The sequence below is a fragment of the Gorilla gorilla genome, chromosome 1 (assembly GCF_029281585.2).
Source record: "Gorilla gorilla gorilla isolate KB3781 chromosome 1, NHGRI_mGorGor1-v2.1_pri, whole genome shotgun sequence".
NCBI lineage: Eukaryota > Metazoa > Chordata > Mammalia > Primates > Hominidae > Gorilla > Gorilla gorilla.
Window position 1 is genome coordinate 227,506,309 of NC_073224.2, and position 60,948 is coordinate 227,567,256.

The 60,948-nt window shown below is 46.2% G+C and overlaps 3 protein-coding genes and 1 pseudogene across 4 annotated transcripts; 2 read left to right on the forward strand and 2 right to left on the reverse strand.

Moving 5' to 3' along the window:
* Positions 1-5,772: 5,772 nt before the first annotated feature.
* On the reverse strand, positions 5,773-11,021 carry LOC115933279 (PRAME family member 1). Of its 2 annotated transcripts, XM_055384774.2 has the most exons (4): positions 10,944-11,021; positions 8,895-9,206; positions 7,905-8,483; positions 5,773-6,958 (listed from the first exon to the last, which is right to left on the reverse strand). In XM_055384774.2, the coding sequence occupies exons 2-4, from the start codon at positions 9,179-9,181 to the stop codon at positions 6,400-6,402; spliced, it is 1,425 nt and encodes a 474-aa protein (XP_055240749.1). In that variant the 5' UTR covers positions 9,182-9,206; positions 10,944-11,021; the 3' UTR covers positions 5,773-6,399. The 2 variants fall into 2 exon arrangements, with proteins under 2 accessions (XP_055240749.1, XP_055240755.2); XM_055384780.2 differs by lacking the exons at positions 7,905-8,483; positions 8,895-9,206; positions 10,944-11,021 and adding an exon at positions 7,431-7,709.
* A 10,758-nt stretch (positions 11,022-21,779) lies between these two features.
* Positions 21,780-23,802, forward strand: LOC129529543 (endogenous retrovirus group K member 104 Rec protein-like; annotated as a pseudogene).
* An 8,047-nt stretch (positions 23,803-31,849) lies between these two features.
* LOC134758536 (PRAME family member 22-like) lies at positions 31,850-34,620 on the reverse strand. The gene is made up of 3 exons (XM_063706528.1): positions 34,334-34,620; positions 33,369-33,947; positions 31,850-32,419 (listed from the first exon to the last, which is right to left on the reverse strand). Exons 1-3 carry the CDS (start codon positions 34,618-34,620, stop codon positions 31,879-31,881), a joined length of 1,407 nt encoding a protein of 468 aa, XP_063562598.1. The 3' UTR covers positions 31,850-31,878.
* A 20,165-nt stretch (positions 34,621-54,785) lies between these two features.
* Positions 54,786-57,620, forward strand: LOC134759254 (PRAME family member 17-like). Its single transcript, XM_063710594.1, is given in 3 exon segments — positions 54,786-55,072; positions 55,469-56,047; positions 57,071-57,620. Coding segments are annotated over 3 exon segments (1,416 nt in total).
* The last annotated feature ends 3,328 nt before the right edge of the window (positions 57,621-60,948 follow it).

Genomic DNA, 60,948 nt, shown 5'->3' on the forward strand with positions numbered 1-60,948 from the left:
GATCTAGAACCAGAAATACCATTTGATCCAGCAATCCCTTTACTGGGTATATATCCAAAGGATTATAAATCCTTCTACTATAAAGACACATGCACAAGTATGTTTATTGCAGCACTATTCACAACAGCAAAGACTTGGAACCAACCCAAATGCCCATCAATGATAGACTGGATAAAGCAAATGTGGCACATATACATCATGGAATACTATGCAACCATAAAAAATAAGTTCATTTCCTTGGCAGGGACATGGATGAAGCTAGAAACCATCATTCTCAGCAAACTAACACAGGAACAGTAAACCAAAACACCTCATGTTCTCACTCATAAGTGGGAGTTGAACAATGAGAACTCATGGACACAGATAGGGGAACATCACACATCAGAGCCTCTCAGGGTGTGGAGCACTAGGAGAGGGGTAGCATTAGGAGAAATACCTAATGTAGATGACGGGTTGATGGGTGCAGCAAACCACCATGGCATGTGTATACGTATGTAACAAAACTGCACATTCTGCACATGTATCCCAGAACTTAAAGTGGAAAGAAGAAAGAGAGAAAGAAAGAAAGAAAGGAAGAAAGAAAGAAAGAAAGACAGACAGACAGACAGACAAGACAAGACAAGACAAGACAAGACAAGACAAGACAAGACAAGACAAGACAAGACAAGACAAGACAAGACAGGGGAGGGGAGGAGAGGGGAAGCAAAGGGAAGGAAAGGGAAGGGAAAAGAAAAGAAATACCCATAAAATAGGAAAGCTGGCTGGTCACAGGAGAAGCATGAAAATATCAAGCAGTGATTTCATACAGCGGCAAGAAAAGAGCTTGTAAAATTAGCTGCAAGAATAAGGATAAGCCTTGACCAATAAGATCCAAACAAGCAGGACGGGGCTAAGCTGGCTGACACTGAATTGGTCAGACATGGCACTGGGTTTGACCCTTGCCCTACCCCAGGCCTAATTATACACCCATTATGACAGTAAATCACACACCAGTGCCAGGATGGTTCTGAGAATGCCCATACTTAGTATAAAAATAGGTGACACCTAGCCAGGCCCAGTGGCTCATACCTGTAATCCCAACACTTTGGGAGCCCAAGGTGGGTGGATCACCTGAGGTCAGGAGTTTGAGACCATCCTGACCAACATGGAGAAATCTCATCTCTACTAAAAATACAAAATTAGCCTAGTGTGGTGGCACATGTCTGTAATCCCAGCTACTCCAGAGGCTGAGGCAGGAGAATTGGTTGAACCCAGGAGGCAGAGGTTGCAGTAAGCCAAGATCATTGCACTCCAGCCTGGACAACAAGAGGGAAACTCCATCTCAAAACATAATTAATAAATAAATAAATAAATAAATAAATAAATAAATAATAGGTGACACTTCAGTTCTAAGAAAACTTCATCATTTCTTCTTAAAATCCTAACGATTATTTCAACCTCTCCTTAGAGATCCTATAAAATTAGAAACCCAAACTCCCTTGTACACAACTCACTCTCCTGAATTGGCCCTCTCTTGAGTATCTACCTTTGCTTTGCAATAGACACTTCTTGCCTTTTGCTTCATTCTGCCTACTTCCTAAACTCTTTCTTGCAGCGATGACAAGAATGTGGACACTGGTTGGTGATTGAGTCTCTGGGTACCTGGAGATGACCTAATCACTATGGCAATAGTCAGAGTCTAAAAATCACACCAGATATTACAATTCACTCTGGTATTTCTTGGGGGAAAAATCCAGTAACTTTGGCCCCATATCCCCAAAGGGCATCACTCAGCACAAACTGATAAGCAGCAGTCCTACCACTGGGTTGTAAGTATGTGGCTTTATTTCTGGGTTCTCTATTCTGTTCCATTGGTCTATGTCTTGACCTTCATACTGGCACCATGCAGTTTTGCTTACTATTGCCTTACCATATAAATTGAAGTCAGGTAATGTGATGCCTCCACATTTGTTCATTTTGCTTAGGATTGCTTTGGCTCTTTAGCCTCTTTTTTGGCTCCAAATGAATTTTAGGATTCTTTTTGTAATCCTGTGGAAATGATGTTTGTATTTTGGTGTATGCAATTTTTAGATTGATGTTTGATGTTTGCAATTTTTAGATTGCTTTGGGCAGTGTGGTCATTTTCACGATATTGTGTCTGTCAATCCATCAGCATGGGACGTTTTTCTTCTTTTTTTGTCATCTATGATTTTTTTCAGCAGTGTCTTGTAGTTCTCCTTGTAGAGATCCTGCACCTAATGGTTAAGTGTATTCCTAGGTTGTTTTTGTTATTGTCAGTTTTTGTTGTTGTTTTGCAACTGTCGTAAAGGGATGGAGTTCTTCATTTGATTCTCGGCTTGCTTGTTGTTGGTATAAAGGGGTGTTACTGATTTGTACATACAGATTTTGGACCTGAGACTTCAGTGAATTCATTTATCTCATCTACGAGTCTTTTGGTGGAATCTTTCAGGTTTTCTAAGCACATACAATCATATCATTGGCAAACACAGGTAGTTTCACTTCCTTCTTTCCAATTTAAATGTCCTTTATTTCTTTTGCTTACCAGATTGCTCTGACAAAAACTTTCAGTCCTATGTTGATTACAAGTGGATAAAGTGATCATTTTTGTCTTCTTGTAGTTCTTAGTGGGAATACTTTCAACATTTCTTCATTCAATATGATGTTGCATATGGATTTGTCATTTTTGGCTTCTATTATTTTGATGTATGTTCTTTCTAGGCATAGTTTGTGTAAGTGTAGTCCATTATTTTACAAGCTTAGATTTGTATTCTGTTTTACCTGAGTGCGTTCTGAGATTTGGCACCTATTTTACCTGACATAAGTACAGATGCTCTTGCTGTTTTTTGGTTTCCAGTTGCATGGTATACTTTATTCTACCCCTTCACTTTCCATCTACATGTATCCTTATAGGTGAAGTGAGTTTCTGGAAAACAGCGTATAGTAGGGTCTTATTTTTATACTCATTCAAAGACCCTATGCCTTTCACTTGCAGAAGTGAGATAAATTATATTCATTGTTTTTATTGATAAAGGCTTAGTACTCCCATTTCATTTCTTGTTTTTTGGTTGTTTAGAGACTTCTCTCTTCCATCCTTTTCTTATTGTCTTTCTTTGTGTTTAAATTTTCTCTTCTGGAATCCTTGGAATGTGACTTTTCTGGCCAGAAACATCTGTGGCTGGGGGCAACTTTGCCAGAGTTTTGATGGGGTTCTCTGGGTTCATTCTGCCCATGCAGCCTGGTAGACTATGCTTGACTCATGTTTTAGGCCTGGAGCACATGCCTATTAAGGGCGGGTCAGGGGTAGAGCAGTGAGGGGTGTGTGAATGAGCAGGGGGTCTGGCCACTTTGGACAGTCACTGGCTGCTGCTGCAGCAGTGGGGCAGGCAGCTCCAGGTGCCAGCACGGGTGCCAGATTTCTTGAAGGCTGCAAATGAACCAGGCACAGCACAAGCAGCTTCCATGGTTGTCACTGGAATACACAGTGACACCAACACTGAAAGCTTGGAAATGCCAGTAACTGCAGAACCCCCAGAAAGGAGTCACAGCCCTGGCTCAGGAAGCTCCCATGTCTGGGCCCCTGGAAGAGTAGTCGCTCTTCTCTTTTTCTCTTCACCTACAACTTGGTGAGCAAGGGCTCTGTTTCAGCTTTGTTTGTGTTATTGCTCTTTTAGCCCCACCATTAGGCAGGTCCCAAGTTCTTGTTCTGTGACCAGGAAGAATGAATTATGCAGACAAGTGGAAGGTGAGTGAGATAAAGAGGAGTTTTACTGAGCAATAGAACAGCTCAGAGACCCACAGTGGGTAACTTCTTTCTGCAGCCAGGGTGTCCTGATGAGTGTTCAGCTCTGAGCAGACAGGAGGCGCTGGAGTGGGTGACCCCTCTCTCCTGGCAGGGTATTCCATCATCACCACTGCTCTCAGTAGAGAGGAGGCCCTGGAGTGGGTTGCTGCTCTCTGCAGGAAAGTCATCTCATCATCTCTACAGCTCTCAGCAGAGAAAAAGACCCAGAGTGGGTTGCTTGTCTCTGCAGGAAAATCATCCCAGTAGTGGGTAGTTCCTCTCTGCCACTGGTCTTCCTGATGTTCTCCCTGAGTCTGGGGGTTTTTCAGCATCAGACTGGAGAAAGTATGTGCTCATTGGGTCATAGGTGGCCATGAGCAGGCACAGAAAAGGCAACATATGCTCCCATTCTGATCCGTAGGACTGGTGGCCTAGCCTACGGGCTTCAGGCCCTCCTTGGTCAGAAGGTGGAGCCTCACCAGTGACCCTCACCTTCCTGTCCAGGATTCTGCCTCCCTCCCACCACCAACCATGTTGCCCAAGTCACTCATACCAAGGAGCATCCAAAGACCAGCGCTGATCTGTCCGCAACCCCCCTCAGCCCCCCTTCTATACTCATCAGGGCCCAAAGTCCAGAGGGTTCAAGGCAGCCATGGGATGCTGTATCAGCACTGACCAAAATGTCCACAGACCCACCTGGGCTGTGACAGCATCCGGGCTCGACCACAACCACACCCCAAAATTAGAGCAGGTGCCATGAGAGACCAGGCAGTGGGAACAGACACCCTGAAGCTGAAGGAGAAGGAGGGATCTCCTGGGCCCTCAAGAGCACTGGGGGACCTCAGTTGGTAACTGTGACCTGGGCAGATTCAGTTGCACCTTTGGAGCTACTGCCCTGCCAACTCGGGAGGACCAGGACTCCCTCTTGTCCCAGGCTCCCATCAGCTCCGAAGTGTACGCAGCCTTGGCTGTGCCCTCTCTCTGTGTTTCCCCACAGAGAGGACAGGTGAGATGCAGGTTCACAGCAGCTCTGGCCAACCCCACACAAACAAACCCAATGTTCCTGGGTGTGGTTTAACAAGCCCCAACTGTACTCTCATCCAAGAGCTTGCAGGCTAACAGCAGGCAGTGGGCAGTGAGGTAGAGGCTGTGGTGGAGACTCCAGACCTGGGTCCAGGTTCCATTTTGCCATGAGAGGGTGTGGGTGGCACAGCTGGCTGCCTCAGGGACATGGAGCACAGGCCTGGCTCATGACCCTGCCAAGGGGGGGGGCCTCCAGGAGTGGTTCATGGTTCCCAGGCCCAGCAATCAGACTCCATGGTCTCCCCTACAGGGGGCAGATCTTGGAAAAACAGGCTGGGGTGGATCCGCATGGAACCTCCCTTCAAGACCCGGGAGCTTGACACTGTTAACAGGATGGCACAGTGGCCAGATAGCTCGACAGGACATTGAAGCAGGTGCCACTTGTACTTCTCACCCTGGCCCGCTGATGGATGGCCCCAGCTCTGCTTTCTGGGCCTGGCATCCACACTTCTTGTGCGAGCGGGGCACCACCCCATTCCTATCTTCTCCTTGGGACCCCTCTCTGCCCGTCCCTTTGTGCCTGACCGAGCTGCTCCCTGCAAGCAAAAAAAGGAAGAAAAAAACTGATGACTGAAGAGAAGTAAAGAATGGGTGGAGATCATCTGCACACCTGTTTTCCCAGCACTTTGGGAGGCCAAGGTTGGTGGATCACTCGAAGACAGGATCTTGAGACCAGGCTGATCAACATGGAAAAACCCCGTCTCTATTCAAAATACAAAAATCACCCAGGCTTGGTGGAATATGCCTGCAGTCCCAGCCATTTGAGTGGTTGAGGCATGAGAATCACTTGAGCCCTGAAGGACAGGATTGCAGTGAGCCCAGATTGCACCATCACACTCCAGCCTAAATGACAAACTGAGATTTTGTCTCCAAAACAAAACAAAGAACAAGAATGGGTGGGAAATACTCAAAATGATCTAATTTTATTTGGTTGCTTTGATGTTCTACAACTGAAACTCAATCACAGACAAATTAGTATTTCATTATCTTTCCATCAGTAACTCAATAACTAGAGATTTCTGATGGATAAATTGCACAACAGGTTAAAAGTTTTCATTCAGGTGCTCTTTATTTCTGATATTCCTTGGTAACCATCCTTGCAGGGATAACATTCTCATCACTGTAGAACTTTAGCTTCTCTTTCCGACTCTAGGACACGGGTCCCTGAAGTTCTCATTGACGTCACCTCAACATTTTCCTCCAGCCTTGCCCCCTGCTGTTATGTATTTTCCCTCACGCTGAGCACTTGCCTGTGCTTCCTTTAAGTTGCATGTGGCCTGGACACAGTCACTCATGCCAGTAATCCCAGCACTTTAGGAAGCTGAGGCAGGAGGATCCCATAAGCCCAGCAGTTTGAGACCAGCTGGAGCAACACAGTGAAACCCTGTCTCAAATTGTCTTTAATAAAAATTTTGGAACTATTAAAAAAGGAAATAAGAAAAGAGGAAAATAACTTGCACCTACATAGTAGGTTTTAGTGTCCAAGTGCCTGGAAGAGAACATTAGATTTATCTACCCTGCTAGGCACGCCTTCCCTAGCAGCAAAGATGGAGCTCCAGTTCCTCAGACGGTGATGAGCCACAGGAAGGGCAGGGGGTGGGGCCAATGAAGATCCTCTTGGGCTGCCTGACTTCCCTCAGTGTACACATCAGCTCAGCCCGAAGTGGGGTGAAGATCTCCCAATTGACACGAACCAAGGAATTCAAACTCTCCTCAGGGGCAGGATACGTCTCCAGGCTTAACTTGCTCAGCCCGCTGGTGTGGCGCAGCAGGTCCTTCAGGGCGCCCATAGACATACAATTTCTGCCAAAGTAGAAGGTGGTGAGCTGGGAGCAGTGGCTCAGGCCAGGCAGGATGGCACTGAGTTGGGAGTAGTGGATCTGACAGCCCTCCAAGATGAGGGTTTCGAGAGAGGCAGCAATTTTCTCTAGCAGAGCTCCTAGGGGTTCAAGACTGATGCGGAACAGCAGCACGTAGCTGAGATTCAGATGCTTTAGGTAACTGAGGCTTGGGTACTGGGAGAGACACTTCATGTCTTCTTCCAATAGGTAGCCATAAGTTAATTCCAAGTTCTCCAAGGGGTTCTGGAGGCACCTGTGGAGATCAAGAAGTTAGTTCTGGGCAATGGTACAAGTTAGATGAAGGTAGTGGGGAATAACCTCAAGGAAAATGGCTGCGTCAACCAAACACAACTTTGTTGCCACCATCTGATGATGGTCCTCACGCAAGTTGCTGCATGATGAGGACCCTGATCATTCACGGGCTGTCCCATTTTAGCCTCAGCACTTTCACCATTGCTTGTGTGATAGGTTCAAGGCCATAAAATCTCTAAAGCCTTTTTTTTTTCATCTTTTAGCAGAAAACTTCATCTCTGGGCCACAGGTGCCCGGTGGGAGATGTGCACAAAGAACTCAACTGAGCAAGGTCTAGGGACATCAGCTAGGGCTACATGTCGGCAGGGGCTCCCTGACATGCCTGCATCTGCAAACCAACTGTCACTTTTTACCACTCTCATGCCTACTCCCTCACCTCCATCCCGGAAGCACTCATTTCCCATGTCAATTACCTTTCCTGGAGTTCAAAACAACCTTTTACAAACAGGGAATCAGAGACAGGATCATTCATGATCACTAAGCCGGTGAGGACAGACCTTCTATTGTGAAATGGACAGGTTTGATGCGCTTTCCCTCCTTTCATACCCTCCTCTATTATCTCTTTGACATCGTATCAACTTGAAACACACTTTCTAACAGGAAATTCACATGTGCACCCCCAATAGAGCTGAAACCCCCACTAACTAGCTTGTACATGATGTCCCTCTCTAGCTTCTACCCCAGGTGACCCCTCTGCCCTTATTGGAGCGATCCTGTGATAGCCACTCCAGGACATGGAACACTGAATGGGACAATGTGTTGATATTCTGATGTCCCCTTCACTGTGACGTTGCCACTGGCTGGCACACAGTACATGCCTTCTAATGTTTGCTGTAACAGAACAAGGCTATGCTGTGATCTGCATAAAGTGCATGATCCTTTCTCACCTGATCAGCTGTTCCAGGTGCCCACTGAGGAAGGTGATCAATTTTATTTTAAGCAACTGGAGGTGTTCCAGCCTGAGGAACACAGAGCTGAATTTGGCGACTAACCGTCCTTCGAGTTCATTATCTGACGTGTAATGATGGCACCTGGAGAAAACGAGTTTGCGAAGATTCTTCATCTCCTTCAGGTAACAACGAAGCTTTCTTATCAGACGTGGCCAGGACATGTTGCGAATTTCCAGCTCTTGAATACTATTCAGGTATATTATTTTCAATGACTTTCTGAGATATTTAATCGGCGTTAGATAATTGACCAGCTTACTACAGCACAGGTGTACTAAACCTCTCCTTTGGTAAACCCACTGAAAGAGGTATCTCAGGCATTCATCCTGGGGTATTTCCTTGAGGCAGATGTCTATGAACACCTTTAAAGGCTGGTGCTCTCCCATCCTTGGACAGTCCTCTGCTGTCTGCCTCTTACTCATGGTCTCTGGGAAGCAGGACAGGGCCCAGGCTCCAGGCCATATGGCCCAGAAATTCTCGTCAACATCCCGCAAATCCAGCACCTGAAGTTTCCACCTCCTATGGGTAAAGTAAGGGAGAGGCTCAGAATTCAGAAGGACCCATCCCTGACTTTTGCTTTCATTCTCATCCCATAAATCAGCTGCTCCTGTCCTCAGTGCTCCGTGTTCTCTTTGTCTTTTCTCAATCCCTGTTCCCTTTTGATTCCCTTTTGATTCTGACTTTTGATTCCCCACTTCTATTCCCTTTACCTTCCACTGAGTAAAGGCAGGTTTCTGTTCCCACAGTGGACCCTGTATGGTGAGCAGTCCTGTCTCTGAGGATCTGGACAGTGGCCAAAGCCTCCCTGATCTTCCTCGCCAACACCATCAGAAGACTCTGTGCCACACTTGGGCTACCTCTCTGCCTGACCCTGCTGTTCTTTCCCTGGACACCTGAGCCCTATCTACCAGCCCTCCTGGGTCACCTCACCTGGGGCGATCCTTCTGTGTAAGCAGCATATGAAGCCCTTCCAGCAATGCTTTTAAGGTCTCCAAATGAAGCGTCCTCATCAGTGATCCCAGAGGGAGGCAGGTGAAGGGCCAGGCCTGCACCATCACCGTCAGAGTCTGGAAGTGTCTCCTGTGGAAGGCCTCCATGAAGAGTGGGAGATAGAGCACCCTGGGCAGCTCCTCCATGGCAGAGATGGACAAGGCCTGGTCTCTCAGCAGGCTCTGCCCTGCCAGCTCCAGGAGTCTGGGTGGGGCCTGGATGCTCATCCTGATAGATCTGCAAGGAAAATCTCTAAAAGACAAATCCAGGGAAAATGTATCACTCTCAGGGCAAACACAATCATCTGCTTCTACTGGTACCAGGAAGAATGTCTTCCAAACACCAATGAGGGAGGGGTCAAGGAGACCACTGGCTTGTTAATTTTCCTCCATTGCTCCACTGAATCCCAGAACCACCGGACAGTGCCACTGAGGATCCTGAAAGCCAAGCTCTACCTCTTTGAGGAAAAATTTCTTGTCACTTACCACCCTAAACAATGAGAATGAGAGTGTCCTGTGGGCCCAGACAGCCTACATTCTCAGTTTACACCATAAACATGCTGGGGGAACACTAAAGGGACTCCCTAAAATCAATGCCATTATTTTTTATTTTGAAAATTTTCTACCAGAAATGGACCAGGTGCTGTGGCTAATGTCTGTAATCCCAACACTGCTGGATGGCAAGGCAGGCAGATCAATTGAGGTCCGGGATTCGAGAACAGCCTGGCCTACATAATGAAAAGATGTCTCTACTAAATATAAAAAAATTAAGAATCATTTGACTCCAGAAGGCAGAGGTTGCAGTGAGCCGACATCACACCACTGCTCTCCAGCCTGGGTGACAGAGTTGGACTCCGACTCAAACAAAAACAAATTGATAAATTAATTAATTAAAATGTTAGCCAGGTGTGGTCATGCATGACTATAATCCTAGCTACTCTGGAGGCAGAGGAAGGAGAATCACTTGAAGCCCAGAGGCAGAGTTTCCAGGGAGCCCAGCTCAGGGCCCTGCACTCCAGTCTGGGTGACACAGTCAGAATAGATCCCAGAAAAAAAACAAAATAATTCACTGGAACTGTAAAAGTGGTGTGATGGTATTCCACAGCATTTGGAAGGTATGTATAGAAATGCTAACTGTAGCTGGGCGCAGTGGCTTACTCCTGTAATCCCAGAACTTTGGGAGTCTGAGGTGGGCAGATCTCCTGAGGTCAGGAGTTTGAGGACAGCATGGCCAACATGGCAAAACCCTGTGTCTACTAAAAATACAAAAATTAGCTGGGCATGGTGGTGAGTGCCTGTAATCCAAGCTACTCAGGAGGCTGAAGCAAGAGAATTGCATGTAACTAGGAGGCAGAAATTTCAGTGAGCCAAACCACACCATGGCACTGCAGCCTGGGCAACAATAGGGAAACTCCATCTCAAAAAAAGAAATTAACCAGAAACTGTAAAAGTGCTACCACGCTATTCTAGAGCACTGTAACTCTAAGATGAAGGTTCCAATAGACATCACTTCCACATACTCACAATTACCCACTTTTGGACGGATCCTAGGGGCAAAGATAAATCCTATGATCTGAGCAAAACAGCACTCTTTAGATTGGTGTGTGGGATACCTTTAAGGATTTTATGAAAATGAAAGCACACTTGGAGAATCACAGTAACACCAAGTCCATGAACTGTAATTGAAGGGCACAAAAACAAATAACTTCAAATGTCAAGAAATAAAAATTCATCTCACTGTAAATTTTTAATATATTTTTTAAAAACCTGCTTCGATAAGAATTTTTAAATGACAAAAACCAAGCACAAATCACAATTTGATGGATGAAGACAAAACTACATTTAGAGGAAAAATGAAAGCCTAAATCTGTTCATCTCACGAAACAGACAGAAAAATATTCTGTGCCACTTTGGGATGTGTGTCACCATCCCTGACTGGCTGGCTGGCTGCTGATCAGATGGGCATGACCCTAAGCAGGTGGTGACTTACCAGCGCTGGACTCACTTTGCAGAGTTCTGGGACCTCTCAGGGAACCAACCAGTAGCTTCAGGTATGAGTGCTGTGGGTCTCTTCTGGGTACCCTCAGGAGATTTTATAGACCTTTCTAACCCCACCCTTCCCTTCTCAATCACCAGCTTCCAATCAGAAAGTGATACCTGATTAGATCTTGTAGTCCCACCCAGTTAATCCTGATTGAGTTTTCAGCTTTCTTCTGACTAATTGATTGAATTAGATACACATTTATGGAAGTAAAAGAATAAAAAATAGGGTGAAAGTCCAAAACTCATTCGTTCATTTATTCCCCAAATACTGATGAAGTTTGGCTAATACACGACTTTCATAGTGATACAGGGAAGGGATTAATCTGTTCCTGATATTAGACCAAAAAAAAAAAAAACCTTAAGTTTTCCTTATTGGAGGATGTTTGGCCACATCAAAATTGTCAAAATGTTTCAGAGCTACAACAGCCTGAAGAAGATAGTGATGTCATTCCCAAGAAAACAGAATAAAAAGCTGTGTATATAGAGTGGTCACCTGTGTTTTATGCTATCTAACATAGCAGATCATATGCACATTCAGGTAGAAGAAAGGAACCCCTGAGGGTGTGATCTATCTCAAGACTAAGTCAAGGCTTCACTGAAGGAAATCAGGACAAAATGACCAAGTGAGGTGGGGACTGAGCGGAGTGAGACTAGCTGTTCTAATGGGAACCTGCAAAGGAAACAAGACAATGTAAAACATGGCGGTTATCTTGTGGGCATCTAGATGTCAGGACTCAAAGTCTTTTGTCAAGATTGAGTTTATTTATTGATTGTTTGATTTTCAGACTGGGCCTACATCTGTCACTCAGGCTGGAGTGCAGTGGCACGATTTCAGCTCACTGCAGCCTCAACCTTCTGGGTTCAAGCCATTCTCTCACTTCTGCCTCCCAAGTAGCTGGGAATTACGGGTGCACTCCAACAAGCCCTACTAATTTTTGTATTTTAGTCGAGATGGGGTTTCACCATGTTGGCCCGGCTGGTCTCAAACTCCTGACCTCAAGTGATCTCCTCACCTCGGCCTCCCAAAATGCTGGGATAACATGCATCAGCCATCTCACCCACCCTAGATTGAGTTCAGAAATTAAAAGGAGAATCATCAAAAGAGATAGGGCAGACTTAAACCATAACATTCACTTTGAAAACACAGGGGGCAGGTATAGTCTTGGCCCTACTAGAAGGTAAAGGGTGTTTACCCACAAAAATGATGGGCTCCTCTCAGAAAACCAGCTTGCAAAGATGGAATCTGAGAATGTGAGCTGGAGCAGAGGCCAGAGAGAAGATTGTGGCTAGACCTGGGAAGGGAGACTTTCCCAAGCTGGAAGCCACCCAGGTAGAAACTGTGGGCTCTACAGGATGTGAGAGAGAAATGAATGAGGGTCCATATGTCCATCATTGTTCTATCATCTGGAAACCTTTCCTTTAGACTCTGGGATCTTCCCACAGTGGAACATTTCCCAGCAACCATTGGCCCCAGTCATTTTCCAGGACCCTTCATCCAAATCTTAATCTCAGCCACTGCCTTCCTACTCTAATTTCATAATTCATGTTTCCTCCTTCTTAGAGTCCTTTCCTGTCACTAATATTGAACATAGAGATTCTTATCAGAGCATCACCATTAGGCCTACAAAGAAAGCTCAGACCCAGGCACAGTGGCTCACGCCTGTAACATCAGCACTTTGAGAGGCCAAGGTGGGCTGATCACGAGGTCAGTATATCAAGACCATTCTGGTTAATACGGTGAAACTCCACCTCTACTAAAAATACAAAAAATTAGCCAAGCATAGTGGCAGATGTCTGCACTCCCAGCTACTCAGAAGGCTGAGGCAGGAGAATCGCTTAAACCCAGGATGCGAAGTTGCAGTGAGCTGAGATGGCGCCACTGCCTTCCATCCTGGGTGACGGCATGACACTGTCAAAAAGGAACAAAAGAAAAAGCAAGCAAGCAAGAAAGAAAGAAAGAAGGAAGGAAGGAAGGAAGGAAGGAAGGAAGGAAGGAAGGAAAGAAAGAAAGAAAGGAAGGAAGGAAGGAAGGAAGGAAGAAAGAAAGAAAGAAAGAAAGAAAGAAAGAAAGAAAGAAAGAAAGAAAGAAAGAAAAAAGAAAAGGAAGGAAGGAACGAAGGAAGGAAGGAAGGAAAAGAAAGAAAGACCTCAGGCCTCTAATCCCAGTCCTTTGGGAAGCGAAGAAAGGAAGAGTGCTAGAGCTCAGGAGTTTGTGAGGAATGTGGGCAATGTGATGAAACCCTGTCTCTAATACAAATACAAGATATTAGCTGGGGGGAGGCAGTGTGCACCTGTAGGCCAAGCTGCCCGAGAAGTTGAGGTGGGAGGATCACCTGAGCCCAGTGAGGCTTCTACTTCCCACGCCCCACTTTGTCAACCTGAGGCTGAGGGTGAGCTCAGCACCAATAATGGTTGTGAGAATCTGTGTTCACTGAGCATCCACGAGGCACAACAGACGGCTGGTACCGATCATCTCGGACCTCAGCTCTTCTTCATGGAGAATCTAAGGCACGTTGCTATTTTCCCCATTTGTAACCTGATAAACCTGAGACTTGGCCAGAGAAAAACCTGCCCATGTTCTGGCAGCAAATGATTGGCAAACCCCTCAGGTGAGGGGCTCAGTGGAACCCCCAAGGTGTTCAATAAGCTAAATATTGGAAAGAACTGGCTGACTGACTTCCTCTTCCTGCCCATTTCAAGGGGTGCCGTAGCACCCCCAGGACCCCAGTGAGAATCCTGCACTTGGGGTCTTTTCTACCATGTTCTGTCGCCAGTTCTTCTCGAGGTGCTCATCTGCTGCCAAGCTCAGAGCAACCTTCGAAACCCATCTCAGGAAATCACCTGACCTATTCTCCAGTCCCAGAATCCACACTGGGATTCCAGAGCTCCTATGAGGCCCTTGCTTAGGCTCTCTAGAATATTCCTGAGCCTCTGTTTTCTCCCCCAGCCTGAGCTGATGGGACCGGGGTCACTTTATGCATCCCAAGGCCATCAGCCCATCTCTCCTGGACTTTGGAACATGGCCACAATGCAGAGAGACCCAGCAGTAATTAAGAAATTTTCCCCAATTTATATTGAGTGATGTTGGTGAACATGGCAAGGCACAAAGCAGGAAACTCCACGGCTGCTGCTCTGGACCTAAAGAGGCACCTTGGACTTCTGGGTGGTGACACTGCCTGGCTTGCAGAGGAAGACCTGACCCCTCTGGTCTTCCAAGGCTGCCAGGATGATGACAGAGCCTTGGACAGGTCCCAGCACAGGGGCCATCCCTTCCCAGGTTCCCCTGGTCCAGCCTTAGAGCTGATGAGGATGCACCTGGAATTCAGTAAGTATTTTTTTGTCCAAGCCAGGTCTCTTCTTATCCTTAGATGAGGCTTTTTTCAGCTGGGTGTTATGGAAGAACCCCAAGCCCAGTGGGCATCACTGCAATGGCCACATGGTAAGTATGTGTGTGTGTGTGTGTGTGTGTGTGTGTGTGGCCACCTAGAAAGGTACAACTCTACCTGACAGAGATGGTTCCATGGAAGAGAAAAGTATAACATCCCATGTCCCTGGTAGGACAACTTCCTCTGGGAGTCCAGCAAGAAGACGTGGGATCTGCGGACAAGAGATTGCTCGGTAAAAGCCCTCATTTGAGGATAAGAGTAAAGTTGAACCTTAGACCCTGAGGGATCTATGCCCTTCCCACAGGGCTGCAGCGGAGCCAGCCCTGACTCCCAGGCACAATAGCCCAGAGAGATCTTCGGAGGGAAGTAAACCTGCTGGGGCCTCAGGGCTCAGAAAAAGCCCTGGACCTATCTCCCAGTCATGCCTCTCCCACTCCCAAGTGCCTCTGGCCCTGGCACTGTCAGAGACCCCTGTGTCTTTTCCATGTGCTCTTCTTCTCCTTTCACTCAGCCCTGCCTTTGCCAATGCTCCCTGCATTTGCCTCCATGTAGGGCCCCCAACCCCAAGCTCTGGCAGTGGCTGGGGAGCTAGGGGTTTTCATGCCCACCTGGAGAAAGCCTCACTCAGCATGGGCCCATGTGGGTTCTGCAAACTTTTCCTACACAGGGTCACCTACAGGTGTTATAGATGCATCTCCCCTAGAAGAGCCAATGGGCATGGGTGAGGAATCTGAAATCACTCAGGCACCCCACATACAAATGAGAGCCAGGGTCCCTGCAAGCACAGGCCCCGGGGTAGGTCCTGGCCCTTGTTGTTGCCTTCTGATCCCAGAGGCCTTGGATTTGTGGTCACAGGAGCCCTACCTACTTCCCATGCACCCCCAGCCCAAGATAAACAAACTCCTGCAGACTCCCCGGTCCATGTACTTGAGATCTCCAGATAGTGCCACTTCACTCCAACCTGGGCGACAGGGCGAGACTCGGGGCCAAAAAAAAAAATTAGCTGAGCATGGTGGCAGGCACTTGTAGTCCGAGCTATTTGGGAGGCTGAGGTAGGAGAATCGCTTGAAGCCAGGAGGCAGAAGTTTCAGTGAGCTGAGATAGAGCCACTACACTGCAGCCTGGGAAATAGAGCAAGACTCCATCTCAGGAAAAAGAGACGAGAAAAAGAGAAAATCAGAAGCACTGAGCTGTGTTTTTAATGAGGTCCTGCCCCCGGAAGTCAGGCATCCAAATGAAATTTCCTCATTTTTATCAATTCTCTCCTGTTCTTTACTTCTCTTTACAAATCTATTACCTCCTTGCTTTGTTCTGTGGCTGATCAGTGGGTTAATACCCACAAGATGCGCACACAGGGCCGGGAACATTCTATGTGGGCAAAGAGTGTGAGTCACTCAAGTAAAGCCCCTTCTCAGGGTCCCTCCCTGCTAACCAGATGCTGAGATCCTGTTCAGTCCTAATGGGCAGATTGAGAAGAATCCATTTCTGACCATTAGCTGTGCTGGGACAGAGATTCACTGCACAAGGCATGGCCCCTGCTTTGGAAGGGGACATTCACATCATCGATTACCTGGAGCTTCAGGGCATCACCAACCCATACCTGTCATCATGGTGGGCAGTGCTCCTTCCTTAATTAAACTAGTTGTGTCTTATAAAGATATCAAAATTCCCTTTTAGCAAAATACTACCTATAATATATAAATATGACCAGGCGTGTTGGCTTATACCTATAATAGTAGCACTTTGAGGGGCTGAGGCAGGAGAATCACAAGATAAAGAGATCGAGACCATCCTAGCTAACATGGTGAAACCCTGTCTCTACTAAAAATACAAAAATTAGCCGGACATGTTGGCACATGCCTGTACTCCCAGCTACTAGAGAGGCTGAGGCAGGAGAATTGCTTGAACCCAGGAGGCATAGGTTGCTGTGAGCTGAGATTGTGCCACCACACTTCAGCCTCCTGACAGAGTGAGACTCCATCTCAAAAACAAAACAAAACAATATATAAATACTAATAATCATATAGACATAAAACATGGTTTAAATATTTCTTTACCACATTCAAAAATCAAGCATGCTTTTTGGGGGCCAGGTCATATTGATGAGAGATCCTTTCTTAACACCCTTCCCATATCTAGCAGACTAAAGAAGAAGACTAGTGTATGCAGGGAAAAGAAAGAGAGATCAGTCTGTTACTGTGTCTATGTGGAAAAGGAAGACATAAGAAACTCCATTTTGATCTGTAGCCTGACTTTGCCCTGAGATGCTGTTAATCTGTAACTTTAGCCCCAACTTTTTACTCACAGCAGCATGTGTTGTATAGAATCAAGGTTTAAGGGATCCAGGGCTGTGCAGGATGTGCTTTGCTAGCAAAACGTTTACAGGCAGTATGCTTGATAAAAGTCATCACCATTCTCCATTCTCAAGTAACCATGGGTGCAATACACTGTGAAAAACCTCAGGGACCCCTGCCCTGGAAAGCCTGGTATTGTCCAAGGTTTCTCCTCATGTGATAGTCTGAAATATGACCTCATTGAATGGGAAAGACCTGACCTTCCACCCAGCTTGACACCCATTAAGGGTCTGTGCTGAGGAGGATTAGTAAAAGAGGAAGGTCTCTTGCAGTTGAGATAAGAGAAATGCTTCTGTCTCCTGCCTGCCCCTGGGAACTGAATGCCTCAGTATAAAACCTGATTATACATTTGTTCTATTCTGAGATAGGAGAAAAACTGCCTGTGGTGAGAGGTGAGACATGTTGGCAGAAATGCTGCTTTGTTACTCTTTACTCCACTGAGATGTTTGGGTGGAGAAAAGCATAAATCTGGCCTATGTTCACATCCAGGCATAGTACCATCCCTTAAACTTATTTGTGACACAGATTCCTCTGCTCACATCTTTTCTTGCTGATTTTCTCCCCACTATCACTCTGCTCTCCTGCCACTTTCCCCTTACTGAGTTAGTGAAAATAGTAATCAATAAATACTGAGGGAACTCAGAGACCGGTGCCAGTGTGGGTCCTCCGTATGCTGAGCACCAGTCCCCTGGGCCCATTTTTCTTTCTCTATACTTTGTCTCTGTGTCTTATTTCTTTTCTCAGTCTCTTGTCCTGCCTGATGAGAAATACCCACAGGTGTGGAGTGGCTGACCCCCTTCATCTGGCGCCCAACATGGGCCTTTCTCTAGGGTGAAGGTACGCTAAAAACATGAGCATTGAAGACAGTCAACGAGAGATTCCCAAGTACTTCCATGGTCAGCCATGCGGTAAGCTTGTGCGCTCAGAAGAACTCAGGGTGACAATGGGACAAACTGAAAGTAAATATGCCTCTTATCTCAGCTTCATTAAAATTCTTCTAAGAAGATGGGGAGTTAGAGTTTCTACAGAAAATCTAATTATGTTATTTCAAACGATAGAACAATTCTGCCCATGGTTTCCAAAACAGGGAACTTTAGATCTAAAAGATTGGGGGAAAATTGGCAAAGAATTAAAACAAGCAAGTAGGGAAGGTAAAATCATCCCACTTACAGTAGGGAATGATTGGCCCATTATTAAAGCAACTTTAGAAGTGTTTCAAATAGAAAAAGACAGCCTTTCAATTTCTGATGCCCCTGAAAGCTGTGTAGTAGATTGTGAAGAAGAGGCAGAGACAAAATCCCGGAAATTAACGTAAAGTTCACATTGTAAAAATGTAGCAGAGTCTGTAATGGCTCAGTCAATGCAAAATGTTGACTACAATCAGTTACAGGAGGTAGTATATCCTGAATCATCAAAACTGGTGGAAGGAGGTCCAGAATTATTAGGGCTACCAGAGCCTAAACCACCATGGCCATCACCTCCTCCTCCAGTGGTTCAGATGCCTGTAACATTACAACCTCAAATGCAGGTTAGACAAGTGCAAACCCCAAGAGAATATCAAGTAGAAAAGGATAGAGTCTCTATCCCGGCAATGCCAATTCAGATACAGTATCCACAATACCAGCTGGTAGAAAGTAAGACCCAACCACCGGTAGTTTATCAATACTGGCCGCCAGCTGAGCTTCAGTATGGGCCGTCTCCGGAGGTTCAATACAGACCTCAAGCGGTGTGTCCTGTGCCACATAGCACAGCACCGCACCAGCAACCCAGTGGTGTTTAATCCTACATCACCACCTAGTGGACAAGGTAGTACACTGCATGAAATTATTAATAAAGCCAGAAAACAGGGAGATCTTGAGGCATGGCAGTTCCTTGTAATTTTACAACCAATACCAGCTGGGAAAGGGAGGCAAGCTGGAGCGGCTGTCCAAACTGAGGCTAGATATGAATCTTTCACCATGAAAATGTTAAAAGATATGAAGGAAGGAGTTAAACAATATGGACCCAACTCCCCTTATATGAGAACTTTATTAGATTCCATTGCTCATGGAAATAGACCTATTCCCTATGATTGGGAAATGTTGGCTAAATCTTCCCTTTCACCCTCTCAGTTCCTACAATTTAAAACCTGGTGGATTGATGGAGTACAAGAACAGGCATGAAAAAATCAGGCTATTTATCCTGCTGTTAATATAGATGCAGAACAATTGCTAGGAACAGGTCCAAATTGGAGCACAATTAGCCAACAATCAGTAGTGCAGAATGAGGGTATTGAACATCTAAGGGCTTTTTGTCTCAGGGACTGGGAAAAAATTCAGGACCCAGGCACCTGGGTGCCCCACGCACCGCTTGCCCTTCTTCTAATTCAATTAGACAAGGCTGCAAAGAGCCATATCCAGACTTCGTGGCAAGGTTGCAAGATGCCTCTGAAAAATCTGTTTCGGATGATAATGCCCAAAAAGTTATTGTAGAAATAATGGCTTATCAAAAGGCAAATCCAGAATTTCAACCAGCCATAAAGCCATTAAAAGGAAAAGGTCCAGCAGGAGTTGATGTAATTACAGAATATGTGAAAGCTTGTGATGGGATTGGAGGAGCTATGCATAAGACAATGCTAATGGCTCAAGCAATGACCGAAGTCACTTTAGGGGGATAGTTAGAGCATTTGGGGGGAAATGTTATAATTGTGGTCAAATCGGTCATCTAGAAAAGAACTGTCCAGTCTTAAATAAACAGAGTAAAAATAAACAACCACCTGGCCTGTGTCCAAGACATGTAAAGGAAAACATTGGGCTAATCAATGTCGTTCTAAATATGATAAAAATGTGCAACTATTGTCAGAAAAAGGGGTGAGGGGCCAGCCTCAGTCCCAACAACAAACTGGGGCATTCCCGATTCAGCCGTTTGTTCTTCAGGGTTTTCAGGGACAGCAACCCCCACAGCAAATACCACCACTTCAGGGAATCAGCCAATTACAACAATAAAACAGCTGTCCCCTGCCACAGCAGGCAGCGCAGCAGTAGATTTATGTTCCACTCAAAAGGTTTCTTTACTCCCTGGAGAGACCCCTCAAAAGATTCCTACAGGGGTATATGGCCCACTGCCAGGAGGGACAGTAGGCCTCATTTTAGGGAGATGAAGTCTAAATTTGAAAGGAGTCCAAATTCATACTGGGGTAATTGATTCAGATTATAAGGGGGAAATTCAGTTAGTGATCAGCTCCACTGTTCCCTGGAGTGCCAATCCAGGTAATAGAATTGCTCAATTATTGCTTTTGCCTTATATTAAAATTGGGAAAACAAAACGGAAAGGACAGGAGGGTTTGGAAGTACCAACTCTGCCAGAAAAGCCACTCATTGGGCTCGTCAGGTCTCAGAGAATAGAACTGTGTGTACAGTCACTATTCAGGGAAAGCAGTTTATAGGATTATTGGATACCGATGCTGATGTTTCCCTTATCGCCTTAAATCAATGGCCAAAAAATTGGCCTAAACAAAAGCCTGTTACAGGACTTGTCGGTGTGGGCAGCGCCTCAAAAGTGTATCAAAGCACCATGATTTTACATTGTCTAGGACCTGACAATCAAGAAAGTACAGATCAACCTATGATTACTTCTATTCCAATTAATTTATGGGGCCGAGACTTGTTACAACAATGACATGCAGAGATTACTATCCCAGCCTCCTTATACAGCCCCACGAGTCAAAAAATCATGATTAAAATGGGATGTCTCCCAGGCAAAGGACTAGGGAAAAATGGAGATGGCATTAAAATCCCAATTGAGGCTGAGGGAAATCAAGAAAGAAAAGAAATAGGATATCCTTTTTAGGAGTGGCCACTGTAGAGCCTCCAAAACCCATTCCATTAACTTGGAAAACAGAAAAACCTGTATGGGTAAATCAATGGCTGCTACCAAAACAAAAGCTGGAGGCTTTACACTTATGGGCAAAAGAACAATTAGCAAAGGGACATATTGAGCCTTCATTTTCGCCTTGAATTCTCCTGTGTTTGTAACTCAGAAAAAATCCGGCAGATGGCGCATGTTAACCAACTTAAGAGCCGTCAATGCTGTAATTCAACCTATGGGGGCTCTCCAACCTGGGTTGCCCTCTCTGGCCATGATCCCCAAAGATTGGCCTTTAATTATAATTGATCTGAAGGATTGCTTTTTTACCATTCCTCTAGCAAAACAGGATTTTGAAAAATTTGCTTTTACTATACCAGCCATAAATAATAAAGAACCAGCCACCAGGTTTCAGTGGAAAGTGTTGCCTCAGGGAATGCTTAATAGTCCAACTATTTGTCAGATTTTTGTAGCTGAAGCTCTTCAACCAGTTAGAGACAAGTTTTCAGACTGTTATGTCTTTCATTATGTTGATGATCTTTTGTGTGCTGCAGAAATGAGAGACAGATTAATTGACTGTTACACATTTCTGCAGACAGAGGTTGTCTGCAAATTGTCATTTGTCCATGTGACAGTTGATACTTATTTGCATGTTGTATGGGCAACCTGCCAGACAGGAGAAAGTACTTCCCATGTTAAAAGACATTTATTATCTTGTTTTGCTGTCATGGGAGTTCCAAAAAAAAATTAAAACACATAATGGGCCAGGATACTGTAGTAAAACATTTTAAAAATTGTGAAATCAGTGAAAAATTACACATACAACAGGAATCCCCTATAATTCCCAAGGACAGGCCATAATTGAAAGAACTAATAGAACACTCAAAGCTCAAGTGGTGAAACAAAAAAAGGAAAAAGACATTAAGGAGTATAACACTCCCCAGATGCAACTTAATTTAGCACTCTATACTTTAAATTTTTTAAACATTTATAGAAATCAGACCACTACTTCTGCAGAGCAACATTTTACTGGTAAAAAGAACAGCCCACATGAAGGAAAACTGATTTGGTGGAAAGACAACAAAAATAAGACAAGGGAAATAGGGAAAATGATAACATGGGGGAGAGGTTTTGCTTGTGTTTCACCAGGAGAAAATCAGCTTCCTGTTTGGATACCCACTAGACATTTAAAGTTCTACAATGAACCCATCGGAGATGCAAAGAGAAGCGCCACCACGGAGATGGAAAACCCGCAATCGAGCATCATCGACTCACCGGGTGAACAAAATGGTGATATCAGAAGAACAGATGAAGTTGCCATCCACCAAGAAAGCAGAGCCGCTGACCTGGGCCCAATTAAAGAAGCTGACACAGTTAGCTGAAAAAAGCCTGAAGAACAAAAAGGGTAACACAAACTCCAGAGAACATGCTGCCTGCAGCTTTGATGATTGTATCAACGGTGGTAAGTCTCCCTGTGACTGCAGTAGCAGCCACAACTAATCATACTTACCCGGCCTGTGTGCCTTTCCCGCCCTTAATTCAGGCAGTCACATGGATGGATAATCCTATTGAGGTATGTGTTAATAATAGTGCATGGGTACCAGGTCTCACAGATGATCGTTGCCCTGCCCAACCTAAAAAACAATTGATGATAAATATTTCCACTGGGTATCATTATCCTCCTATTTGCCTAGGGAAGGTACCAGGATATTTAATGCCTACAACCCCAAATTGGTTGGTAGTAGTAACTACTGTCAGTGCCACCAGTAGATTTACTTATCACATAGTAAGTGGGATGTCACTCAGGCCACAGATAAAATAATTTACAGGACTCTTCTTATCAAAGATCATTAAAATTTAGGCCTAAGGGGAAGCCTTGCCCCAAGAAAATTCCCAAAGAACCAAAAGGCCCAAAAGTTTCAGTTTGGGAAGAATGTGTGGCTGATACTGCGGTGGTATTACAAAACAATGAATTTGGAACTATTATAGACCGGGCCCCTCGAGGCCAATTTTATTATAATTGTATGGGCCAGACTCACTCATGTTCACAGCCCCATCCATCTGGCCCATTAATCTGGCCTATGATAGTGATTAAACTGAAAGGCTGGATCAGGTTTATAGAAAGTTAGAATCACCCTATTCATGGAAATGGGGTGAAAAGCGAATTTCATCACCTCGACCAAAGTTAGTTAGTCCTGTTACTGGTCCTGAACATCCAGCATTATGAAAGCTTACTGTGGCCTCACACCACATTAGAATTTGGTCTGAAAATCAAGCTATAGGAACAAGAGATCATAAGCCATATTATACTATTAACCTAAATTCCAATCCGACAATTCCTTTGCAAAGTTGTGTAAAACCCCCTTATATGCTAGCTGTAGGAAACATAGTTATTAAACCAGATTCCTAAACTATAACCTGTGAAAAGTGTAGATTGTTTACTTGCATTGATTTGACTTTTGATTGGCAGCACCGTATTCTGCTGGTGAGGGCAAGAGAGGGCATGTGGATTCCTGTGTCCATGGACTGACAGTGGGAGGCTTCCCCATCTGTCCATATTTTAACAGAAGTATTAAAAGGAGTTCTAACTAGATCCAAAAGATTCATTTTTACTTTGATTGCAGTGATTTTGGGTCTTATTGCAGTCACAGCTACTGCTGTGGCTGCTGGAATTGCTTTACACTTCTCTGTTCAAACTGCAGAATATGTAAATAATTGGCAAAAGAATTCCTCAAAATTGTGGAACTCTCAGACCCAAATAGATCAAAAATTGGCAAACCAAATTAATGATCTTAGACAAACTGTCATTTGGATGGGAGATAGGCTCATGAGCTTGGAATATCTTTTTCAGTTACAGTGTGACTGGAATATGTCAGATTTTTGTATTAAACCCCAAGCCTATAATGAGTCTGAGCATCACTGCGACATGGTTAGATGTCATCTATAAGGAAGAGAAGATAATCTTACTTTAGATATTTCAAAATTAAAAGAACAAATTTTTGAGGCATCAAAAGCCCATTTAAATTTGGTGCCAGAAACTGAGGCAATCGTGAAAGTTTCTGATGGCCTCACAAATCTTAACCCTGTCACTTGGGTTAAAACCAACAGAAGTTCAACTACTGTAATTTCATATTAATCCTTGTATATCTGTTTTGTCTGTTGTTAGTCTACAGGTGTATCCAGCAGCTCCAAAGAGAGAGCGACCAGTGAGAACGGGCCATGATGATGATGGCGGTTTTCTCAAAAAGAAAAGGGGGATATGTAGGGAAAAGAAAGAGAGATCAGACAGTTACTGTGTCTATGTAGAAAAGGAAGACATAAGAAATTTCATTTTTATCTGTACCCTAAACAATTGCTTTGCCCTGAGATGCTGTTAATTTGTAACTTTAGCCCCAACCTTGAGCTCACAGAAACATGTGTTGTATGGAATCGAGGTTTAAGGGATCTAGGGCTGTGCAGGATGTGCCTTGTTTACAAACTATTTACAGGCAGTGTGCTTGATAAAAGTCATTGCCATTCTTCATTCTCAAGTAACCAGGGACACAATGCACTGTGGAAAGCTGCAGGGACCTCTACCCTGGAAAGCCAGGTACTGTCCAAGGTTTCTCCCCATGTGATAGTCTGAAATATGACCTCATGGGATGGGAAAGACCTGACCGTCCCCAAGCCCGACACGCGTGAAGGGTCTGTGCTGAGGAGGATTAGTAAAAGAGGAAGGCCTCTTGCAGCTGAGATAAGAGTAAGGCCTCTGTCTCCTGCCGGCCCCTGGGAATGCAATGTCTGGGTATAAAACCCGACTGTACATTTGTTCCATTCTGAGATAGGAGAAAAACCGCCTTGTGGCAGGAGGTGGGACATGTTGGGAGCAATGCTGCTTTGTTACTCTTTACTCCATTGAGATGTTTGGGTGGAGAAAAGCATAAATCTGGCCTATGTGCACATCCAGGCATAGAACCTTCCCTTGAACTTATTTGTGACACAGATTCCTTTGCTCACATGTTTTCTTGCTGACCTTCTCCCCACTATCACCCTGTTCTCCTGCCACATTCCCCTTGATGAGATAGTGAAAACAGTAATCAATAAAAACTGAGAGAACTCAGAGACCAGTGCTAGTGCAGGTCCTCCGTATGCTGAGCGCCGGTCCCCTGGGCCCAATTTCTTTCTCTATACCTTGTCTCTGTGTCTTATTTCTTTCCTCAGTCTCTCATCCCACCTGATGAGAAGTAACCACAGGTGTGGAGAGGCTGGCCCCACTTCAAGTGTATAGAATTCTGGTGTGACAGGTCCCATCAGGTTACTTAAGGGTGCATGTCCCCTGCCTGAACCCTGAAGGCCAGGTAGGAAGCCAAGTCTCTTGTGCCCAGCCAAGAAGCAGGTGTCCCCGAGAACCCAAACATCCCAGACAGTATCTGAGAACCTACCAAGCAGAAGAGGCTGATTGCTCAAAATCAGTGGACAAAGAGCCAGAAAATTCACTTAAAAGCAGTTTAGAGACAGGAGGTGGCACAGATCTTTGGGGCTGTGCTGCTGCTGCCCTGGAGTGCCCTGCATGTGAATCCTAATCAACTCATTATTTGCCAAGCTGGGCTCATCTGAGTCATCCTTTGATCTCTTGGCTCCTTTCCGGTTTGGCCGGGAAAATGATACGGCCCTGGTTTTTCTCAGAGCAAGCGTGTTTTGGAATCGCACATCCTTAGAGGGCAGATAATAGTCAAGTGCCTGTGGGTGATGAGTGACTTTCCCTATGGTGAGAAACCCTACACAAAGGGCATCTGAGTGAGGACCCTGCTGGGGACTCAGGTGAGGAATCCTACACTAAGGACATCCGAGTGAGGACCCTGCTGGGGACTCAGGTGAGAAACCCTACACAAAGGGCATCTGAGTGAGGACCCTGCTCAGGACTCAGATGAGAAACCCTACACAAAGGACATCCGAGTGAGGACCCTGCTGAGGACTTGGATGAGAAACCCTACACAAAGGACATCCGAGTGAGGACCCTGCTCAGGACTCGGATGAGAAACCCTACACAAAGGGCATCCGAGTGAGGACCCTGCTCAGGACTCAGATGAGAAACCCTACACAAAGGACATCCGAGTGAGGACCCTGCTGAGGACTTGGATGAGAAACCCTACACAAAGGGCATCTGAGTGAGGACCCTGCTGGGGACTCAGGTGAGGAATCCTACACTAAGGACATCCGAGTGAGGACCCTGCTGGGGACTCAGGTGAGAAACCCTACACAAAGGGCATCTGAGTGAGGACCCTGCTCAGGACTCAGATGAGAAACCCTACAAAAAAGGCATCCAGGTGAGGACCCTGCTGAGGACTCAGGTGAGAAACCCTACACAAAGGGCATCCGAGTGAGGACCCTGCTGGGGACTCAGGTGAGAAATCCTACACAAAGGGCATCCAAGTGAGGACCCTGCTGAGGACTCAGGTAAGAAACCCTACACAAAGAGTATCTGAGTGAGGACCATGCTGAGAACTCAGGGCCTGTTGTTGTTGGGCAGGGACCTTGGGCGAGAGCCTCGGTTTTCCTGAAAAATGAGGATGATGATGTCCACCACCTGTGTGACCCTGGTAGAATCGAATGAGATGGGGCAACTTAAGGGCTTGGCATAGGGCCTGGCATACAGGAAGAGTGAAATTAATGCATTTTTTCTACTTTTTCCCTCCCAGCAGAAGCCTCCATGATTATTCATCCCTCGTTCTGAAAACTAAAAATAAAATCCTAAGCTCCCCCTATGAACTGAACAGATTCCCTCTCGGCCAAGTGTACCCAGAGAAATCTTTAAAACTGAGTTCCTGACCATGGCGGGATGGGAGGTTAGACACGTCTCATTTTACTTCCTTCCTTTCATGGTTTAGACACAAAAACTGACCAGTATTCATGTTAAAATAGAGATTATAAGGCTGACTGAATTGACTATTTAGGGTAATAAGATACCAAGTTATATACAGGACCTAAGGTCTTACCAGGCAAGGGTTAAGTCAAGGGCCCCTACCCTTAAAAAATGAACTATATACTTTTTTTTTTTTTTGAGGCAGCGTCTCGCTTTGTAGTCCAGGCTGAAGTGCAGTGGCATGATCTTGGCTCACTGCAACCTCTGCCTCCCAGGTTCAAGCAATTCTCCTGCCTCAGCCTCCCGAGTAGCTGGGATTACAGGTGCATGCCACCACACCCGGCTAATTTTTTGTATTTTTAGTACAGACAGGGTTTCACCATGTTGGCCAGGCTGGTCTTGACCTGCTGACATTGTTATCCACCCACCTCAGCCTCCCAAAGTGCTGGGATTACAGGCAAGAGCCACTGTGCCCAGCTGAATGAACTATATTCTAACTGCCACAGGGTTTTTCTCTCTCTAGCAGCTGAACAAGCACTGGTCCTAAGATAAGCAATATTGAAATGATTGCAGCTCATCCATCCCAGATTCTGACTAACTGACCCCCTGTTCCAAAAGCCATGACTCCAGCTTTGATTGGACAAGAGATTGATTCCAGTAACTTTCTGCTGATGAGAGGCCTCTGAGCATAGACTGGTTCTGGCCACTTGAAAGAGACTTAGCACGCGAGCGTCTTCATGTCCCTGATGCACCATTTGATATGGGGGGTCTAGCTGCAATGCATTGAAACATGAAGTCTCGGCGCAGCACGGTGGCTCACGCCTGTAATCCCAGCACTTCGGAACACTCTGGGAGACCGAGGCGGCAGATCACCTGAGGTCAGGCGTTCCAGACCAGCCTGACCAACATAGTGAAACCCTATCGCTACTAAAAATAGAAAAAGTGGGCCAGGTGCAGTGGCTCACGCCTGTAATCCCAGCACTTTGGGAGGCCGAGGCAGGCGGATCACAAGGTCAGGAGATCGAGACAATCCTGGTTAACACAGAGAAACCCCGTCTCTACTAAAAATACAAAAATTAGCTGGGCGTGGTGGCGTGAGCCTGTAGTCCCAGCTGCTGGGGAGGCTGAGGCAGGAGAATGGCGTAAACCCGGGAAGCGGAGCTTGCAGTGAGTGGAGATTGCACCACTGCACTCCAGCCTGGGCGACAGAGCGAGACTCCATCTCAAAAAAAAAAAAAAGTAGCCAGGTGTGGTGGCATGTACCTGTAGTCTCAGCTACTTGGCTGAGGCAGGAGAATCGCTTGAACCTGGGAGGCGGAGGATGCAGTGAGCTGATACGGTGCCATTGCAGTCCAGCCTGGGTGACAGAGCAAGACTCTGTCTCAAAAAGAAAAAGAAATGTGAAGTCTCCACCTCAAAGTGAACATGGGACATAAGCCACATGTATGTTTATTCAGTATGCATGTGTTAGGCCCCCTTCAAGAATACTCATAGCCCATTTCATGACCTGTTGAGTGTGTATACTTGGCCAACCCACTCAGCATAAATTCCTGCCTCATCACTTCCTCCCTGGAAGTACCAGTGAAGGATCTTTTCTGAAAGCTGCACTTTCGAGCCTGAGGCATGGCCAGCCTACAGGCCATAAGCTACAGAAATATATCTTTTTTTTCCTTTTTAAGCAGAGACAGGATTTTGCCTTGTTGCCCAGGCTAGAACTCCTTGGCTCAAGCAATCCACCCACATCGGCCTCCCAAAGTGCTGGAATTACAAGTGTGAGCCACCTTGCTTGGCCTATAGAATTATAGCTTTTTTTTTTTTTTTTGAGAGGGAGTCTCGCTCTTTGCCCAGGCTGCAGTGCAGCAGCACGATCTCGGCTCACTGCAATCTCCGCCTCCCGGGTTCAAGCAATTCTCCTTGACTCAGCCTCCTGAGCAGCTGCGATTACAGGCACGTGCCACCATGCCTAGCTAATTTTTGTATTTTTAGTAGAGACGGGGTTTCACCATGTTGGCCAGGATGGTCTCCATCTCTTGACCTTGTGATCCACCCGCCTCGGCCTCCCAAAGTGCTGGGATTACAGGCGTGAGCCACCACATCCGGCCTAGAAATATATGTTATAATAAAATAGAGCCATGTGTGGTGCCTCATGCCTGTAATCCCAATACTTTGTAAGGCTAAGATTGGAGCCCTGCCTGAGCCTGGCTGTTCTGGACCAGCCCGGGTAATATAGAGACTCCAGTAACGTGAGACTCTAGCACATGTTGAGTGGGGGTGGTCACATGTAGATGCTCATCGCAGCACTATTCACAACAGCAAAGACGTGGAATCCACTGGAATACCCATCAGTGGTGGACTGGATTAACAAAATATGGTACAGATACACCATGGAAACCTACACAGCCTGAAACAAGAACAAGATAATGCCCTTTCATTAAGTCCTCATCCTCCTTTTGCTTCAACATGGATGGAGCTAGAAGCCGTTATGCTAAGCAAACTAAAGCAGGCACAGAAAACCAAACACCACATGTTCTCACTTATAAATGGGAGCCAAATATTAAGTATACATGACATAATAATGGGAACAATAGACGCCCGGGACTACTGGAGAGTGGAGGGTGGAAGGGGAGTGGGTATCAAAAAACTACCAAAACTGGCTGGACATGGTGGCTCACGCCTCTAATCCCAGCACTGAGGCAGGTGCATCATTTGAGGTCAGGAGTTCTCCATGTCCAACGTGGTGAAACCCTGTCTCTACTAAAAATGCAAAAACTTAGCCTGGCATGGTAATGCAAGTCTGTAGTCTCAGCTACTTGGGAGGCCGAGGCAGGAGAATTGCTTGACTCTGGGAGGCGGAGGTTGCAGTGAGCTGAGAGCATGCCACTACACTCCAGCCTGGGTGACAGAGTGAGACGCCGCTTAAAAAAACAAACAAACAAACAAAAACTACCAAAATTATTATCTGATAGTTTGTCTATTATCTATAGAACAAACCTGCATCTGTATTTCTGGAACTAAAATACAAGTTTGAAAACCTGTGATTTTCAGTGATTGGTTAGAGACCTGACAAATAGCCATCACATTAGAGTCACCCACTAGATTTCTGCTTTGTCATTTTGGGGAGGTCACGGTTTCCTGTTTGCTCTAGTTTCTTGTAGATATAGATCTGTATTTTTGCACTGAAGGAAGAATGATTTACTCCAGTTTTCTCTGTCTGGCTTGCTTTGGTTTGGACTGAATACATTCCCTTAGTGAATCTTCACCACTAGGTTGCTGCTTCCTTCTTGGCTCCAGGTGGTGGCTTAAGCCCAGGTTTACCTAAGTTTTAGTAAACCACGAGAGTGCTGCCAGTCCCAAATGGGGAAAGTCCCAAAGGGATTCTCATGGCAGTGTAGGAGCACTAGCTAGGTCAAGCCCAGGTTTTCCTGTTTTTTGATAAGGAGAGAAGGGAGGTGTGATAGGAAGATCTCTCATTGAAATGAGTTAGTTTCCAAAAGGATGTATATTTCCATTAATATGGGCTGGAAATATTTAGAATGTATTATCCACCTAAATGATTTTAGCATTATTCTAAGAGAAATTGGATATCTTTACTGGACACAATCACTTTAATTCAGTAAACCCCACTAGTCACCATGAGGACAGGTCAGTGCCCTGGTTTTCCCGTTTTTTGATAAGGAGAGAAGGGAGGTGTTACAGGAAGATGTCTCATTGAAATGAGTTAATTTCCAAAAGGATGCATATTGATGTGGGCTAGAAATATTTAGAAAGTGTTATCTACCTAAATGATTTTAGTATTTTTCTAAGAGAAATTGGACATCTTTACTACACACAATTATGTTAATTCAGTAAAACCCACTAGCCACCATGAGGACAGGCAAGGGTTGGTGATGCCATGAGGCTCCCGCTAGTACACACTATGGCCATTCCCTCCCAAGGCAGGGGGCCGCACCTTGTGCAGTGAAGCCCTTTCCTGACATGGCCAATGATCAGGAACAGATTCTCCCAGATCTGCCCATTAGGAGTGAGCAGGGTCTCAGTATCTGGGGAGCAGTGAGGTCCCCTGACAAGAAGAGGGTTGACTCAATGGTTCATCATCACTGCCCACACAGAATGTTCCAGGTCCCAGGCATGCATCTTTTGTGGATGAACCCAGTAAATAACCACAGGAGAAAATAAGGAAGAGATGACTGGAGAGGTAAAGAATGGGCATAAATTAATCAAAGTTTAGGCTGGGCACGGTGGTTCACGCCTGTAATCCTAGCACTTTGGGAGGCTTCCTTGAGGTCACTTGAGGTTAGGAGTTTGAGACCAGTCAGGCCAACATCGTGAAACCCCGTCTCTACTAAAAACACAAATTCCCTTGAACCTGGGAGTTGGAGGTTGCAGTGAGCCAAGATCACACCACTGCACTCCAGCCTAGGTGACCAAGCAAGACTTCGTCAAATAAACAAAACAAACAAACAAAACAGGTCAGGCTCAGTGGCTCATGCCTGTAATCCTAGCACTTTGGGAGGCCAAGGTGGGCAGATTACCTGAGGTCAGGAGTTCGAGACCAGCCTGATCAACATGGAGAAATGCCGTTTCTAATAAAAATACAAAATTAGCTGGGCATGGTGGTGCATGCCTGTGATCCCAGCTACTCGGGAGGCTGAGGCAGGAAAATCACTTGAACCCAGGAGGCGAAGGGTGTGGTGAGCCAAGATCGCGCCATTTCACTCCAGCCTGGGCAACAAGAGCGAATCTCCGTCTAAAACAAAACAAAAAAAAAAGAAAAAAAAAACACAACAACAAAATGAAGTTTATTTTGATTCCTTTATTTCCTGCAGATGAACCTAAATCACAGATGAATTAGTACCTCTTTTTTTAATTCATCAGGAACTAAAGATTTCTGATGTATAAATTGCTGAAACAGGCTAATCAATCATGAAGGACAGCAGAGAGTTTCCATTTAGCTTCCCTCTACTTCCGACGTTTCTTTGTATCCATCCTTGCTGAGATAACTCCCTCACTCTAGATCTTCAGCTTTCTATTTCTGACTGTCTAGGACACAGATCCCTGAGTCTCAGTGACTCCATTCAACCTTTTCCCCAGTGCTGCCCCCTGCTGGGATTTTTTGTGTTTTTTTCCCACTCACAGAAAGCACATGCCTGAAACAGAGGTTTCTCTGCTCCCTTTATCATGCACCTATAGACCCGGCACAGCTGCTTATGCCTGTAATCCCAGAATCCTGGGAGACCAAGCAGGGGGCTCCCTTAAGCGTAAGAGTTTGAGACCAGCCTGGACAACATAGGGAAACCCTGTCTCAAATTTTTAAATAAAAATTGTAAAATTGTAAAATAAGGAAAAAGAAAAATAAAAGACATCTATGTCCCAGATTTTAGTTTCCAAGTGCCTGGAGAAAAAGCTTTTTATACCTCCACCCCACTAGGCAGGCCTTCCCCACAAGCAAAAATTGAACTACAGTTGCTCAGTGGGCAACATGCCACAGCAAGGGCAGGAGACGGGACCAAAGAAGATCCTTTTGGGCTGCCTTACTTCCCTCAGTATACGCATCAGCTCAGCCTGAAGTGGGGTGAGGAGCTCCGAAATGACATGACCCCTGTCGTCAAGACTCTCCCGAGGGGCAGGATATGTTTCCAGGCTCAAATTGCTCAGCCTGCCTGTGTGGCGCAGCAGGTCCTTCAGAGCATCCATGGACGTGTCATTGCCATGAAAACAGAAAGTGGTGAGGTTGGAGCAGCGGCTCAGGGCAGGCAGGATGACCCTGAGTTTGGAGTCCCCAATCCCACAGTCCACTAAGAAGAGGGTCTGAAGAGTGGCAGCAACTTTCTCTAGCAGAGCTCGGAGGGGCTCAAGACGGATGAAGCGCAGTGCACCATGACTCAGATTCAGCTGCTTCAGTTGACTGAGACTTGGGTACCAGGGCAGACATTCCAAGTCCTCTTCTTCTAGGAAGCCATAAGTTAATGCCAATGTCTCCAACGGGCTCTTGAGGCACCTGGGGAGAGCAAGAAGTTAGTACTGGGCAATGGCACCAGTTAGAGGACGGTGGTGGAAAATAACGTCAAGGGAAGAGCCTGTTTTGCCCAAACACAAGTTTGTTCTCATCATCTAATCATGGTCCTCCCGCAAGGTGCTGCCTGATGAGGACTTGGATCATTCAGAGGCAGTCCCATTTTAGGCTCAGTCCTGTCACCATCACTGGTGTGATTGGTTCAAGGCCATAAAATCTCTAAAGCCTCTTTTCTTCATCTTCCAGCAGAAAGCTTCATCTCTGGGCCACAGGAGCCCAGTGGAAGAGATGCCCAAAGAACTGACCTGAGCAAGGTCTAGGGACATCAGCTAGGGCTACCTGCTTTCAGAGGCTCCCTGACATGGCCACATCTGCAAACCACCTGTCACTTTGTACCACTCTCGTGCCTACTCCCTCACCTCCATCCCAGAAGCACGCATTTCCCATGTCAGTTACCTTTCCTGGAGTTCAAAACAACCTTTTACAGACAGGGAACCAGAGAGGGGATCATTCACGTTCACTAAGCTGTGAGGACAGAGCTTCCTCTGTGAAACGCACAGGTCTGGTGCACTTTCTCTTCTTTTACACCCTCCCCTCTGTTGCCTCTTTTTTATCATATTAACTTGAAACACACTTCCTAACAAGGAATTCCTAAAAGGAATTCACCCTCACTAGAGCTGAACCCTCCACTAACCAGCTCCCTACACGATGTCCCTCTCTGTAGCTTCTACCCCAGGTCATCCCTCTGCCCTTACTGGAGCGATCCTGTGATACCCACTTCAGGATATAGAGCACCAAACAGGACAGTGCATTCTAGTGTCCCCTTCCCTAGACATCTCCAGTGGCTGGCACACAGTAGATGCTGATTGGTGTTTATTGTAACAAAAAAAGGCTGTGCTATGGCCCCCAGAGAAAGCTCACCATCTTTCCTCACCTGATCAGCTGGTCCAGGTAGCCTCTGAAGAAGCAGACCCTTCTTACATAAAGCATCTGGAGGTACTCCAGCCTGAGGAGCACAGAGCTGAATTCAGCAACTAACTGTTCTTGGTTGTCAGAGCTTAGCAGGTAACGACAGCCATCGGAGATGAAGAGTTTGCGAAGATTCCTCATCTGGCTCAGGTAACGGCTAAACTCTGCCATCATACGTGGCCAGCACATGTTCCAAATTTCCAACACTTGGATACTGTCTGGGTATACTGTTTCCAATATGTTTCTGAAATTTAGAATGCTCACTGAATAATTCACCACCTTAGTACAGCACAGGTGTACTGAACCTCTTCTGTGCTGGACCCACCCAGAGAAGAAGCTCAGATCTTCATCCATGAATTTTTCCTTGAGGCAAACATCCATGAACACCTTCAAGGGCTGCTTCTCTCCTGTCCTTGGACAGTCCTCCACTGTCTGCCTCTTACTCATGGCCTCTGGGGAGCAGGACAGGGGCCTGGCTCCAGACCATATGGTCCAAAAATTCTCATCAACATCCCGCATTTCCAGCACTTGAAGTTTCCACCTCCTGTGAGTAACATAGGGGAAAAGCTCAGAATGTAGACAAGGACCCACCCCTGACCTGGGCTTTCACTCCACATCAAGGACTTCAGCTGCTTTTTTCCTCAGCGCCCCTCCTTCTGTCTCTTCTCCATCCCTTTCCCCCTTGGATTCTGCCTGGTACCCACTTCTGGTGCCTTTACCTTCCACTGGGAGCAGGCAGGTTCCTGTTTCCTCAGTGGACCCTGTATGGTGAGCAGTCCTTTCCCAGAGGAGCTGGGCAGTGGCCAAGAACTTTCCCAGCTTTCTCACTGGCACCATCAGAAGCCCCTGGGCCACCCCGGGTTCCCAATTTGTCTGACCCAGCTGTTTAGTCCCTGGACACCTGGGCCCTCCCCACCTGGGTCACCTCACCTGGGGCGAACCTTTTGGGCAAGCAGGCAATCAATCCCGTCCACTACATAATGTAAGATCTCCAGATCAGGCGTCTTCATCAGGGACCCCAGAGGGAGGCAGGGGAAGGGCCAGGCCTGCACCATCACCTTCAGAACCTCGCAGCGTCTGCTAGTGAAGGCCTCCACGAACAGTGGGGGGAAGAGCTCCCTGGGCAGCTCATCCAGGACGGAGATGGCCAAGGCCTGGTCCCTCAGCAGGCTCTGCCCTGCCAGCTCCAGGAGTCTGCGTGGGGCCTGGAAGCTCATCCTGATAAATCTGCAAGAAAACAAATCCAGAGGAAAGACAAACTTATCAGGCCACTCCTCTCACACCCTGACTTCTCCTGGGCCAAAAGTCACTACTCTGGCAGGTGTGAAAGAGTCCTTAGTTTACCCCAATTCGACTCTGCAATAATTGGCCACAGAGACATAGTTCTGCCCTTCTGGTACCAAGAAGAGTGTCTCCCAACCTCCAAGGAACGGGCAAGATCACTCCTACTCCATGAATTTTCATTAATTGCTCCACCCAACTCTATTAGCTCTGGGAAGTGTTACCGAGAGTCTTCAAAGCTCAGCTCCTTTTTTGAGAAAAAATGTCTTCTCAATTTAAGGATCTAAAACAATGGTCATGTGGCTGGGCTTGGTGGCTCACAACTGTAGTCCCAGCACTTTGGAGGCCAAGGCAGGTGGCTCACTTGATGTCAGCAGTTAGAGACCAGCCTGGCCAACAAGGTGAAACCCAGTCTTTACTAAAAATACAAAAAGTAGCCAGGCATGGTGGCAGGTGCCTGTAACTCCAGCTACTCGGGAGGCTGAGGCACAAGAATCACTTGAACCCAGGAGGCGGAGGTTGCAGTGAGCTGAGATAGTGCCACTGCACTCCAGCCTGGGCAACAGAGCGAGACTCAGTCTCAAAAAAAAAAAAAACAAAATAAAACAATAAAACAATGGTAATGGGAGTCTCCTGTGGCCCCAAACAACCTACAATCTCAGTTCCCACAGTGAACTTGGCTGGGAGAGACTAAAGGGATATTTTTAATTAGACACCATTATGTTCACTTTCAAAAGAGTAATGAGGGGCCACACATGGAGGCTCACAGCTGTAATTCCAACACTTTGGCAAGCCAAGGCAGAACAATCACTTAAGCCCTGGAGTTGCTGACCAGCCTGGGCTACATAGTGAGACCCTGTCTCTCCAAAAAAATACAAAAAATAGATGGACGTGATGGCACACACCTGTAGTCCCAGCTGCTCTGCAGGCTGAGGTGGAAGGATGGCTTGTGTCTGGGAAGCAGAAGTTACAGTGATCTGAGACTCTGCCACTGTACCCCCAGCCTGGGCAGAAGAGCAAGACTCTGTCTTAATAAATAAATAAATAAAATATTACCCACTTTGGAATGGAGTCTAGAGAAACAAATGGATCCCACATTCAGAACAAAGACTCCATTCTTGAAAATGGTGTATGAGACCAGTCATGTTGGCTCATGCCTGTAATCCCAAGACTTTAGAAGGCAAAGTGGGAGGTTTGCTTGAATCTAGGTGTCCCAGACCAGCCTAGGTAACAAACCAAGACCCCATCACTATAAAAAAAATAATAGGCCTGGCACGGTGGCTCACACCTGTAATCTCAGCACTTTGTGAGACTGAGGCGGGCAGATCGCCTGAGTTTGGGAGTTTAAGACCAGCCTGGCCAACAGAGTGAAACCCTATCTCTATTAAAAATACAAAAATTAGCCAGGTGTGGTGGCACACACCCACAGTCCCAGCTACTTGGGAGGCTGAAGCAGGAGAATCACTTGAACCCGGGAAGCAGAAGTTGCAGTGAGCCAAGATCATGCCTCTGCACTCGAACCTGGGCAACAGAGTGAGACTCTCTCTCAAAAAAAAAAAAAAGAAAAAAACAAAAACAAAACAAAAACAAAAAAATTAGCCGGTTACACTGGTGCATGCCTGAATTCCAGCTATTCAGAAGGCTAGAACTTCTGAGTAGGGAGGATGGCTTGAGCCCAGAAGGCAGAGGTTGCAGTGAGTCGAGATCACAATACTGCATTCCACCAAGAATGACGCAGGAAGACAATGCCTCAAAGAAAGAAAAAAAAAAAAAAAAGACTTCGGTCAATTGCATTATTTTTCAACTGCTTGATTCGGAACTCTGAAGCTGGGCATGGTGGCTCACACCTATAATCCCAGCACTTTGAGAGGCCTAGGTGGGCAGATCACGAGGTCAGGTGTTCGAGACCAGCCTGGCCAACATGGTGAAACCCTGTCTCTACTAAAAATACAAAAGTTAGCTGGGCATGGTGGTGGGCACCTGTAATCCCAGCTACTGAGGAGGCTGAGGCAGGAGAATTGCTTGAACCTAGGAGGCGGAGGTTGCAGTGAGCCGAGACCTCATCATTGCACTCCAGCCTGGGTGACAGAGCAAGACTCCATCTCAGAAAAAAAAAAAGAAAAACATTTGAAATGACATAAACTAAACACAAATAAAATATTTGGAGTGAAGAGATAAAACTGCATTAGAGAAAAAATTAAAGCCTACATGTGTTCATCTGAAAAACAGGCAGGAAAATTCTCTGTGCCACCTTGGCCTGCATGTCGCCATCTCTACTGGCTGACTGTGGGTCATAGGAGTGCCCTTGTGAAGGTCCCTGACTTACCAGATCTGGACTCACTTTGCAGTCTGCTCGGACCTCTTGGAGAATCAAGCAATAACTCCAGGCACAACAGCTCGGGGTCTCTTCTGTGGATGTTCACAAGCTTTCTTGGACCTTTCTCTTTTTTTGAGATGGAGTTTCGCTCTTGTTGCCCAGTTTGGAGTAAAATGGCGTGATCTCGGCTCACCGCAACCTCCACCTCCTGGATTCAAGTGATTCTCCTGTCTCAGCCTCCAAAGTAGCTGGAATTACAGGCATGCGCCACCACACCTAGCTAATTTTGTATTTTTAGCAGAGATGGTGTTTCACCATATTGGCCAGGCTGGTCTTGGGAACTCCTGACCTCATGACCCACCCTCCTCCTCAGCCTCCCAAAGTGCTGGGATTACAGGCACGAGCCATGGCTCCCAGCAACTTTCTTGGACTTTCCTAATCCCACCTCCTTTATCAACTTCCAGATTCCTATCAGAAAGTGATGCCTGATTGGATTTCTGAATTCCACCCAGTTAAGCCTCATTGAAGTTTTGGCTTTCTGCAGAATAATGGATTGAATCAGATATCCAATCATGAAACTGAAAGCACTGTAATTAGGGTGGAAGTCAAGAACTCATTTTGATGATTTTGATGTCACCAAAGAACTCCCAACCATAATATTTTCCGGTTTTGCTTTTCTGTCTAATCTCAGGAATAGGTTGAACCCTTCCCTGTCTTCCACTCAGGACTAGGAAGGTCACATATTACTACCATTCCATCTCTGCTTGTGGAGGGCATTAATGATTGAATTCTTGACTTCCACCCTAACAAACACTGATGGAATTTACCAGTATGTGACCTTCTTTGTCCTTGGGGAAATCTTTGGCCCCATCAAAATTATCAAAATGGGCCAGGCGCGGTAGCTCATGCCTGTAATCCCAGCACTTTGGGAGGCCCAGGCGGGTGGATCACGAAGTCAGGAGATCGAGACCATCCTGGCCAACATGGTGAAACCTTGTCTCTACTAAAAATACAAAAATTAGCCGGATGTGGTGGCGGGCGCCTGTAGTCCCAGCTACTCAGGAGGCTGAGGCAGGAGAATCACTTGAACCCAGGAGGTGGAGGTTGCAGTGAGCCAAGATCGTGCCACTGCACTGCAGCCTAGGTGACAGAGAGAGACTCTGCCTCAAAAAGCAAAACAAAACAAAACAAAATTATAAAAGGTTTCAGCCAGGCACTGTGGCTCACGCCTATAATCCCAGCACTTTGGGAGGCTGAGGCAGGTGGATCACGAGGTCAGGAGATCGAGATCATCCTGGCTAACAGTGAAACCCTGTCTCCACCAAAATTACAAAAAATTAGCCAGGCATGGTGGCAGGCGCCTTTATTCCCAGCTACTCCAGAGGCTGAGGCAGGAGAATGGCATGAACCTGGGAGGCGGAGCTTGCAGTGAGACAAGATCGCGCCACTGCACTCCAGCCTGGGTAACAGAGCAAGACTCAGTCTCAAGATAAATAAATAAATAAATAAAAATAAAAATGTTTCAGAGTTTAAACTTTATAAGCCAGGTGCGGTGGCTCAAGCCTGTAATCCTGGCACTTTGAGAGAACAAGGTAGGCAGATCATGAGGTCAGCAGTTCGAGACCAGCCTGGCAAATATGGTGAAACCCTGTCTCTACTAAAAATACAATAATTAGCTGGGCATGGTGTGATGCACCTCTAGTCCCAGCTACTCAAGAGTCTGAGGCAGAAGAATCACTTGAACCCGGGAGGTGGAGGTGGCAGTGAGCCAAGATCATGCCACTGCACTACAGCCTGGGCAACAGAGGGAGACACCATCTCAAAAAAAAAAAATCAGTGAAGCATGGTGGCGCACACCTGTAGTCCCAGCTACTCTGGAGGCTGAAATGGGAAGATCCATTTTTTGATCCCCACGATGCAGAGGTTGCAGTGAGCCTAGATCAATCTACTGCCCTCTGGGCTGGGCAACAGAGCCTGTATCAAAAACAAAAACAAACAAAACAAAAAACAGCTTCATGAAGGCAGTGGTTTTATCCCCACAATATTGAATTTAAATGTTCGTGTATATATTGGTCATTTGGGATTTAAGTTACCCATATGAGGAAATCGTATGCTCATTTGTGTGGAAGAGAGGTACCGCTAAGGGTGTGATTGGTCTCGAGACTTTGTTCCAGGTTTCTCTGGAGGAAATCAGGTAAAAATTACAAAGAGAAGTAAGGGTGGTGGCTGGGCTGGGCTGGGTTGGGCTTAGTGTTCCAATGGGACCTAGAGATTGAACCAAGTCATGGTCAATGTGTTGGGTTTTTGTGGGCATGAGGGAGACTCTTTCCAACATTGGCCAATGCCACCTTAACTGTGATCCTTATGGCCAAGGAGGATGCCTTCAAAACCACTTATGGAATCCTCCTTATTTTTCCCTTCCAAACCCTTGTCTTCCTTGACCTCCCTGAATAGTCTCACACCTATTCCCATTGCTTTGCTCATTTCATAAGAAAAAAATCCTTTTTTACTGAGTCTCTTTCTCTGTCTGTTAAGTACACCATATTTTCGTTGACACACAGATGAGTAACCCAGTTTTAGGGTGAGAAAGGGTCAAAGGATCCCATTCTCCACCAGTCGGAGGTAATGGGACGGTCATGGTTATTCTTCATCATAGCTGCATCTGCACATTGCCAGTGAAAACCTGCAGATCAGCCAGGCTTGGTGGCTCACACTTGTAATCCCAACACTTTAGGAGGCCAAGTCGGGAGAATCACCTAAGGCCAGGAGTTCAAGACCAGCCTGGCCAACATGGTGAAACCCCATCTCTACTAAAAAATATATACATATATATAAATTAGCCAGGTGTGTTGGGGCATGCCTGTAATCCCAGCTGCTTGGGAGGCTGAGGCAGGAGAATTGCTTGAACAAGGGAGGCGGACATTGCAGTGAGCCAAGACTGCACCATTGCACTCCACCCTGGGTGACAGAGTGAGATTCCATCTCAAAAAAAAAAAAAAAAACAAAAGCAAAAACCTGCAAATCACAGTTGGCGGGCTTCCAAACCAACCATCTGGGGAAGGACTTAGGATTCATGGCTTACATCCTGTCCCTGAGTAAATCATCTGATCATGAGCTTCTCAAACTCTTCAAGTACTGACAAAGGCTTCACCTTCTGACATTGAGAAGGACGCTGATTTGATTTTGATCATGAAGTTTGACTGTCTTGCACTTCAAGCATTTTGGCCTGTTCATTGTCAACCTTGGCCAATGATTGTAACCTCTGTGTTGTACCCATCATTGAAGAAGGACAACTCAGCTATGAGGAGTCCCACTGCCTTCTACACTCTCTCATGAAAGCATTCCAACTTATAATAGACTTTGGAACACACCCACTTTGTTGCTCTGTGTTCCTGGGTCAATTCTCACATTCAGCTTCCAATAAACTTGTATCAAATTATTTCTCCTTCAACAGCCTTAATTTCCATTGACACCAGATTGTGTGACTGTGGTTTAAATTGGGATAGAGGAGCAAGCATAGTGGTTAACACCAGTAATCCCAGCATTTGGAAAGCCAAAGTGGGCAGATTGTTGAGTCCAGGAGTTCAAGACCAGCCTGGGCAATGTGGCAAAACCTCATCTCTACAAAAAATACAAAAATTAGCTGGGCATGGTGGCATGCACCTGTACTCTCAGTGACTTGGGGGGCTGAGGTGGAAGGATCACTTGAGCCTAGGAGGCAGAGGTTGCAGTGAGCTGAGATCTGCCACTGCACTCCAGCTTGGGTGACAGAGTGAGAACCTGTCTTATAAATAAATAAATAAGGCTGGGCACAGTGGCTCACACCTGTAATCCCAGCACTTTGGGAGGTCGAGGTGGGTGGATCACCTGAGGTCGGGAGTTCAAGACCAGCCTGACCAACATGGAGAAACCCTGTCTCTACTAAAAATACAAAATTAGCCGGGCATGGTGGCACATGCCTGTAATCCCTGCTACTAGGGAGGCTGAGGCAGGAGAATCGCTTGAACCAGGGAGGCAGAGGTCGTGGTGAGCTGAGATCACACCAATGCACTCCAGCCTGGGCAACAAGAGTGAAATTCCATCTCAAAAAAAATAAAATAAAATAAATACATAAATAAATAAATGTAGGAAGAAAAAGTATTTTAATGAATTAGATGAAGTAGCCATTGCATGCTATCTCCATTAAAGGATAAGTAGGTTCCTCTACAAAATGCCCTGATTATTGATGCATCTAATAAACCAAACTATTGGCCGGGTGCGGTGGCTCACACCTGCAATCCCAACACTTTGGGAGGCCAAGGTGGATGGATCACAAGGGCTCAGGAGTTTCAGACCAGCCTGGCCAACATGGCAAAACCTCGTCTCTACTAAAAATACAAAAAATTAGCCAGGTGTGGTGGAGAGCACCTGTAATCCTAGCTACTTGGAGGCTGAGGCAGGAGAACTGCTTGAACCCAGGAGGCAGAGGTTCCAGTGAGCTAAGATCATGCCATTGCTCTCCAGCCTGGGCAACAGAGTGAGACTCTGTCTCAAAAAAACAAAAACAACACAAACAAACAAAAGAAGCTATTATTTATTTCATATAGTAGAACTGTAGAGACAATCCCTTTGCCTCTCATGTTTCCATTAAACCAATGTCTAGTTTTTTAGTTTTTTGTTTTTTGGGTTTTTTATTGAGACGGAGTCTTGTTATGTTACCCTGGCTGGAGTGCAATGGCACGATCTCAGCTCACTGCAACCTCTGTCTCCCAGGTTCCAGCGATTCTCCTGCCTCAGCCTCCCAAGTAGCTGGAATAACAGGCACTCGCCATGATGCCCAGCTGATTTTTTTGTATTTTTTTGTAGAGACGGGGTTTCACCACGTTGGCCAGGCTGGTCTTGAACTCCTGACCTCAGGTGATCTGCCTGCTTCGGCCTCCCAAAATGCTGGGATAACAGATGTGAGCCACTGCGTCCAGCCACCAATGTCTGGTTTTAGTAAGATGCTGATTACGTAGTAGAGGGTAACATGATCATGCTCATGTTTTGTTTTGTTTTGTTTTGTTTTGTTTTGTTTTGTTTTGTTTTGCTTTGATTTAGACAGAGTCTCACTCTGTTGCCCAGGCTGGAGTGTAGTGTTGCCATCTCAGCTCACTGCAACCTCTACCTCCTGGGTTCAAGCGATTTTCCTGGCTCAGCCTCCCAAGTAGCTGGGATTACAGGGGCCTGCCACTACACCCAGCTAATTTTTCTTGTACTTTTAGCAGAGATGGGGTTTCACCATGTTGACCAGGCTGGTCTTGAACTCCTGATCTCAAGTGATCTGCCCTCTTCAGCCTCCCGAAGTGCTGGGATTACAGGCATGAACTACTACCTCTGACTGTTGTTTTGTTTGTTTGTTTTTGTTTTGTTTTGTTTTGTTTTTTGAGATAAGGCCTTCTTCACTCTGTTGCCCAGGCTAGAGTTCAGTGGCATAATCATAGCTCATAGCAGCCTTGAACTCCTGGACTCAAGTGATCCTTCTGCTGCAGCCTCCTAAGTAGTGGTCATGTTCTAATTTTATATCTATTTCCCTTACACATTGGCTTCCAATCTCCATAATGTGTGTCAAACCAAAGAGTCTGGTTACAGAGGGAGTCTGGAACACTGCCTAGATCAACCCAGTTGCACTAAGGTTTTCTATGCACAGAAATAAATTTCCAGGCCCTGCTTGGTGGCTCACACCTGTTATCCCAGAACTTTTGGAGGCCGAGTCAGGCAGATTGCTTAAGCCCAGAGGCCAGGAGTTAGTGACCAGCCAGGGCAGCATGGTGAAACATTCTCACTCATAGGTGGGAATTGAACAATGAGATCACATGGACACAAGAAGGGGAATATCACACTCTGGGGACTGTGGTGGGGTGGGGGGAGGGGGGAGGGATAGCATTGGGAGATATACCTAATGCTAGATGACGAGTTAGTGGGTGCAGTGCACCAGCATGGCCCATGTATACATATGTAACTAACCTGCACAATGTGCACATGTACCCTAAAACTTAAAGTATAATAAAAATAAATAAATAAATAAAAATAAAATTAAAAAAACACAAAACCTAGCCAGGTGTGGTGGCACACGCCTATAATCCTAGCTATTTAGGAGACTGATTTGGAGGATTGATTGAGCCTGGCAGGTCAAGGCTGCAATAAGCCGTGATCGTGCCACTTCACTCCAGCCTAGGTTGCAAAACAAGACCCTGTCTCGAAAAAGAAAAACAAAAACAAAGATTAAAAAAAAAATGTTTACATAGCCAGCAATTGATTTGCTTAGTAAAAGAAGCTAAACTTTGAACAGTAGAACTTTGAGAATGTTCAGTTTGAGGCCAGGCACGGTAGCTTACACCTGTAATCCCAGCACTTTGGAAGGCCAAGGTGGGAGGATCACCTGAGGTACGGAGTTCGAGGCCAGCCTGGCCAACATGGTGAAACCCCGTCTCTACTAAAAATACAAAGATTAGCCTGGCAAGGTGGTGTAAACCAGTAGTTACAGCTACTTGGACGGCTGAGGCAGGAGAATCGCTTGAACCCGGGAGGCAGAGGTTGCAGTGAGCAGAGATGGTGCCACTGCACTCCAGCCTGGTGAAAGACGGAGACTTTATCTCTTTTTTTTTTTTTTTTTTTTTTTTTTTGAGACAGAGTCTCGCTCTGCCGCCCAGGCTGGAGTGCAGTGGCGCGATCTCGGCTCACTGCAAGCTCCGCCTCCCAGGTTCACGCCATTCTCCTGCCTCAGCCTCCCGAGTAGCTGGGACTACAGGCGCCCGCCACCACGCCCGGCTAATTTTTTGTATTTTTAGTAGAGGCGGGGTTTCACTGTGTTAGCCAGGATGGTCTCGATCTCCTGACCTCATGATCCACCCGCCTCTGCCTCCCAAAGTGCTGGGATTACAGTCGTGAGCCACCGCGCCCGGCCGGGGGACTCTATCTCAAAAAAAAAAAAAAAAAAAAAAAAAAGTAGTAAAACTTTTGGTTAGCCGGGCACGGTGGCTCACGCCTGTAATCGCAGCACTTTGGGAGGCCGAGGCGGGCAGATCATGAGGTCAGGAGATCGAGACCATCCTGGCTAACATGGTGAAGCCACATCTCTACTAAAAATAGAAAAAAATTAGCCAGGCGTGGTGGCAGGTGCCTGTAGTCCCAGCTACTCAGGAGGCTGAGGCAGGAGAATGGCATGAACCCAGGAGGCAGAGCTTGCAGTGAGCCAGGATCATGCCACTGCACTCCAGCCTGGGTGACAGAGCGAGACTCCGTCTCAAAAAAAGAAACAAAAAAAAAACTTTTGGTTAGTGTAATCTAGTCTTCCCTGTAGATGTAGCTAATTTTATTTTATTTTTATTGTTATTTTTTTTTGAGACAGAGTCTTCCTCTGTCTCCCAGACTGGAGTACAATGGTGCGATCTCGGCTCACTGCAACCTCTGCCTCCTGGGTTCAAGTGATTCTCCTGCCTCAGCCTCCCTAGTAGCTGGGAATACAGACATGCACCACCATGCCCAGCTACTTTTTGTATCTTTAGAAGAGAAGGGGTTTCACCGTGTTGGACAGGCTGGTCTCGAACTCTTTACAAGTGATCCACCCGCCTCAGCCTCCCAAAGTGCTGGGATTACAGATGTGAGCCACTGCGCCCAGCCTGGTTTAGCTAATTTTAGTTTCAAGATACTATTTGTTCATTCAACCTTTGTAGAAGGCTGAGAAAAACAAGGGCAATGGTAGTGCCACTAAATTTGTAAAATCTTCTTTAAGCGTTTGATAACCTGTCCAGTAGTGTGTTCCTGAGACAGGATTGTTCCGTTGACTTTGACCTTCTTCATGGGCAGGAACTAGAGTGGCTTGTTTCACTCCGGCTGCAGTCTGTGGATGGCTGAGTGTGAACAGCTCAGTGTAGGGTCAGAGTGACAGGTTCCTGCACCTGCCCTTTTTGACACTCACGTTCTTATTTGGTGTAAAGGAAGAACCAGGTCACATTAGCTATTTAAAGAGTAGCATAAGTGAAGGATTTTATTGGGTGATAAATGTGGCTCTCAGTGGAAAGGAGAGTTAGAAAGGGGACGGTGCTGCCAGGCGCAGTGGCTCAAGCCTGTAATCCCAGCACTTTGGGAGGCTGAGGCAGATGGATCACCTGAGGTCAGGAGCTCAAGACCAGCCTGGCCAACATGGTGAAACCCCATCTCAACTAAAAATACAAAAAAATTAGCTGGGCGTGGTGGCGGGCGACTGTAATGCAAGCTACTTGGGAGGCTGAGGCAGGAGAATCTCTTAAGCCCAGGAGGCAGAGCTTGCAGTGAGCAGTGAGCTGAGATCACGCCACTGCACTCCAGCCTGGGCAACAGAGTGAGACTCCGTCTCAAAAAAAAAAAAAAAAATAAGAAAGGGGATGGTGCAGCAAGAAGATGACCTTCCCCTGAAGCCACACCATCTGAAGTTAGCTGCATCTCTCTGTAGGCTTTAATGCTCATCTGCTTGTAACCCCAACATTCAGTCACTTGTATTCCGATGCTCAGCATCTTGCATCCCCGACCACTTGCAGCAGCCACTTGTGTTGCTCTGCCAGCTGGTCTTTTTATGGGCCCAGGATAGGGTGTGGGGAAGGCCAAAAGGGCAACCATTTGGGCAGAAAAATGGGGTTAGCTGTTTTCACTTAGGGCCGAGTTTCCAGGATTGAGGGTGGGTTTAGTTGGGAGCCCAGCTGTTCTGAATCATTTCCTTATTGCTGGCCAACAAGGTAAAACCCTGTCTCTACCAAAAATTAGCTGGGTGTGGTGGGGGATGCCTGTAGTTCCAGCTACTTGGGAGGCTGAGGCAGGAGATTCCTTGAACCCAGGAAGCAGAGGTTGCAGTGAGCTGAGATCGTGCCACTGCACTCCAGCCTGGTGACAGAGCAAGACTCCGTATCCAAAAAAAGAAGAATGGGCACACAGATGCCTCAACAGTTGGCAACTGAGGGACTTTTCCTCCTGGGTCATTATCCATCCATTCCAATTATGGAAAAATTCCTGCTTTCTAGAGCATTAAAGGAGAATCACCAAGAGGATATTAAGACAGGTGGTGATAAAGCCTTTTGGATATAGTTGTTCTCACTATTGGGTTTATGCAAATGGAGATATGATAAAGACATTTTTTGGCCACTTTAGGACAGATTACAAAAGAAACCACAAAACAATGCTGTGGGACACAGAAGTCTCTAAATTCCTTACCTTAAGTGGTTTCAGGGAAATGTTTATGTTTATAGCTAATTGTTACAAGTCTAACTAAAACCAAGGTTGCAGTAGCTCAATGCATAGAACTTATAGATAAGTCCATTTTTGTAAGCTTGCTTTTTGGCTTTGGTTTTAGGCTTCTGTTGCCTAAAAGGTTTTAAGTGTTGATGCATGCCTGCCCACCGCCACGCTCATCTGGCCTAGGATGCTTTAATTGGCTGTAAGTCTTTTGGCTCCGAATCTCACGTCCATAGGAGTCCCACCTAGGGGCTGGGTGGACCAAGGCAGGTAGCTCCGCCACCCTGTCATCCACATGAGACAAATTAAAACTTTGGCCATTGATGCTGCTTCTGGCATATCCTGATGAACAGGGGGGAAAATGAGAAATAACAGTGAATTTCTAAGCCCCCTAACTGAAGAAACAGACCCCCTATTGGTCAAGAGGAACCCCCAGTTATCCTTGAAAACTGAGTTCTCAAGGAGAACGAGATGGTGGGCGGGGGTTCCACATGCTTCAGTATACCCCCTCCCTTGCTAACCACCATTAGCCTTTCTTCCTTAAGGGTCAAACAGAAACCAGCTCTTTAAGAATCTACCACTCATAGCAACCAACTGCCTGATGCTGCTCCTCCCGTCAGAGTGGCCATCCAACACTTGGCCACTCTTTTTTTTTTTTTTTTTTGACACGGGGTCTCCTTCTGTCACCCAGGCTGGAGTGCAGTGGCACCATCTTGGCTCACTGCAACCTCTGCTTCCCATGTTCAAGTGATTCTCCTGCCTCAGCCTCCCAAGTAGCTGGGATTACAGGCGTGGGCCACCATGCCCAGCTGATTTTTGTATTTTTAGTAGGGACAGGGTTTCAACATGTTGGCCAGGCTGGTCTCGAACTCCTGACCTCAGGTGATCCACCCACTGGGATCAGGTGCTGGAATTCCAGCTATGAGCCACCTTGCCTGGCCATGGCCACCTTTTATGAAAAATAAAGCTCTCTCTTCCAAACTTAAAATAAATAAGTAGTAAAATAAATGATACATACCAACAGAACACTGTATATAGTAAATACACACATACAATATGTATGCAGTTGAAAAATATAATAGTGGCCGGGCGCGGTGGCTCACGCCTGTAATCCCAGCACTTTGGGAGGCCGAGACGGGTGGATCATGAGGTCAGGAGATCAAGACCAGCCTGACTAACACAGCGAAACCCCGTCTCTACTAAAAACACAAAAAATTAGCCGGGCGCAGTGGCGGGTGCCTGTAGTCCCAGCTAACTTGGGAGGCTGAGGCAGGAGAATGGCGTGAACCCAGGAGGCGGAGCTTGCAGTGAGCCGAGATCGCGCCACTGTAGTCCAGCCTAGGGGACAGTGCGAGACTCCGTCTCAAAAAAAAAAAAAAAAAAAAAAAAATATATATATATATATATATATATATATATATATAAAATAGTAATGTTGACAAAAAGAGTCAAACTCTGCAATATATGTGAAGAGGTTTATTCTGAGCCAAATATGAATGACCATGGCCCATGACACAGCCCTCAAGAGGTCTGGAGAGGCTGGGCGCAGTGGCTCATGCCTGTAATCCCAGCACTTTGGGAGGCCGAGGCAGGTGGATCACGAGGTCAGGAGATCGAGACCATCCTGGCTAAAACGGTGAAACCCTGTCTCTACTAAAAATACAAAAAAAAATTAGGTGGGCATGGTGGCGGGCGCCTGTAGTCCCAGCTACTCGGGAGGCTGAGGCAGGAGAATGGCGTGAACCCGGGAGGCGGAGCTTGCATTGAGCCGAGATCGCGCCACTGCACTGCAGCTTGGGTGACAGAGCAAGACTCCATCTCAAAAACAAAACAAAACAAAAAGAGGTCTGGAGAACACGTGCCCAGGGTGGTTGGGGCGCAGCTTGGTTTTATACAGTTTAGGGGGACATGAAACATCAATTAAATACATCTGAGAAATATATGGCCAGTCCCCCTGGTTCTGTGGCTCACGCCTGTAATCCCAGCACTTTCAGAGGCTGAGGTGGGTGGATCATTTGAGGTCAGGAGTTCGAGACCAGCCTGGCCAACATGCTGAAACCCCATCTCTACTAAAAATACAAAAATTAGCCTGTCATGGTGCTACACACTTTTAATCCCAGCTACTCAGGAGGCTGAGGCAGAAGAATTGCTTGAATCTGGGAGGTGGAGTTTGCAGTGAGCTGAGATCACACCACTGCACTCCAGACTGGGTGACAGAGCCAGACTCCATCTCAAAAAAAAAAAAAGAAAGAAAGAAAAAAGAAATACATGGCCGGGTGCATGGTGGCTCACGCCTGTAATCCCAGCACTTTAGGAGGCTGAGGAGGGTGGATCACCTGAGGTCAGGAGTTAGAGACCAGCCTGGCCAACATAGTGAAACCCCGTCTAATTTTTGTAAAAATACAAAAATTAGCCAGGCGTGATGGTGTGTGCCTGTATTCCCAGCTACTCGGGAGGCTGAGACAGGAGAATTACTTGAACCCGGGAGACAGGAATCGCAGTAAGCCAAGAGGACACCACTGCATTTCAGCCTGGGCGACAGAGTGAGAATCTGTGTGAAAGAAAGAAAGAGAGAGGGAGAGAGGGAGGGAGGGAGAGAGAGAGAGAGAAGAAAAGAAAAGAAAAAAAAGAAGAAAAAGAAAAGAAAAGAGAAGGAAAGGAAGGAAAAGAGAAGAAAAGAAAAGAATTACATTGGTTTGGCTCAGAAAGGAGAGACAACTGAAGGGTCAGGGGCTTCCAGGCTATAGGTAAATTTAAACATTTTCTGGTTGACAATTGGTTGAGTTTGTCTAAAGACCTGGGATCCATAGAAAGGAAATGGTCAGGGTGAAATAAAAGATTGTGAAGACCAAGGTTCTTTTGAAATCTTATAGTGGCCACCCTTCGAGACAACAGATGACAAATGTTTCCTATTCAGACCCTTAAAATTACCAGACAGTTCATCTCTTCAGGATTGGGAGGGCCTGCAAGAAAAAGATCTAGCTGTGTTAATAGAGATTCTTTACAGATGCAGATTTTCCCCCATAAAGGACAGCTTTGCAGGGCCATTTCAAGATATGGCAAAGAAACATGCCTTGGGGCAAAATATCTTGACTTTCTCCTCTGTCACAGGATGTTATGCCAGAGTCAGATTGGAAAGTAAGTCACCATATACAGGGCTAACAAAAACTCATCTGATGGGAATTTATGATTTTGGGGCATGACTCTGTAGACTCCTTAGGAATTTGGGCAAGATAAAAAATTCAGACCTTAGTCCTCAGTAAAATGAAGGCATATGTACCTTCCACCCACTTTAGGGCCACCTGTCTCTCCACTCTTCTCCTTCCAATCCCATCCACCTATGTGTCTTCCAACAATTTATAAAAATGACCAAAGGGACAATGAAAACGGTTTTAACATTTGAATATCAACCAAACATGCATGATTGGGCTAGGTGCAGTGGCTCACACCTGCACTCCCAACAACTCTGGGAGGCCGAGGTGGGCAGATCACCAGAGATCACAAGTTCAAGGCCAGCCTGAGCAACATGGGAAACCCTGTCTCTAGTAAAAACACAAAAATTAGCCAGGCGTGGTGGTGCACATTTGTAATTCCAGCCACTCAGGAGGCTGAGGCAGGAGAATTGCTTGAACTCGGAAGATGGAAGTTGCAGTGAGCTGAGATCACACCACTGCACTCCAGCCAGAACCACAGAGCGAGACTCTGTCTCCCAAAAAAAAAAAAAAAAAATTCAACCAACGTATTTAAACAAATAAATAGAATAAAAGCACCAGAAGATGATCATCTTAATTGATGTAGGAAAAACATTTGAAAAAATTCAATGACTCATTCAGGATTTTAAAAATATTCTCAGCAAAATAAGAAAATAATTCCTCAATATGAATTGCTCAATGGGATTACAGGCACACACCATCCACCTTATCAGTCAGTCCCTTAGTAAATTCCATCAGTGTTTGTTAGGATTAGGGTGGAAGTCAAGAATTCATTCATTAATGCCCTCCACAGAGAATGAGTTGTACTAATATGTGACCTTCCTTCCTATTTTTGAGTTTGAGACAGGGAAGGGTTCAATCTGCTCCTGAGATTAGACACAAAAACAAAACCTGAAAGCTTTATGGTTCAGAGATCTTTGGCTGGATCAACGTTATCAAAATGAATTCTTGACTTGCATTCTAATCCCAACACTTTCAATTTCATGATTGGATATCCAAGGGATTGAATGGACACCTGAATTCACAGGCTTAACTGGGTGGAGCTTCAGAAATCCAATCAGGCATCACTCTCTGATGGGAAGCTGGTGGTTGAGAAGGGGAAGTGTGATGAGAAAGGTTCAAGAAAGCTTGTGGGCACCCCCAGAAGAGACCCAGAGCTGTGGTGCCTGGAGTTACCGCCTGGTTCTCCACGAGATCCGAGCACACTGCAAAGTGAGTCCAGATCTGGTAAGTCAGGGACCTCCACAAAGGGCACTCCTATGACCCACAGTCAGACAGTCAGGATGACGACATGGAGGTCAAGACGACACAGAGAATTCTCCTGCCTGTTTTTCAGATGAACAGATGTAGGCTTTGAATTTTCCTCTAATACACTTTTATCTACACTCCAAATATATATCTACATATATATTTTTGTTTGTTTGTTTGTTATGAGACAGAGCCTCACTCCGTTGCCTGGGCTGGAATGCAGTGGCACGATCTCGGCTCATTGCAACTTCCACCTCCTGAGTTCAAGCAATTCTCCTGCCTCAGCCTCCTGAGTAGCTGGCACTACAGGCACCCACCACCACGCGTGGCTAATTTTTTTTGTATTTTTAGAGAGACAGGGTTTCACCATGTTGGCCAGGCTGGTCTTGAACTCCTGACCTCGTGGTTCACCTGCCTCAGCCTCCCAAAGTGCTGAGATTACAGGCAGGAACCACCACTCCCAGCCACTCTCCAAATATTTTATTTCTGTTTTAGTTTATGCCATCTCAAAGTTCTCTTTTATTTTATTTTTTTGAGACAAACTCTTGCTCTGTCACCCAGGTTGGAGTGCGGTGGTGCGATCCTGGTTCACTGCAACCTCCGCCTCCCAGATCAAGTGATTCTCCTGCCTCAGCCTCCCTACTATCTGGAATTACAGGCGCCCACCACTATGCCTGACTAAATTTTGTATTTTTTTTTTTTCCCATATTGCTTCAGGGCTTGATAAGCTTCTTTTTTTTTGAGACGGAGCGTCACTCTTGCCCTGGCTGCAGGGCAATGGCACTTTCATGCGCGTCCATGTTAAGAGACCACCAAACAGGCTTTGTGTGAGCAACATGGATGTTTATTTCACCTGGGTGCAGGCGGGCTGAGTCCAAAAAGAGAGTCAGGGAAGGGAGATGGGGTGGGGCCATTTTATAGGATTTGGGAAGGTAATGGAAAATTACAGTCAAAGGGGGTTGTTCTCTGGTGGGCAGGGGTGGATCTCACAAAGTACATTCTCAAGGGTGGGGAGAATTACAAAGAACCTTCTTAAGGGTGGGGGAGACTACAAAGTATATTGATCAGTTAGGGTGGGGCAGGAACAAATCACAATGGTGGAATGTCATCAGTTAAGGCTGTTTTTACTTCTTTTGTGGATCTTCAGTTACTTCAGGCCATCTGGATGTATACGTGCAAGTCACAGGGGATGCGATGGCTTGGCTTGGGCTCAGAGGCCTGACAGGCAAAATCTCGGCTCACTGCAACCTCCACCTCCTAGGTGCAAGTGATTCTCCTACCTCAGCCTCCCGAGTACTGGGATTATAGGCAACCACCACCACACCTGGCTAATTTTTGTATTTTTAGTAGAGATGGGGTTTCACCATGTTGGCCAGGCTTGTCGCAAACTCCTGACTTCGTGATCTGCCCGCCTCGGCCTCCCAAAGTGCTGGGATTACAGGTGTGAGCCACCGTGCCCAGCCCTAATTTTGTATTTTTAGTAGAGGTAAGTTTTCACCATGTTGGCCAGGCTGGTCTTGAACTCCTTACCTCGCAAGTGATCAACCTGCCTTGGCCTCCCAAAGTGCTGGGATAATAGGCATGAGCTACTGGGCCCTGCCACATTTCAAAGTTCTTTTTTTTTTTTTCTCCAAGAAGGAGTCTCACTCTGTCGCCCACGTTGGAGTGCAGTGTCGCGATCTCAGCTCACTGCAACCTCCGCCTCCCAGCTTCAAGCAATTCTCCCGCCTCAGCCTCCCAAGTAGCTGGGATTACAAGGCACCTGCCACCATGCGCAGCTAATTTTTGTATTTTTAGTAGAGATGAGATTTTGCCATGTTGGCCACACTGCTCTCAAACTCCTCACCTCACTGCAACCTCTGCCCCCCACGCTCAACGGAGCCTCCCTCCTCAGCCTTCCAAGTAGCTGAGACTCCCATGATGGCTCACACCTGTAATTCCAGCAACCTTGAAAGGCCAAGGCAGCCAGATCACATGAGGCCAACTCCATCTCTACTTAAAATGCAAACATTAGCCGGGCATGGTGGTGCACACCTGGGTGACCCAGCAAGACTCTGCCTTAAAAAGGAAAAAAAAATTTATTTGTGCTTTGTTTTATGTCATTCCAAAATTCTTAACCAAAGAATTAAAAAAGAATCCAACTGGGCCAGGGACAGCGGCTCATGCCTGTAATCCCAGCACTTTGGGAGACCAAGGTGGGTGCATCACCTGAGGTCAGGAATTTGAGACCAGGCTGACCAACACAGTGAAACGCCTTCTCTACTAAAAATACAAAAATTAACTGGGCATGGTGGCACATGCCTGTAATCCAAGCTACTGAGGAGGCTGAGGCAGGTGAATTGCTTCAGCCCGCGAGGTGGAGGTTGCAGTGAGCCGAGATCACACCATTGCACTCCAGCCTGGGTGATAGACTCCGTCTCAATTAAAAAAAAAAAAAAGAATCCAATTAATTAATGTCTCATTCCTTGACATTTAAAATTTGTAGATTGTGTGCCCTTAATTTGCAGTTTATAGACTATGTTATTGTGATTTTAATTTCTTGAGACAATGTCTCACTCTGTCACCCAGCTGTACTGCAGTGGTGTGATAATTGCCTCAGTACAACCTCTGTCTCCTGTGTTCAAGGGATCTTCTCACCTCAGCCTTCCCAGTAGCTGGGACTACAGACCCACACCATGAGGCCTGGCTAATTGTATTTTTAGTAGAGATGGGGTTGTACCATATTGCCCAGGCTGGTCTGGAACCCCTGGACTCCATGTGATCTGCCAGCCCTTACCTTCCCAAAGTGCTGGGATTACAGGCAAGAGTCACCGCACCCAAGAATGCTATTGTGATTTTGAAAGATAGGCTTTGTTTTTTACTAAAATTATAAAGATATTCCTTCTACCATGCTCTATTAACTTTTTTTATAATTATGGGGTCTCGCTTTGTTAGCCAGGCTGGTCTGGAACACCTGGACTCAAGCAAACCCCCCACCTTGTCTCCTAAAGTCTTGGGATTACAGGCATGAGCCACCACGTCTGGCCCCATACACTATTTTCAAGAGTAGAGTCTTTGTTTTGAATGTAGGATCCATTTCTTCCCCTAGACTCAATCTCAAAGTGTGTTATTATTATTATTATTATTATTATTTGAGACAGGGTCTTTCTCTGTTGCCCAGGCTGGAGTGTGGTGGCACAATCTCAGATAACTGAAACCTCTGCTTCCCAGGCTCAAGTCATCCTCCCACCTCTGTCTGCAGAGTAGCTGAGACTATAGGCATGTGCCACAATGCTCAGATAATTACTTAATATTCTAGTAGAGTCTAGTAGACATGGGCTATCACTATGTTGCCCTACCTGGTCTGGAACTCCTGGGCTCAAGTGATTGTTCTGCCTTGGCTTCCCAAAGTGTTGGGATTACAGCTGTAAGCCGCCATGCTTGGCTTCCCTTTACTTTTTTTTTTGTTTTTTTTTTTTGTTTTTTTGAGACAGAGTCTCACTCTGCCGCCCAGGCTGGAGTGCAGTGGCTAGATTTTGGCTCAGTGCAAACTCTGGCCCTCGGGTTAAGAGATTCTCCTGCCTCAGCTTCCCAAGTAGCTGGGATTACAGGCAGGGACCACCACACCCGGTTAATATTTTGTATCAGTAGAGATGGTATTTCACCATGTTGGCCGGGCTGGTCTCGAACTCCTGACCTCATGATCCGCCCACCTCGGGCTCCCAAAGTGCTGGGATTACAGGCATGAGCCACCGCGCCTGGCCAAGAAGACATTTTGTTTTCTCAAGAAAGTGGAGATCTGAGCTTCAAAGATCCTTGCTAACACTTCCCAGTGCTATCAGTGTAGTAGTGCAGTGGCTAATAATTCATGGACCCTATAGGAGTGATCTTGCCTGCTCTTTAGAGGTTGGGACACACTCTTCTTGGTACCAGAAGGGCAGAACTATGCCTCTGTGGCCACTTATTGCAGAATGGAATTGGAGTAAACTGAGGGCTCTTTCACACATGCTAGAGAAATGACTTTGGCCCTGGGAGAAGCGGGGCTTGCAGGGGATTGGCCTGAGAAACTTGCCTTTTCACTGGATTGTCCTCTAGAGTTTTTCCTTGCAGATTTGTCAGAATGAGCCTCCAGTCCCCATCCAGACTCCTGGAGCTGGCAGGACAGGGCCCACTGAAGAACCAGTTCTTGACCATCTTCACCCTGCACAAGCTGCCCAGGGAGGTCTTCCCTCTGATGTTCATGGAGGCCTCCAGCATGAGACATTTTGAGGCCCTGAAGCTGATGGTGCAGGCCTGGTCCTTCCTCCACCTCCCTCTGGGATCCCTGATGAAGACACCTCATCTGGAGACCTTGCAAGCTGTGCTGAAGGGACTTGATACACTGCTGGCCCAGAAGGTTTGCCCCAGGTGAGGTGACTCAGGTGGCCTGGTGGGAAGGGTCCAGGCATCCAGGGAAGGGACAGCTGGCTCAGGAGGAGTGGTGGGGTTGGGGAGCTAGGGTGGCTCAGAGGCTTCTGATGGTGCCCATGAGAGGCCTTGACCATTGCCCAGATCCTCTGGGAAAGGACTGCTCACCATACAGGGTCCACTGAGGAAACAGGAACCTGCTTCCTCCCAGTGGAACGTAAAGGTTCTAGAAGTGAGAACCAGGCAGAACCCAAGGGGGAGCGGGATGGAGAAGAGACAGAAGGAGGAGCACTGAGGACAGGAGCAGCTGATTGATGTCCTGGTTGTGGAGTGAAAGCTCAGGTCAGAGGTGGGTCCTTGCCTACATTCTGAGCTTTTCCCCTATGTTACTCACAGGAGGTGGAAACTTCAAGTGCTGGATTTGCGGGATGTTGATGGGAATTTCTGGACCATATGGTCTGGAGCCAAGGTCCTCTCCTGCTCCCCAGAGGCCATGAGTAAAAGGCAGACAGTGGAGGACTGTCCAAGGATAGGAGAGTGCCAGCCCTTGAAGGTGTTCCTAGACCTCTGCCTAAAGAAAAGTATGCTGGATGAATGCCTGAGCTACCTTTGTGGGTGGATCCACTACAGAAGAGGTCCAGTGCACCTGTGTTGTAATAAGGTGCAGAATTACTCAATGCTCACTTCAAGTTTCAGAAATCTATTGGAAAGGATATACCCAAACAGTATCCAGGAGTTGGAAGTTAGGAGAAAGTGCTCTCTGAATAAAACAGGAAAGTTTGCCCCTTACCTGAGCCAGATGAGCAATCTTTGCAAACTCTTTTTAGCCTTCGGTTATGACGATGAGTTATATATAAGCGGCCAACAGCAGTTCGTTCCTGACTTGGACTGTCCATTCCTCTGCCTGTCCTATCCTCAGATGCTTTATATAAGAAAGGTCAATAATATCAAAGAGCACCTGGAGCACCTGCTCAGGTAAGAAAGGATGGTGAGCTTTCTCTGCAGACCATACCACAGACTTTTGTTCTTTTTCACAGTAAACGCTAGTGGGCATCTACTGTGTGCCAGCCACTGGGGATGTCACAGGGAATGGGACGCTAGAATGTCAATTCATTATGCTGTTCAGTGCTCTATATCCTGAAGTTGGTATCACAAGCCCGCTCAAATAAGGGCAGAGGGATGGCCCAGGGCAGATGCTACAGAGAGAGACATGCAGGGAGCTAGTTAGTCAGGGGTTCAGATCTAGGGAGGGTGCATTTGTGAATTCCTTTTTAGGAAGTGTGTTTGAAGTTAATATGATGAAACTTACTCTTCATATAGAGGAGAGTATGAAAGAAGGGAAAGTGCATCAAACCTGTGCGTTTCACAGTAGAAGCTCCGTCCTCACAGCTTAGTAAACACCAATGATCCTGTCTCTAATTCTCTGTCTGTAAAAGGTTCTTTTGGACCCCAGGAAAAGTAGTTGACATGAGAAAAGCGTGCTTCTTGGACAGAGGTGAGGGAGTAGGCAGGAGAGTGGTATAAAGTGATAGGTGGTTTGCAGATGCGGGCACGTCAGGGAACCTTTGCAGGCAGGTGGCCCTCGCTGATATCCCTAGACCTTGCTCAGTTGAGTTCTTTGTGCACATCACCCACTGGGCTCCTCTGGCCCAGAGCTGAGGTTGTCTGCTGAAAGATGAAGTAAAGAGGCTTTAAAGATTTTGTGGCCTTGAACCAATCACACAAGCAAGGCTGAAAGGACTGAGCCTAAAATGGAGCTTCCCCTGAATGATCTGAGTCTTCATCAGGCAGCACCTTGCACGCAGACCATCATCTGATGATGGGAACAAACTTGTGTTTGGGTGAAACAGGCTTCCCCATTGCAGTTACTATAACACCTGTGTGGTAGTAAGGTGCAGAATTACTCAATGCCCACTTCAAGTTTACCATTGAGATTATTTCCCACCCCCCTCCTCTAACTGGCACCATTGCCCATAACTAACTTCTTGCTCTCCCCAGGTGCCTCAAAAACCTCTTGGTGGCCTTTATATTCTGTCATGCTTACCTAACTGATCGGGACATGGAGTGTCTGTCTTAGTAACCAAGCCTCAGTCAGCTAAAGGAGCTGCGTCTGATTCGCATCGTAATGTGGACCACCCATCTTGATCCCCTTGGAGCTCTGCTAGAGAAAGTTGCTGCTACTCTCGAGACCCTCACGTTAAAGGACTGTCGGATCCAGGACTCCCAACTCAGGGTCCTCCTGCCTGCCCTGAGCCACTGCTCCCAGCTCACCACCTTCTACTTTCATGGAAACGAGACCTCCATGAATGCTCTGAAAGACCTGCTGTGTCACACAGGCGGGCTGAGCAAGTTAGGCCTGGAGTTGTATCCTTCCCCTCTGGAGAGTCTTGACAACAGGGGTCATGCCAATTGGGAGATCCTTGCCTCAATTAGGGCTGAGCTGATGTGTATACTCAGGGAAGTCAGGCAGCCCAAGAGGATCTTTTTTGGTCCCGTCCCCTGCCCTTCCTGTGGCTCATGGCCATCTCACCTCCATCTTTGCTGTTAGGGAAGGCCTGGCTAGTGGGATGGATACGCTTTCTTCTGGATGCTTGGGCACTAAAATCTAGGACACAGGTGCTTTTTTTTTTTTTTTTTTTTTTTTTTTTTTTTGATGGAGTCTCGCTCTGACCCTCAGACTGAAGTGCAGTGGCACAGTCTCAGCTCACTGCAACTTCCACCTCCCAGGTTCAAGTGATTCTCCTGCCTCAGCCTCCCTAGTAGCTGGTGTTACTGGCATGCACCACCACACCTAGCTAATTTTGTATTTTTTTTTCTTTTTTTTTTTGAGACAGAGTCTCGCTCTGTCACCCAGGCTGGAGTGCACTGGCATGATTTTGGCTCACTGCAACCTCCGCCTCCGGGGTTCACGCCATTCTCCTGCCTCAGCCTCCCGAGTAGCTGGGACTACAGGTGCCCACCACCACACCCAGCTAATTTTTGGTATTTTTAGTAGAGTCAGGGTTTCACCAAGTTAGCCAGGATGGTCTCGATCTCCTGACCTCGTGATCCGCCTGCCTCGGCCTCCCAAAGTGTAATTTTTGTATTTTTAGTAGAGACAGGGTTTCACGATGTTGGAGGAGGCTGGCCTCAAACTCCTGACCTCAAGTGATCTGACTACCTTGGTCTTCCACAGTGCTGGGTTTACAGGCATGAGCAGCCAGGCCTGGTCAGGTGCATCTTAAAGGAAGCACACGGTCATGTGTTTCAGGCACGTGCTGACTGTGAGTGGAAAAACAAAGGTGACTCAGCTGGGGGCAGGACTGGGTGAAAATGCTGACTTGGCATCAATAAAGCCTTCAGGGTCCTGTTTCCTAGACTCAGAAATGGAACCTGAAGTTCTAGAATGATGCAGGAGTTACCCTCGCAAGGATGGTTATTTAAAAATGTCAAAAATAAATGGAACCTGAATGGAAACTTTCTGGTGTCTTCCATGATTGATCAACCTGTTTTAGCCATTTATATATCAGAAATCTCTAGTTACTGAGAGAGGTACTACGTCATCTGTGATTGAGGTTCAGCTGCAGCAAATCAAGGCATCAAAACTGAAATGTGATCATTTTGATTAATTCTCACTCATTTTTTGCTTCCTTTCAGTCATCTGTTTCTTCCTTAATTTCTCCCATGCCTGTTCACTGGGTTCATTCACAAAGGATGCACACTTGGGGCCTGGAACATTCTGTGTGGGCAGTGATGATGAGCCACTGAAACCTACCCTCTTCTCAGGGGCCCTCACTGCTCCTCAGATACTGAGACCCTGCTCACTCCTAATGGACAGATACAGAGGAATCCGTTCCTGATCTTTGGCCATGCCAGGAAATGGCTTCACTGGACCAGGAGTGAATTCACATGAAATTCACTGAAAGCTTCACATGAAGCTCAGAAAATTCCTGTGTTTGAAGCAGTCCCGATGACATTTGGACCATTTTTAGGAAAGTATGGCTTTTTATTAAGTGACAACATGGGGATGAGATTTGCTTTCTCCATTAAGGTGATGCGTAAAGCTTTCTTTGGAGGGAGAGAAAACCCTAGAGTTTCCTGACCTTCCTTAACCTGAAATGCTTGTTTCCCTAGAAGCAGAAATTGATCATATTAGAACCCAAACTCATACCAACCTTGACCTTCATGAAGTACTCAAGTGTTTCTGCTCTTCTTCTTCATGTGATGTAGAAAGTATTAAAAGTGATGAGTGTGGGCCGGGCACGGTGGTTCACGCCTGTAATCTCAGCACTTTCAGAGGCCGAGGTGGGTACATCACCTGTGGTCAGGAGTTCCAGACCAGCCTGGGCAACATGGTGAAACTCTGTCTCTACTAAAAATACAAAAACTAGCTGTGTGTGGTGGCCTGTGCCTGTAATTCCAGCTAACTGGGAGACTGAGGCAGGAGAATCACTTGAACTGGGAGGCAGATGTTGCAGTGAGCTGAGGTCACACCATTGCACTCCAGCCTGGAAAACAAGAATGAAACTCCATCTCAAAAAAAAATTAATAAATAAATACATTATAAATAAATAAATTAATGCTTTAAAGAAAAAAGAAATAAACTTTGCCTACAAGTTTCATATGCAATTGAATACCTCTTAAATTTTGATGTGAACCGACCAGGCATGGTGGCTGAGGCCTGTAATCCCAGCACTTTGGGAGGCCGAGGCAGGCAGACCACGAAGTCAGGAGATTGAGACCATCCTAGTTAACATGGTGAAACCCCGTCTTTACTAACAATACAAAAAATTAGCCAGGTGTAGTGGCATGCACCTGTAGTCCCGGCCATTTAGGAGGCTAAGGCAGGAAAATTGCTTGAACCGGGGAGGCAGAGGTGGAAATGAGCTGAGATTGTGCCACTGCATTCCAGCCTGGTGACACAGCGAGACTCCATCTCAAAAAATAAATGAATAAAATAAATAAATAAATAAATAAAAATACTGTGACAGGAACCAACATTGCTCAACTTGTACACTAATGTCTTACAAAATCCTTTCCTTGTCACCTTCAAATCTCCATTTCAAATGCTGCACTCTGCATAACTCTACCACTTTGTTGCCATTTCCTGATGATGGAGAAGACCATACATGTGTGTGTGGCATCAGAACTATTGACTCCTCCTATTGATGTTTAAGATATTCCATTACACAAACCTGGGTTCATACTTTTTTGTTGATAGATCTTATGCCAAAAATGTAGGCGAAAAATGCCAAGCAGGAAATGCTATCACTTCTGAAGATGAATTCATAGAGATGGAAATTCTTTCAGAATTTATTTTTCCAGCTTTTTCCTTTGTTTCTTTGTTCATTTGTGTTTGTTTCCTTGTTTGTTTGTTTGTTTTGAGACGGAGTCTCGCTCTGTCACCAAGTTGGAGTGCAGTGGTGAAATCTTGGCTGACTGCAACCTCCTCCTCCTGAGTTCAAGCGACTCTCCTGCCTCAGTCTCTCGAGTAGCTAGGACTATGGGTGGGCGCCACCATGCTCAGCTAATTTTTGTATTTTTATCAGAGACAGGGTTTCACCATGTTGGCTTGGATGGTCTCAATTTTTTGGCATCGTGATCTACCTGCCTTGGCCACCTAAAGTGCTGGGATTACAGGTGTGAGCCACCACCGTGCCCGGCCTTTTTTTTTTTTTCCTTTTGAGATGGAGTCTCACTCTATTGCCCGGGCTGGGAATGGGACTCCTCCTATCAATTATTTTTTTAAATTTTCTTTTGTTTTATTGACCTGACAAGGCTCAAATAGAGTTGAGTTTTTGTTTTTGTTTTTTCCATTGGAAGGGACAATAGAGAGGTTACAATCATTGGCTTTAGATGACAAGATACAAGAATAAAACATATTCCTTGCAAGACAA

Coding starts and splice junctions, on each gene's coding strand:
- LOC115933279 (XM_055384774.2), bottom strand. CDS start 9,181: ATGAGCATCCAGGCCCCACCCAGACTCCTGGAGCTGGCAGGGCAGAGC. Junction 8,484..8,894: donor ACACAGAAGGATCGCCCCAG/GTGAGGTGACCC, acceptor CTTTACCCATAG/GAGGTGGAAACTTCAGGTGC. Junction 6,959..7,904: donor CACCTGGAACAGCTGATCAG/GTGAGAAAGGAT, acceptor TGATCTCCACAG/GTGCCTCCAGAACCCCTTGG.
- LOC134758536 (XM_063706528.1), bottom strand. CDS start 34,620: ATGAGCTTCCAGGCCCCACGCAGACTCCTGGAGCTGGCAGGGCAGAGC. Junction 33,948..34,333: donor GCCCAAAAGGTTCGCCCCAG/GTGAGGTGACCC, acceptor TGTTACTCACAG/GAGGTGGAAACTTCAAGTGC. Junction 32,420..33,368: donor TACCTGGACCAGCTGATCAG/GTGAGGAAAGAT, acceptor TGCTCTCCCCAG/GTGCCTCAAGAGCCCGTTGG.